We start from the raw sequence: 72,089 nt of genomic DNA on the forward strand, positions 1-72,089 counted from the left end.
GGGGTATTTCAGATCACTCCCCGCTCCTGTTGCACTTTGATGTTCTCCCGAGGGGGGAGGGCAGGGTAGCTCCAATCAATGCCTGGTACCTGCGCGACCCCACCATTCGTGCTGACTTGATTAAATCCTTGCAGCGGTATTTTGAGGAGAATGTGGGGTCTGTCCCTTCGGCTATCTCCCTGTGGGAGGCCTTCAAGACAGTTATTAGGGGGGAGGCCCTCTCCTTCATATCCCATGCCCGGAGGCGCGAGCAGGAGGAGGTGACCCGGGTGGAGGCCGAAATTACTGAATTAGAGGGTGATCTGGGGAGTGGGGTGACGGATGCTGCACTGCATGTTCTACACCTTAAGCAAGCGGCCTATAGGGCCCTCGTCACGGAGGCAGCCAGGGGCCTCAGTAGAGAGCAACAGGGGCGACTGTATGATGTGGGTGATAAGGCTGGTAAATTGATTGCGTGGTTGGATAAAAAGGAGAGAGCGAGTCGTGTGGTCCCGCTGATTGAGAGGATGGATGGTGTACGTGTCACCGAGCCAGAAGATATTGTCTCTTGCTTCGCGGATTATTTCCGCGAGGTGTATTCCCCGGTCTCTCCCTGCTCGGAGGCGGATTCCCATGCCCTGCTTCGAGATATCGCGCTGCCCTCCCTTTCGGTGGAGGACAGGGAGTCGTTGGATGCTGCTCCTACCTCGGACGAAATTGCCCTCGCCATACGCTCGGTCGCATCTGGCAAGGCCATGGGCCCGAACGGCATCCCTATCGAGTTGTATAAGCTGCGACCGGACGTACTGGCACCCCACCTCCGCGCGATGTTCCTGGCGGCCCACTCGCGGGGCTCCCTCCCGCCGGACCAACGTCTGGCTACAATCGTGGTGATCCACAAGGAGGGGAGACCCCGAGACCGGGTTACCTCCTATCGGCCTATCTCGCTCTTGAATGCGGAGCCCAAAATCCTTGCCAAGGTGCTCGCCAACCGGCTGGTCGGCGTGGTAGGCGATTTGGTCCACCAAGACCAGTCTGGCTTTATTCCCCATCGCAACACGGCCCTCAATCTGCGGCGCTTGCACGGGGTGCTCGCGCGTGTTCCGTTTGTGCGGGAGCCGGCCATCTTGGCGTCCTTAGACGCCACCATGGCGTTTGACACGCTCGAATGGCCATACATTTGGGCGATGCTGGCGAAATTTGGATTTGGACCGGGATTCATCAGCTGGGTCAAATTGTTGTACTCGGGCCCATTAGCGCAGGTGGTAGTGAATGGACGAGTCTCGGCCCCATTCGCGCTGGGACGGGGCACGCGACAGGGTTGCCCCTTGTCGCCGCTCCTGTTTGCATTGGCCTTGGAACCCCTGGCGGAGTGGCTGCGGTGGCACCCTTCCATCCGTGGTCTCCGTTGGACCCCCGAGTATGAGGACCGCGTGTCCCTCTACGCTGACGATATCCTTTTGTACCTAGCCTCCCCGCGCAAATCACTGATTGTCCTGGTTGATGTCCTGCGCTCCTTCGGCCGTAACTCAGGCCTCGTCATCAACTGGGCTAAATCATGTGTCTATGTGCTTTCCGGGGAGGCTCCCGTCCTCCCGCGGGGCTGTCCGATCCAGATTGCCTCGCAGGGGTTTCGGTACCTGGGGGTCTATATCACGCTGGACCCGGAGGCCCGCTACGAGCGAAATTTGCTTCCCCCCCTCCAGCGCTTGAAGGAGGACGTCGCGCGCTGGCGGCGCCTGCCGCTTTCGCCGCTCGGCCGGGCGGCATTGTTTAAGATGATGTCATTGCCGCGCTTCCTGTACGCTCTCCAGAACACTATGGACCTAGTCCCGGCGCGCTACTTCCGTGAGGTGGAGAGTCTACAGCGCCGCCTGTTCTGGGACGGGAGGCCGCGTATAGCCCTGGCGAAGTTGACGCTCCCGTGGTATGACGGGGGGATTGCCCTCCCGGACATTAAGCGGTATTACTGGGCCTCCCAGCTAGCTGCAATTAATCACGGCCTCTATGGGCCCGCCTTGAACCCGGCATTTGAAATGGACAAGATGCTCCTGCCCGGTGGCGACTACAATCGAGCGCTCTACTCTGGCGCGCCGGATCCCCGCTTGACGGGGCCCACGCGTGTCATGGTGCGGGTGTGGCACGCGGCCAATGCAGCTATGGGGTGGAAGGACCGTTTGACCCGGGCGTCGCCGTTGTATGCGCCTCAGCGGTTGGGCTCCCTGTGGACCTCGAAGGGCTTCGAGAAGTGGGACACGATTGGCATCAGTAAAGTGGGGGACCTCTGGACGAGAGGGGGATTTAAAACATTCGAGACGCTGCAGACGGAGTTTCAGCTGCAGGGCAGTGAATACTTTCGGTACTTGCAGGTCCGTCACGCGCTGGGCTCCGTCTTCCCAGACGTCGCCTCCATCCCGGAGTCTTCCCCCCTGGAGGATAGAGTGCTGGATGGCCACGTTCCGGACAGCACGATCTCCCTTATTTACAAAAAATTGATTAATGACCGCTCGGGCCTGCTGGCCGGCCTCCGTGAGGCTTGGGTTGCCGACGGGCTGGAGTTGGACGACGAAGACTGGATTTCCGCGGTGGCCTCTCCGAAGGAGGTGGCCATACCGGCTCGCCTTCGCTTCGTCCAGCTTAAGATACTCCACCGGGTTTACATGACGGGGCCAAGGCTTCTGCGTATGGGTTATGCTGAGGATGGGTTATGTAAGCGTGGGTGTGGTGCTTTGGCGACTTTTTTGCATATTTTGTGGGAATGCCCGCAGGTGGAGCGATTCTGGCGTGGTGTGCATGAGGTCCTGCGACTGGTTACGCATGTCGCGCTGTTGCCTGAAGCGAGGAGATGCTTGCTGAATGTGTGGGAACCAACTGATTACTCGGTTCCGCAGACGCGATGGGTGACTCTGGGATATATGATAGCTAAGCGTGACATCGCTCAACTGTGGGGATCCCAGCGGCCCCCGGCGGTGTCGGCCTGGAAAGAACACATGGATTGGTGCATGTTCCGAGAAAAGGTGGTGTATGTGGCGAGGGGTAAGCCTGGGGCGTGGGTGAAAGTATGGGGCCCCTGGAACGCCTACCGCGGGGGTATCTGCGAGCCACCACTGCTGCCTGCTGCCTCACCGGCTCCGTCCCCCTAGTTGACCCCCTCCCCCAGCCCCGGGCATAGAGTTCCCCCAGTCCTGGATTTGTTTCCCTTCCCCCTCTTTAGATTCCTGTGGATGGTCGGGGTCCCTCATTTGAGGAGCACGTGCGGTTACTTTCGATTGCGGGTTGCCTTGCGGGTGTGGTTTTTCTGTGTTGTTGTGTTTGTATAAAATGAAACCGTATTGTGGGCTTAGAGTCATGTGGCCCACGTCGTTGATACCTCCTGATTTACTTCTCTGCCACGCCAAGTGCCTTTTTGTACGTTTGTCAGGTGCTCCTGTCACTCTAGCGGCCGGCCGGAAGGTTGTAGGCCCATACTTGTATATACTTGAAATTGCAATAAACGGTTTCAAAAAAAAAAAAAAAAAAAACAACAACCCAATCAACGCCGAAGGCCTCTACGATACAAAAACTCAAACTTCGCATCGGGAGCCCGTTCTACCACTCATCCCTATCGAACCCTGTTTCCGCTTCAATCTGCTGCCTTCGACACAGATGAACCCATCAACGACCCCTTACCATCCAAGAACTACTTCTAAGAAAAAAAGGTTACTTTTCACTGGGACGACCTCAGTACCTGTATTCAACAACTACAGTTGGACTTAACTTGTGATTTTGCCCCGTTCTCACATGACCTGATGACCACAGTTGCAACTTACTGTTTTTCACCTCCATTTTTATTTAAATTGAAAATAATTCCTATCTCTGGTTCCCCATATTAGATTTTCGTCATTTTGTCCATTAAAATCTTTCTTAATAAATTGCAGCGGGATGTTTATTGCATTGTATTTTTGGCACTTCCAAATGCTTTGCACATTTTCTTAAGTTAAGACTGCTTGCTCTGTGTCATAGCTACTAGGAGTCGAGCTCAAGCTTAAATTACTGAAACCTTTACTGCACCTAACAAGAACAGTGCAATTATTACATGTTTTGGACTACCATCTACCCCAACTAATAATCCAGTTTCTCACAGTAAATATATTATAATATAATATTAGAAAAATGAGAAGGTTTTGGCTGTCAGAACTAAAAAATCCCCCATGCACATTAGTGTGCCCTTTAACAGCCCTACATGCAATCAACCTTTTTTGTTTCAAGTATGATTTGAATTTAATATTTCATCTTATTTAAAGCTGGTTGCACTCCCTACCCTACCAGCTCTACAGATAAAAGGTTAGAAGGTTAGTGCCATTTTAATCCTTTCTAACTGGCAGACTGCTAACAATGAGGCAAGACGTTATAACCCAAGAAATCGCAATATTACTGTAACATTTGACACAATGCCCAGACTGTTCACGAGCTGCCAGATCAGATTCAACTGGGTGAAAGAGAGGTTGAACTGAGCATGTGGACAAGGAAAGATATTGTATTTGAAATTGTTGGCAGTATTGCGTTTCCTGTCCTGCATTTGTGCTTTACACCTATCTCCAACAAAATAAAAAAATAAAGTACATTTTCTTTTTACTAATTGTGTAGAACCCTTAATCGCTGGGGTGTGTTATTTGGATGGGTGCTGCTCAGAGAATAAACAAGCATTTGCAATGCAATAGGTCTCGCATTATAAAAGTGTGAGCAGTTGGCATTGTTAATAATAATGCAACACTAGCTATTGGCATTGTAAATGATAATGCCATTTATTTATGTGTTTGTTTTATAAAATAGATTAAAAAGGCATTGTCATGAACAATGTCAATAGCTGAAACTTTTGCAAATGCGAGACCTATTGCATTGCAAATGCTTGTTTCAGTACAGCAGGCTTTTAAAAAAGTTTTAGTCACTACTCAAAATGAAATCCATTTTATCAGCATTGCCAGTGCTCCTTTATGTTTAATGCCCTAAATGAAACACAATGTTCTAAGCAGATTGCTAAACAGCATCTCCAGCCCCGATCACAATGTCTCACTTCATGTTGGACAGTGGGCATCCTGTTTTTATGCAGTGCCAAGACGGGGTGAACTAATGCACAGACTGAGGTCTGTCAGCCTCCGAGGCTCAAAGCATTCCTTGCAACAGTCCGCTGTGTCAAGGTATTGCCATGTGTACAGCACACACTCCGCTACAACAAGGGGTTTCAAAGTTGGGGGTGACTTCACAAACTTTCCCAAGGTGTTCATCGTGTTTGGTGACAGCGTATTTATGCTGACAGCCAGAAAACGGTTTGTGGTTGTGTGTGTGGCTGTGTGTGGGTGTTGTGATTGTGTGTGTAGTAGTGTGTGTGTTGTGGTTGCGTGTGTAGTTGTGGTTGTGTGTGTGGATGTGTGTTTCTGTTATTGTGTGTGCTTGTGTGTGGTTGTGTGTGTGGTTCTGTGTTATTGTGGTTGTGTGTTTGTGTTATTGTGTGTGGTTGTGTTTGTGTGTGTGGTTGTGTGTGGGTGTGGTTGGGTGTGTGTGGTTGTGGTTGTGTGTGGTTGTGGTTGTGTTTGTGGTTTTGTGTTTGTGGTTGTGTGTGTGGTTGTGTGTTTGTGTTATTGTGTGTGTGTGGTTGTGTGTTTGTGTTATTGTGGTTGTGTGTGTTTGTGGTTGTGTGTGGTTGTGTGTGTGTGTGTGTGTGGTTTTGTGTGGTTGTGTGTGTGTGGTTGAGTGTGGTTGTGGTTGGTTGTGTGTTGTGGTTGGTTGTGTGTTGTGGTTGGGTGTGTGTTGTGGTTGGGTGTGTGTTTGTGTGATTATGTGTGTGTTATTGTGTGTGTGGTTTTGTGTGTGTGGCTGTGGGGTTTGTGTGTGGTGGTGTGTGTGTGTGTGTGGTTGTGTGTGTTTGTAAGTGGTTGTGTTTGTGGTTTTGTGTGTGGTTCTGTGTGTGTGTGTGGTTGTGTGCTGTTGTGGTTGTGTGTGTAGTTGTGGTTGTGTGTGGTTGTGTGTTTGTGTTATTGTGTGTGTGTGTGCTTGTGGTTGTGTGTGTGGGTGTGGGGGGGGGGGGTGGGTTGTGGTTGTGTGTGTTGTGGTTGTGTGTGTGTTTGTGTTATTGTGTGGTGGGGTTTGTGTGTGTGTATGGTTTTGTGTGTGTGGTTGCGTGGTGGGGTTTGTGTGTGTGTATGGTTTTGTGTGTGTGTTTGTGGGTGTGTGGTTGTGGGGTTTGTGTGTGTGGTTGTGGGTGGTTGTGGGTGGTTGTGGGTGGTTGTGGGTGGTTGTGGGTGGTTGTGGTTGTGTGTGGTTGTGGGTGGTTGTGGGTGGTTGTGGTTGTGTGTGAGTGGTTGTGGTTGTGGGTGGTTGTGGTGTGTGTGTGAGTGGTGTGTGTGTGTGTGTGGTTGTGTGGTTGTGTGTGGTTGTGTGGTTGTGTGTGTGTGTGGTTGTGTGTGTGTGTGGTTGTGTGTGTGTGTGGTTGTGTGTGTGTGTGGTTGTGTGTTGTGGTTGGTTGTGTGTGGTTGTGTTTGTGTTATTGTGTGTGTGGTTATGTGTTTGTGTTATTGTGTGTGTGTGGTTGTGTGGTGGGGTGTGTGTGTGGTTGTGTGTGTGTGTGATTGTGTGTGTGTGTGGTTGTGTGTGTGGTTGTGGTTGTATGTGGTTGTGTTTGTGGTTTTGTGTGTGTTTGTGGTTTTGTGTGTGGTTCTCTGTGTGTGTGGTTGTGTGTTGTGGTTGTGTGTGTGTGTGTGTGTGGGGTGTGTGTGTGTGGTTGTGTGTGTGTGTGTGGTTGTGTGTGTGTGTGGTTGTGTGTGTGTGCGTGCAATCCTAATCAAAACACAATGGCACAGACTTTAGTTTCATTAGACCTGAGGAACCGTACATAAGAGATGAAGAATTGTTATCGGTAACGGACCCACTAGGCCTCCAGTCAAGTAATAGTGGTCATGAACGTTATAAATTAAAAACAACGAAACGGAAAAATTAACAATCTCATCACTCACCCACTTGAGGGTCTCAGAAGGAGCCTAGATCCCGCTTGGACTCAGAATCTCTCAGGTGCAACAAAGCCCCTTTGGTACAGAAAGATAGGGTGGATAACCCTGGCTCAGTGGTTAACAACGAAAAGTCCACCTTTGACACACCAGTCATGAACTTACAGATACAGAACTGGTGGTCGGTCATTGACACCACACTAACAACCATGGGCTAGGTGGCAATGGTGCATGCTGACTAAATGGACTCTCAGATTGTAATATTACAGTCCCTGGCAAAGAACGTGAAGAAGATAGAATCGCGACTGGATAATCTAAATTCTTTCATAATGAACGCCCAGTTACAGACTGACAAGGAGCGCTGTTATTGCTCACTTCTCCTCGAAAAAATCTCTGCATTCCCTGAAATAAATGTCTAATCTTCTCAGAGAATATAAAGTAACATACATCATAACAGCAATGAAAGGCCCCTTCCCCGTTCCTCATCAAAAAGTTGACCAAATACGGTTTTTGGTGTCAGTTCCCCCGGGGCACAAGCAGGCATCCACTTCTGTCAGGACAGCTGATCGGAGCAAAAAAGACAGAAGTGGATGCCTGCTTGTGCCCTGGGGGGACTGACCCAAAAAAAAACACACAAAGGGAAACAAGGGATATCCAAGGATAAATATGAAGGAATCGCCAAATGGGTGGTGACGCGGATGTCAAAAACCACGCACAATAATGGAGGTGGACAAAGAGGGTGAGAGCCGTTCTCCGTCTGAAGCAGACCGCTCTGATGCTGGAGAGGACGAAGCGCATGAGCCCCGCAGACACTGCGCAGACTCCGCGTACATTTTAAGAATGGAAGGCATAGACGAGAAAGCGGATGAAGGAAGGATGAAAAAAGTAAGGAAGGTTGTAAAGAAGGAAGGGAGGAGAGCAAAGGATATACGGTGAAGGCAGATTAAAAGGAGAGGAAGGTAGAGGAGAAAGGGTAGGAAAGTAAGAAGCAACAAGTGGCGTTGAAGGTGAATCACTGAAAACAGTGGGTGTGCCGGCAGAGGAGGCTGGGTCTGCGCAGCAAAGCCGCGAAAGTGAAAGTGATCGTGATCGCGATCAAAGCGGCCGAGAAAGTGAAAGTAAGCAGTGCAAGCGCGCGCCCGCGCACATGCACTGTAGCTCTAGGCTGGCCTGGTAGCACTTTTTGAAGCCCATATTCAAAATGTCTCTTCGAGCCTTTGGCTCGCGAGACCTAAAAATGGCATTGTAAGAAGGACCCTACTCCCCTTTTATAGGACTAAAATTCTTTGTAGTCATGTCCCTCACTTCTAGACCCTTCAGTTAAATGCTTTAATGCCAGAGATACGAAAACTATATATCTTACAGTCCCTAGTCATATTTCGATAGTATATGAAGGAATAAGAGAATGAGACGACTACCTAATGAGGGCCCCGGCACTTTATTTATTTTTACAAATTACAACTGCCTCAGAGCCTCTCACTTTGTATTTTTTACAGAGTTCTGTTTAGTGCGAACTTGACCCGCATCGGGTATCAGAGCACTTCACATAGCACCAGTTGCGTTACATGAGGACACAATCTATTTTTTTGTTAGGCACAGGGAAATTAAGTGATTTGCCCAGAATCACAGGATGTTCAGCATCATTGCCGAGACGCGAACCCAGTTCCCTGGATTCGAGGTTGACTGCCCTAGCCGTTAGGCCAACTCCTCTCCCCCTGTAAATGTATGTATAGTTTTACCTCTATTAGACTACCAATTTTATATCAGCCATTTTAAACTACATTTATTTATTTTTTATCAATAAAGTAAAATTGCAGCAGCAGGTTGCATAAATATATTATGAAGGGTAAATGTAATTAGTTATCTATAAATACATAAATACACATATTCAAGAGATCGAGTGGAGAAAAGAGATACACAAATTCATTATTTGAACAAAGATACCCAAGTCGCAAACGGCCCCCAGATCCTTTTCTCTTTAGCCCTTCCCCTGTTGCCTTTCCATTCATAAAGTGCTGTCTCTTGATTATAGATATGCAGAAAACGCCCCTTCCATTGTAGAAAGGACGGGGCAGGGGTCAAGCCATGCTGAAGCTACACATAACCTAAAAACCGGCATAGAAATAAAAATTGGGCCTTACCCAACCCTGGGGCATATTATCAAGCCAGGCAATAAAATTATCGCCGCTTTAGAGGCAGAAAATTTCCGCCGAAACGGCGATAATGGGCTTGATAATATGCTCTATGGAATTCCAATTGAAGCCCATGTTAGATGTGAAGGGCATCTAACCTGAGCTTCAATTGGAATTCCATAGAGCATATTATCAAGCCCATTATCGCCGTTTTAGCGGCAGTTTTCTGCTGCTAAAGCTGCGATAATTTTGTCGCCTGGCTTGATAATATGCCCCCCTGTTTTCTGATTCACCTGTCCCCAATAACATAAGCTGAGGTAACAGGGATATATTAACTTTAAGTACATCGCCCCAAAAACCTGCTATTTCTTGGCCCACTGATTAGGTTAGGGCAGGTGTAAAACATCTGGACTAGATCCGCACGAGATGCCTGGCATCTAAAACAGCAGGTTCCCACATCCCCACCCGGCAATTTTTACTGGTGTTATATATATAGGTCAAAAAGTGTTTTATAATGTTGTACTTGTAAATTTGCTGAACATAAAATGTACCCCCCCAACCCAAGCAATTTCAGAAAGCAAGAGTCCGACAACTCAAGCCTCCCCTGCCACTTCATGCTTGTCCAGGTCGTCTGGGCCCCCCTCTAGCAAACAGGCATATAATTGCGAGATGGATGGGCTTGTACTATTTGTTAATATTTTCATTAGGGGAATCTGCTTAAAACCTGCCGTGCCACCTGCCTTCCTCATAAGAAAATCCCTCAGCTGTAGATATTTTAAAAAATCCCGGGAGCCAATGTTGAATCTATCCCTGACCCCTTCAAAGGATGTGATATGATCCCCGGCCAAGAGATCCCCGATCCTACCAAAACCCCCTCTTTCCCACCTAGCTAAACAGTCATCCTGAAAGATCCTAGGGAACTGATCGTTCTTGAGCAAAGGAGTGTACCTGCAGTATCTACTCACCCCCAGTTTTTTACGAACACATGCCCAGTTCCAAAAGGCAGTGATCAGGGTCCTAAACCAAGTTTTTTTGAAGTAACTTGGCTAAAAAAATGTCAGCAAACAGCCGCTAGCGGTTGCCCCAATCAGCAGTTTGAAAATTGAAGGGACATACCCTGGCGTGTCTCCCTCCCCAGCCTTGTTGTTAAATAAAGGACCATAATATTGCAGCGCTGCCGCTAAGTAGTATAATTGGAAATTGGGGAGCCCCCAAACCCCCCTTTCACTTGGTAGGCACAAAAAAGCATTAGCCCTTCTTTTCAAAAAGTTTTTTTTTTAATTCTTTTTATTGAGTTTAACAAATATTTACAAGGTGATTACGATACAGTGCAGGGTATGACCCAAATGGGTAAGATTCAAGACGATTAGCACAGAGTTGTTACAGAGTAAGACATGAGATGCAAAATATCCATATTACAGAGAAAGGTAAGCGTACATGTTTAAAATTACAAAGCTGTAGAATCACAAATGTCACACGTATGCCCTCTACGCCCCGTCCCAGATAACCAATATGTCAGTTCGGAGTGGAGGTATTGCCATTATCCCATGTTTCATGCAGGTATGACTAAAATGGTTGCCATATATCTAGGGATCTTGCAGCAGGTGGCTGCAACTGAACGTATGTGTCACTGTTAGTGTTGCAATATGTCATACTGCGCAACCAGGAGTGCACTGTGGGACTGTAAGCGCAGCCCCAGTTTATAGCCACTTCACGTTTGGCAATAAGCAAGGCGATGGCAACAAATCGCAGTTTAGACTAGGGAAGGTCATGAACATACCCAAAGCAATGCCATAAATGGTGTGGGTGTAAGCTCCATTTCTATCATTCGGGATAGTTCCCTGAAAATTGCCGTCCAGTATCCCTTAATTTTGGTGCATGTCCATGTAATATGTGCTAAATCCGCGTCTGGTGAATGGCACCGTAGACAGGTGTGTGACCCGGATGGATCTATCTTATGTAGTGCTCTGGGTGTCTTATATACCCGCCACTTGAATATAAAGTGTAGTAACTTATGATGATGATTAGGGGAAACCCTATGAATTTATGTACAGCACCTACCCCATTGCACATCCGTAATAGGATGCCCAATGTTTTGTTCCCAGACAGTTTGCACCCGAGCATCGCACGATGGCAGCAGGGACACCGCCGCCCTATACAGTCTGGCCACAAGGTGCGTACCATCTCCCGTTTTAATAATACCTGTCAACAGCGGAAACTCAGGGGGTTGTAAGGGATAACTGAATACTTGAGAGCGCAAAGCTCTCTGCAATCTAAGCAGGACAAAGTTGTCCATCACAGTTGTCCCACGAAAGTGGGGGTCCTCCGTGCGGGAGAAGACATGCTCCCCAGGAAATAGGTCACCGTACGTCACCAGATGGAAGCTAGCTATAGAAGTTTAACCAGAGCCTCCAGCAGTATGGGAACCCAGCCATTGCCCACAAGCGGAAGGGCAGGCGAGTCTAATATGCGTGCTCCAGTGATTTTTAACAGCTTGTGCCATGCCCAGCTAGTTGTTGAGAGTGTTTGGATATCCTGCAGGTTACGCGGGAACCCAAATGGGAGCAGGGTATTGAGGGGCGCCGGGAGCGCCAAGTCAGCTTCCGGCCTGAAGTAGGGGATGCTGCTGTCAGCGTGATACCAGTGCCTGGCGAAACGTGCCTGTGCGACCAAATATTAAACTTGAAAATTCGATACCCCAAGCCCCCCCTTTCATAAGGCAACATCAACGTATCCCAATTCAACCGAGGTTGTTTACCACCCCACACCAGTTGTATCAACAATGTTGTAAGGTCTGTGAAAAAGCTGTTATAGAGCGGAATAGGAATATCATGAAACAAATATAAAAATTGGGGCAGAGCAACCCTTTTGACGATGGCTATTCTTCCCGCCATGGACAGGGGCAGCAAACAGCCATTGCTCTATATTAAGACCTAGTCTTTCCATTACCGGACCATAGTTTAGCTGAAGTATACAATCCTTCTCCCTATGTATGTGAATCCCTAGATACTTGACGGATTCCTCACACCACTTCAAGGGAAACTCAATGAGTTCAGCACAAGGCGCCTCTGTCAGTCGGAACACCTCTGACTTCCCCCAGTTGATACACAAGCCGGAAAGAGTGCCATATCTCAACACCACACGCAGGAGCGGCGCCATGTTATCATCCAGGTGTCTTACATACAATATGATATCATCCGCATAGAGCGTGAGGAGCAGTGGCCCTGTGTTAAACTGAAGGCCCCAGTGGCTTTGCCTCTCCTGCAAACGATGCACCAGTTGATCCAAAGCTAACACAAACAACAAAGAGGAGAGCGGACACCCCTGCCGCGTGCCCCACGACAATTGGAAATCAGTCGTCAATGTACCATTTAGCCGTACGCGGGCTGTAGGTTGTGTATACAATAATTTAATAACCGTCAAAAACCGGTCTGGCATCCCAATGCGACTCAGTATGGCAAAGAGGAAAGGCCACTCGAGCAAATCAAAAGCTTTTTCAGCATCGAGTAGAACAGCGGCAGCTGGAACCACCGGTGATATTCTATGTATGGTGGCAAACAGAGTACGGAGATTAAGCGCTGTGGACTTCTGGGGGATGAGCCCTGACTGGGCAGGCAAGATCAACTTTTCTACAATGAAGGCTAGCCTAGTTGCCAGTATTTTAGCTAAAATCTTGTTATCGAAGTTCAAAAGTGACAATGGTCTGTAGGAACCGTGTTTCGGCAGTAAGATTATGACCGCCTCTCTTAGGTAGGGCAGGAGCACACCGGCCTCAACTACTTCCTGATACACATCAATAAGATACAGAGCAAGAATATCTTTGTACTTCTTGTAAAAGCATCCCGAAAACCCATCCAATCCAGGTGCCTTGTTGCCATCCAGTGCGTTGATGGCTTCAATAACTTCGTCGACTGAGAATGGCTTTGCCAGGAATTCCTGGTGCTCTTTTTCCATCCAGACCACGGAGACCTCGTCTAAATATTCACTATATGCAGATGGGTGCCCCGAGGCTCTGGTAGTGTATAATTCCATGTAGAACTTCTTGAAGGATTCCCACATTGCCAGTTATACGCGACTCGTCGTGTCCCATCAACTCAGAAATGTATGCCAGCCTATGAGACTGCTGCATCAGCCTAGCAAGTGTCCTTCCCGGCCGTTCCCCCTCCCCGTATCGCCTGGCGGTCGCATATTTTCCCAGATAATGGGCCTCGCAGTCGGCTTCCTCCAGAAACTCGTTCAGGAGGGCAACACTGCGTTGCAAATTGAAGGTGCTCAAGGGTCGCGCCTCCAGCCGATCGAGATCCACCAGCTGTGCCTCTACACGCGCAATAGTACGCCTCAGATCCCGAAGCACTCCTGCACTTTTTAATATACATACTCCCCTGGCAAAAGCCTTAAATGCCTCCCAAAGAGTGGCCTTTGATGTCACCGTACCCACATTTAATGTAAAATATTCACTGATCGCTTCACTAAGCTCGGACGTGAATACTGTGTCCCTCAGAGCCATGTCGGAGAACCTCATCGGATGCTCCATCCCCCCAGCGTGCGGGATTTGCAATTGTGTCACCACAGGCAAATGGTCCGGCAATGTGAGCGGAAATCATGCCACTTTACTCATCCAGAGTGCAACCCCTGCCGAAACATACCAGTAATCTAACTGGGTCCATGTGTTGTGTGGTGCAGAATAGTGCGTGTATCCACCCAGATCAGTTTTTTATGCCTCCACGCATCAACCAGTCCCTGGCATTCAATCATTTCCAATAACACCCTCGTAGCCCTTGGCTTAGTGTCGGCAGTGTTCGCTGTGCAGTCACGGGTAGTATCAAGTTAAAATCACCACCAAAACAAATTTGATCTGCCCCCATACATTCAATATGTGTATGAATAGGTTGGAAAAAATCAGGATCGTCAATGTTCGGTGCATAGATGTTCACCAACAGTACAGAATGTCCCAACAGGCATCCCTTTAGTGACAAGTAGCCCCCCCCTGGATTACGATACACCTCTAATTCCCTGAATGGGACACGTTTGTGTATTAAGATCGCCGCCCCCCTCGTATACGTACTGTATCCAGTAAAATTCCTGTGTGCCCCCCAGCCACCCGCCAGAGGCGCCTTCGCAGAGGGCGCCAGGTGAGTTTCCTGTATGAAGGAAATATCCACCTGATGACACTTCAGATAATTGGCTACTAATTTACACTTGCAGGCGTTATTGAGGCCCTTGACATTCCATGTCATAAGGACTTAATTTGCCTCAGATTGTACCCTGTAACCCGTGCGTTACTTCTAAAAAAATTAATTGGTCTGCGTCTGAGCTACCCATTCTGCACTGCAGTGGCATGTACAGTTGAGACATATCACCACTTGTTTGAAAATTCAGCATCCCCCCTCCCACCTCCTATCCCCATTACCCAACTGAGGGGGAAAACCCAATCCACATTTCAAAATTTGAAATAGAACTTGACCAAAACCATTGATCTATATTGGAACAACACAAGAATGTGCATCTGCACTTAGGGGGTGGCAATGCCACGCCGCTAAAACCACATTTGGCGCATAAGCGTCACGTGCACCCCATATTAATTGAACAATGAACCGGGCCAAATAGCACAACTCGCACAGTACCCAGATTTATTTGACCAGGAAAGAGTAACCCGCAACTCTAACCAGCCGTAAACAGATTCGTACTGGCACCAGAGCCCGGAATGTTCTGTGATGAAGGGGATGGTGTACGGTGCTGGAGTAGGATTGGAAAAATTCCTAGGCCTCATAGGGGGAGTCAAATATTCAATCTCGAAGGATAGAGCATACCATATCGCAGCCCCACTTTGAGGAGGCTTGCCTTCACCCCTCCGTATTTTTGTCTTGCCTCCTGAACCATGGCAGTGAAATCGGGGTATAGAGAGTTGGCCGATCCTTGCCAGTCCAACTTGCCCTTCTCACGAGCCATTCTAAGGGCGGTGACCTATCCCTGAAATAGAGCAAGCGGGGTATGAAAGGTCTCGGAGGACACCCAGGGTTAGGCCATGGACCAAGAATGCGGTGCGCACGCTCCACCACAAAGGTGGTGGTGAAGGATTCAACCCCAAACAGGTCGGTGAGTAGTGTTTACACGAACTGGTCCAGCCTCCCTGTGTTCATGGACTCAGGCACACCCATTATACATATAATATTACGCCGCCCGCGTGCCTCCAAGTCCTCGTTCTTAATTGCAACCGATTTGAGGATTGTTTTCATGAGCTCCATCTTTTTGACTATCTGGGCGGTGCCATCCTCCAGGTCCAAAATTCTGCCCTCAGCTGTATTCAGGCGGCTCTCATGTTTATCTAGCCTAGTCCCCATGGCTTCCAATCTCCTGTCTTAGACGTCAAAGTAAGTATCCAGCCCCCTTGAAGCCTGCCCTGAGTTCTGTCAGCACCGTGTCCGAGCCAACTGTACCAGGTGCCTGTGAACCAGCCGCCTCTGCCATGTTTCCTTGCTGGGCAGTCGAACTAGTTGCTGGTGGCTTGAAAGAGAGGGTGCTCTGCTTGGGGTCATTCTGGCCCATACCACTGGCCACGGGCACTGTCCGGCTAGCAATGTAAAAGGTCCCCCACCACACAGATGTAAGAAAATAAGGCCCCGGCTTCATTCCTGGCAGTAGGCCACGACCCATGCCAATGTCGCATCTCAGTGCCGATCCACACCGCGACTGTCCAAAGCCCTGCATTCCGCTCCTGTCACCTCAGTGCCCCCTCACAGGACAGTTCCGAGACTGATGTTCACAAACATAGCCCCCGAGTGGCACAGTCAGCCGTGATTCGCGGCGGTACTTCAAGCCAGCGCTGCCATGTCGTTTGGTGGCATGGCCACGTCCCCCATGCATTAGCCCTACTAGTACTCCCATAAGACCAGATACATCTAGCCACCAATCTATCCATTAGTTTAAACCAGTCATTATGTAACTCTAAGGGTTATAACTTTGGCAACACCATCAGCTTAACAAGGTTGCACCTGCCCATTATTGAGCGCTAAAGGTTATCCCAGTGATTAAAACCCCTCTTGACTTTTTCCAAAATAGAGGATAAGTTTAAATTGACTATAGTATCTACCCTTGCTGTGATTTTTACTCCCAAATATATTGCTTTGTCGACAATCCTGCTATCAGTGGCTGAAGTTAATCGGTTTATTAGGACCTGAATTTTAGCCCTGTTGAACGAGAACCCTGATTGGTTCCCAAATTCTTCAGCTATCATTTCCACAGATCGCAGAGCCCTGTCAGGATCAGCTGTAATTATTGTCATGTCGTCAGCATAGGCCAGCATCTTAGTGTCCCGGCCATGGAGGCTGACAGGGAGGATGTCCGGGGAGGCTTCCAACCGCCTAAGAAAGGGATCTATGTACAGTGCAAATGATAAAGGGAAGGAGGGACAGCCCTTTCTCGTTCCCCTTGAAATTGAGAAAGGCTCCGACTCACCCCCCATGATTTGTAGACGAGCAGTGGGGTTAAGATACATTACCCATGTTGCCTTTATGAAGGATGTCCCCAAACCATTAGCCTCCATAATCGTCTAGAGATAGCCCCACGAAACCCTGTCGAAAGCCTTCTCAGCATCGAGCAAGGCGGCCCCCCATCGGCTTCGCAAGGACCTCAGTGGCATCAAATATTGAGATTACTCAACGCACATGATCTCCAGTTCCCCTTCCCTGGATGAATCCATGCTGCTGAGGTGTGACAAGACGCTGTATTACATTGCTTAGCCGACTCGCAAAGATCTTTGAATATAGCTTTAAAAGAGTAATTGGCCTATAAGAGCACAGGGCTGTAGGATCCTTGCCTTTCTTTAAAAAAATACCAATATTAGCCGTGCCCCAGGAGCCTGACGGGGGTACCCCCTCTCTTATTTCATTAAACAATCCCAGCATTTCCTTATGGGTTTCTTTATAAAACACCTTATAGAACTCTAGAGGAATACTATCTGTTCCTGTGGCTTTACCTGATGGGAGAGCTTGGAGACCCACCTGAAACTCCTCTAATGAGACAATCGCAGCAAATAGGAGCCTCTCCTCTTGTTTTACTTTAACGCTAGGCACAAAATCCTCTGAGACCCGAGAGAAGCCCATAAGGTAAGCTTTATAGAGATCAGAGTAAAATTCCCTAAACGCCTCCCTGTTCTCACTGGGATCCGTTACTACTTCACCTTGCATGTCCCTTATCCGGCTAATGTGCCCCGCGGCTTGCTGTTGCCTAACCTAACTGCGAGGAGCTGCCCCACACGTTCACTGATCTTGACTAGGTACCTCCCAGCAGTTTTCTCTGCAGTGAAATCATTCAAACATGCCTTGGTTATGGCTATTGAATTCGGCACTGGGATCAGATACGCCGCCACTTGCCACAGCACTAATCAATTCTGATTCTAGGAGACTTCGTTTTTGGTATAATTCTTTGATTGGACCCTGTCCTCTCTTTTGTTTGGCCAAGCTGAACCCCAAGGTTTCACCCTTGCCGCTGCCTTGAAGGCATCCCAGACCCTTACAGGAGAGGCACTACCCTTATTGATAGTTAAATATTCCATAATCCAACCCTTCATATGGTTCAGAAAATCAGGAGCAGACAAAAGTGCCCTCTCGAATAACCACTTTCTAGCCACCCTTCTTACTCCGTCAAGTGGGAAATCCAAAACATTAGGGTTGTGATCGGACATTACTCTGGGAAAGAGTTCCACCTGAGCCCTCTTAAGTAAGACTGGTGATAGCAAAAAATAGTCCAGCCTAGCAAACCAACCATGGGGGAGCTGAGTAATAAGTAGGTCCTGGCTCAGAGGCTTTCAGCGAAGGCCAAACAACAATTAAACCTACATCTCTCAAGAGATTTTTCAATAATCTCAAAGTTTGCTGCTTACGCCTAACACTAGAGACTATGCTAACCCATGGCTCCACTCTAGATCCATTTAAATTTAGGTCCCCACAGACTACATATGGTGCAGGCCAGGAAGGCAATTCCATAGCTAAAAAGTTCAATAAGCCCAGATCATCTCAAACTGGGGCATAAACTGAGCACAGTGTAAAAGCACCAGTGCCAGCTTTGAACTCCATTATTGCCCATCTGCCAAGCTTGTCCGCTGCCTTACGACCCGGTATAACAGCATTCCCTCTAACTAAAATAGCTACCCCCTTAGTCCTAACATCCTGGGTTGTATAACATACTGCCGTCAGACCTAGAGAGTTCAACACAGAACTGTCAACCTGTGCTTTATGGGTCTCCTGAAGGCAATATTTATCTGCTCTTAAAAATGTAAGATCTTCTTGCAGCCTTCTCCTTTTAGATCTATCATTAAGCCCATAGATATTAATAATGGCGATACAGAGCTTAGCCATCCCTCAGGAAGATTGCTTTAGCCACCAGCAATGTCCTCCCAGGATTGATAGAATTCCTATAATGCCAAGACACAGTCCTCCACCCGATCTTATATTCACACCCCAGCCTATCCTTCAATGCAACCAAAAAGACCAACCTATTAAAAGTACCTTGCTGCAATTTAGATACCACTTCATCTGACCCCTTCCAACACCTTCCCAATACCCACCACACCCCGCCCCCAACCCGACATCCATCCCTCCCCCCACCAGTGAAAGCAGCCAGACCACCCAGGTCTGTGTGATGGAGATAGCAAAAAACACTGCGGCTCCCACCCCTAACCCCTCCACCACACCCCCACATACCAATGTGAAAACCGTAAGAGACACTACCAGTGAGACCCTAAGACCCTAATATATAAAAAAACAACAAACAATACCAGTATTACTGACGAAAGACCCAGCTATGTTTAGCCTGTATCGCAATTTTCCTAAGCTAACAGCCAATGAGCTACATATTACTATATATTTTACTTGTCTCTGCCAAAACCTGCGCAAGATAGTCTCTAGCTTGTATTTCAGAGGTAAAAAAGTTTATAGCCCCTCTAACTCTTGTCTTCAGTCTAGCTGGGGCCAACAAAAAAACCTCAAAGCCTGCATCTTGAAAAGGCTTAATGACCTGCCGCAGACACCACCTGTGTTCTACTGTTATGTGACAGACGTCAGGGCGCACAAAAAAGGAGGACTCTCAGTATTTTCTTCTTGCCTCTGGCCGAGCCTTTTCAAAAATAGCTTGGCATAACAGGAAATTACCAAAAAAGACTAAGATGGCCCTTGGCTGCTTCTGACCTGTGCTTGCCTCTGTAGGTATGTGGCGTGGTAATGGGAACCGGTGGACCCTCTGAACTTCCCATTCCCAATCCCACCCCACAAGTTCAGGAAAGGGATCCTTGAGAAGGTCCAGCATAAAGACTCGAATATCATCCCCTTCCAAGTCTACTTCGATCCCCAGAAAACGAAGATTATTCCTTCTCTGGTAGTTTTCCAGATCCTCCATTTTCCAAATGGCATCAGTCATTTGGGCATTATTGGACATGGTCTGTACTTTGACAGCAGCCAGCTCAGTTTTCAAAACGGTTGTTCTCTCCTCTATACTGTTAAGCCGCTCGCCAATCTCAGAGCACGCCTTCCCGACTTTCCGAACTGTGCCTTTCAGTTTTTTTGTGGCCTGCCTGGCTTTTTTCCGTTCTGAACGGGTTTCAGCATGGTGCTCCTTGATAGACTCTAAGATCAGGGCCAGAGCGGGATCCATAGTCACTGCCCCTATCGCCTGCACAATATGGAAGTGGTCCCAGTACAAGAATTATTTGGACAAAGAGCACAACATTCAACAAAATCCAACACAATATCAAACCAAAGCAATAAATGAAGTTCACTGTTTTTAATCACAATGAACACATAATTGAATCAGAACATTACATTACGATGAATACGTGCCCCAAAAAGGGGGGGGGGGGAAGGGATGTGAGGGAGGATTCAAGTGATTGCAGTGCAAATGGATAGGTGTAGGACAAAGGTAAAGTGCAGATCCCGTGATCCTCATAAAAAAAAAACAATACACAGCTTCACTCAGAGCCACAATGCAAACAAAAATGTCATGAATTTACATAGCCATGCTTGAAACATTTGTACTTTATAAATTGCTGGTGTGCAAGCTGGCAAGTTGAAAAGATGTCGACGTTTTGACCCCACAATAATATAGGGGGTCTTCCACAGGACAGGGAGGAGATGAGGAGGTGGGGGGCACCTAGGAAATTAAAGAAAGGTGAAGGCTTAATAATATAAACACAGGAAAAACGAATTTAAAAACTCAAGCAGGGAACTGAGTTTACCATGAAGGAGACTCACGGCGGGGTAATCATAGGGACTTGGGCGCGTTGGCTCCAAAGTGCTGAGAACGGAAGTGGCATGAGTGACCTGAAGCAGGCAAATAAGGAAAAAATGTCAATAGGGTCATGCTGAAAACCGCGTTCAACTAGCGGGTATGTCTGGGGAACACAAAACCTACTTACTAAAGAGGGCAAATTATTTTCATGTCCATTCAAAACATCAATAAAGAGGCCACCGTGGTTGGCCTGCCCAACCGTATGAATCTAGAGACAAAAGACAAATGACAGGACCCAACAGATTAAAACAAACAATCTCCCTCATGTGCGTCAAAAAAAAAAATAAGGTGCGGCCGACAACAAAGTGGTTTGTCCTGACCGGTATTACCTGAGGGCAAAACCAAAGGTCGTCTAGTTGGGATTGGGGCGGTTCTATGGATTAAAAATCAAAGTTACAAAAGGCCCCGTTCGGCGGTCACCAAATACAGTAGAACAAAGTAGAGCCTAGCATGTCCGCAGGGCGGGCTGGGATGTTGTAGCAACTTACCGAAATTCGCTGTGCCGCACTCCGTCTAGGAAGAAAGGAAACGGAGGCAGGGCGAGAGCTCTCTTATGCGCACGGTGGCTCTGGATGTGAACGTAGTTGCACGTCGGTAAAGGGTGGAACGTAACCAGTGGAACGTATGGTAAACGAAAAAAGATTCGCACCAGAACTGGGATAATTGCCAGTTATTCCGGGCAATCGATAGTTGCAAATAAAAGGCCAATATTGAAAAACATGGCCAGGGATGCCAATTACGAATATCCGCAAATAAATTGCTTTCAAACGGTGTGATGGAGGAAGACCTCAGTTAAGTGGGGGCTCGAAAGGGCGACTCTGTACAAAAAAGTGATTATCCATAATCAACGGGGCGTAAACTACCCAAATGAGAGTGTGACCTCGTAATCCGAAAATGCCAGACGGCGGCAAGGGCGTAGTGTGTGCTGTCCGTCTAACCCCTGTGAGTTGGATTGGATCAAAAATTGACAACAAAGGTTGCGCCACAAATAACTCTCATATATAATGGTAAAGATGTGTAGGGGCCGAAATAATAATGTCAACATGTGTTGGCTGACAAATACCTCTCGCACAGGAGGGTAAAGATGTCAATCTATAGGTTGTGACAAGTACCTCAAGCACAGGTGGGTAAAGATGTCTCGTGAATTCAGGCCGGGGCGGCGCAGCCACTGTTACCCCAAAATGTGCAATGGCCAAACCTGACACATACCTCTCACACAGGAGGGTAAGGAGTCAGTGAGAGGTACGGCATAGACAACTAGACATGTGTTAGTGTATACTGGTCATAGACAGATCATTCAGATGGACAACCAGATCATTCAGATGAAAGGGTTGCTAATTGTGCATGACTGCTGTCGACTTCATTCATACCATTATCTATGGAGTCCAGAAGGGACATCCACTTGCATTCCCTGGTGTTCAGAATCAGACCTATGTTGCCTCCTCTCGGTCCCAGGCCCGTCATCTCCAGCACCAACCACTGGAAATCCTCGGGCCATGGTTCGCTCTTTTAAAAATGCTCCACTAGGGGCACTCCTGGCACTTCACAGCATATGAGACTGCAGTGTTGTAGTATCCTGACTTTGATTTTCTGCTGGGTCTGACCAATGTAAATTAGGCCACAAGGGCACAAGATCCCATAGATGACATTGCTGGTTTTGCAGTAGGTGTACGATTTCTGTTGGATCTTGTGCTGTCTGTATTAGAATTGTTTAGTTTGGAGTGTGATTGCACATGCCTTGCACCGACCATATCTTAAGTGTCCCAGAATGTGTGGTAGGTTCCACAGAGATTGTAGAGTCGGAGTGTCTGGAGAGTCTAAAAATGAACGGACAAAGTGATCTTTGATACTCTTTGCCTTTTTGTACGAGTGCATTGGTAGTGACTCCTCTTGTATGTCATCGGATATCAGGCCCCAATGTTTATTGATTATCCTTTTGATGGCGTTACTTTTGGTAGAAAAGGTTGTGACGCATATCATCCTTTGTTCAGCCCTATCAATCTTCTCTTTAGGTTGCAGTAGAGTTTCACGGGGACTGAACCATGCCCGTTTTCTGGCTTTCTTGATTAGTCTGGCCGGGTAGCCCCTTTCCATGAGGCGGTTGCTAAGATCTTTAGATTCAGACATGTAGTCTGATTTCTTAGACCAGTTCCTGCGAATGCGTAGGAACTGCCCAAATGGCAGATTGTCTCTAAGACCTCTTGGGTGGTAGCTGTTATACTGGAGGAGTGAGATGCGCTCTGCAGGTTTGCGGTAGAGTGTCGTGTACAGCTTATTGTCTTCCATGCTTATGGTAAGGTCAAGAAAGTCTATCTGTTTGGCGTCTGATTGTATGGTGAACTGTATATCAGGTGTGCTCAGGTTCAGCCAGGTGTGGAATGAATCCAGTTCCAATGTACTCCCTTTTTATATCATGAGAATATCATCGATGTATCACATCCACGTATCCACATTGTTGCTATAAGGATTAGAGTCATTGAGGATGAAAGTCCTTTCAAAGTTGTCCATAAAAATGATAGCTAGATCCGGGGCAAAAGTGGCCCCCATTGCCACTCCCTTGGTCTGCAAGTAATAGTTGTCCTGAAAGATGTAAAAATTCTTCATCATGGCGATCCGCAAAAGTCCAATACTGAATTCCGTTGGTACTGCCATGGGCGCTGTTCTTAGATTAAGGGCTGCTTCAGCGACCTCCAGGGCGGATTGCTGGGGATACTGGTATACAGTGACACTATATCACAGGTCACTAGCAGTTGTTTAGCGGGGTCAAAAGGTCGTTGGTCCCCAATGTTGATTGTCTGCATGGTATTGCGTAGATACGCTTGTGTGTTCTCAGCAATTGGCTTGAGGAAGAAGTCTATATACATGCATAGTGGCTCCAGCATGGAACCACATCCTGACACAATGGGGCATCCAGGTGGGTTAGACATGTCCTTGTGTATTTTGGGTAGTGTATATATCGTAGGCAGTCTGGGGTGTTTCTGGCTCAGGTATTGAAATTCAAGGACAGTGAGAAAACCCTGTTCCAGGCCGTGTTGGGTGAGGGTGAGTATTTCCAGTGCAAGTTCTTTGGATGGGTCTGTCCTTAGTTTTCTGTAACTGACACCATCTTGCAGTTGGTTAAGTATTTCCATCCTGTATTTCGTCACATCTTGCACCACGATGACACCACCCTTGTCCGCGGGTTTCATGATTATCTCCTTGTTCTGTTTCAAAGCCAAGAGTACAGCGTTTTCCACCTTGCTGGTATTGAATTTAGTGTGTTTCTTCTCCTGCAGTATTTTGCTCACATCCCTCAGGACCACACTCTCATATGCCAAAGTCTTGCTAGTCATGGCGTACGTTGGTGGAACAAAGGATGAGGGGGTCCTCAGTCCAGTGCAAGATAGTCTAGTGTGGGAGGTTGGCTGTCTGAAGTAATAACGGAGACGTATTTTCCCCAAAAATCTGTGTAGTTCGGTTGTAATGGCAAAATCATTGGGATGAGCCGTGGGCACAAAAGATAAACCCTTACTTAGGACCTTGACCTCCTCTTCTTTGAGATTATAGGTAGAGATGTTTACCACTGGGTTGGGTGGAGTTCTTACCACCTGTACACTCTCCATCTGGTCGATATCTCTCCATGTTCCTCCGGTTGGAACCGTACTTGCTTCTGGGTTCTGCCTCTTCCATGTTGTTCGGAAGCTGTCCACGTTGGAGACCTCTGGGCAAAGCACACAAAGCAGTCTCTACCTGGGCAGACGCTATCGCTGGTGTTCCCAGTATTTTTGTATGGGAATAGTCCCATTTCAACCCGTTGCCGATGGTAGACTTCTCCCTGTTCTTTCGTGAGTCTGTGTTGCCCTTAGTGCTCCTCTGGTGCCTTTGGCGCTTGAGGGCTGTCTCAGGTGCTTCAAGAGTGCTAAAGCCTGATGCTGAAGAACTGTACCCAACATCACTTTGACTGGAGCAAGAGTCCTCCGAGCGAGAACCATCTGTGAGCGAAAATAATTTTCAGCCCCATCGGATGTGAGATTGGCTGGAGCCAGACAGTTAGTTTCCATATTACAGCTCAGATTGCTCATAATACCACCGAGAGCCAAAGATTGATAGTTATACATAACTTGATGCTCTTTCTCTGGGGCTTCCTGATTCACCTCTCTGGGGATGCTAACCGCCTCTCCCTGTTCACCAATGTCCTGTAATGTATGTAGTCCCAACTCTGATGCAGAAGAGCCCCCATCAGATGATGCCTCACCTGCCACCTCGATCTCCTCCTGCTGTGCCGATGATATCCTAGACTGGTCATCTGATACAGGGGCCACACTCTCGCCCAACTTGTCAAGCTCCTGGAGTGCTCCCTGAGCTGACTGGACGACACTTCCGTCCTTAACCCTAAAAAAGGCAGTGAAAGCTGCTGTGGTGGGGCCAGAAATGGAACAAGACTGTCTTTGCTGGGCCCCAAACCCCCCTCCTCTGAGGCTTGTGTCACACCCTGTTTTTTTTACCACAGCTTGAGTGCAGTCCGGCAAATTCCTTCTCCTCCTCTTCCCTGCCCCCATTCTCTCCAGCCACTTTTTTACAGCCCGAGATTCACTCGGCTTACCTGTGCTCTCATCATTATGGATAGGGGAAGATTCTTGTCTTGGACAATGCACTTGTAGAGCAGCCCGCAAGGATGCCTTCTTATGTTGTTTGGCGCCCTTAGGAGCCATAGTGCAGAGTGTCAAGAAAGCTAACCCCCAAGTAGAGCTCGACGCTGTCTTCTGGGCTGCTCCGGAACAACCTGTAACAAGCCTCGTCCACCAGCTCAAGACGCGGTTCAGGTATCGGTTCAGCCTCCCTGCCAGAACTGTCAGTGCTCTGGCGTACCCTCTCCACATTTCCACCACGCTTGGCTCAGCAAACATGCCATGCTAGAGGCTGCTGTAGAATCTGTCCACTCTGCAGGGGCTTCGAGGAGTCAACGCCACACCAGTTGCCGAAAACACTGCCGGCGAGGTGACACACTTCCCACAAGCACCGAGATGAAAATCTGTCACCGTCCCTGCACAGGAATATATGATGTTACTTAGCATATCGTTACTCCACAGGTATTTACTTTGAAGTTTTTACTTTGCAAATACCATTACTGCGCATGATTTTAGTGCGCATACTTTTACTTCGCAAATATATACAAATACATTAAAAATGCTTTTACTTCGCAGTTAATTATTACGCATACCGTTACAACGCGTTATTGGTACTTTAAAACAAAAAATGTATCATAATAGTAACCTATCCCCTGGCACGCACCCAGAACCCCAAAAATACCCCAGCACCCCAAAACCTTAAATGCACCCTGAACCCTAAAAATATTCCCTACACCCCAAAACCCTATCCCACCCTGACTCCTAAAAATATAACAGCACCCCAAAACCTAAATGCACCCTGAACCCCAAAAATACCCCAGCACCCCAAAACCTTAAACGCACCCTGAATCCTCAAAATACCTCATGCACCCCAAAACCCTAACCCACCCTGACCCCTAAAAATACCCCAGTACCCAAAACCTAAATGCACCCTGAACCCTAAAATTACCCCCTACACCCCAAAACCCTAACCAACCCTGACCCCTAAAATTACCCCAGCACCCCAAAACCTAAATGCACCCTGAACCCCAAAAATACCCCAGCACCCCAAAACCTTAAATGCACCCTGAACCCTAAAAATACCCCTACACCCCAAAACCCTAACCCACACTGACCCCTAAAAATACCCCTGTACCCCAAAACCTAAACGCACCCTGAACCCCAAAAATACGCCAGAACTCCAAAACCTTAAACACAACCTAAACCCTCAAAATACCCCATGCAGCCCAAAACCCTAACCCACCTTGAGCCCTAAAAGGAGCACCGCCGCAGTTCTCCTATACGGCCGCCATCTTGCTTTCCACTTAAACTACATTTATTATATACTACTGTGTTATACCAAGGTGTGTAGGCCTTCTCATCTGTTAGGACCGAGGCCACATTTTCTCCTTGACACTTGTAAGCGAGAAAGTTAGAATCCTGTTAGTTCTGCAGAGAAGCCTCTGCTGTTTATCTTCTAAGGGGGCACCTGTCCTAGTTACTATTATCTGCGGGTTCACTGTTAACCATGTGACGTCTTCTTTGCCTATGTGAAGAAAATGTATAAAAGTAATGAGATTTCTGAGCATGTTAGTATGATATGCGCAATAACTTTATGATGAGAGAGCGATTTTTATTTAATACCTCAACCCTTGTAAAGAAATTATGTGGAGAATTATTGTGACAGGGTGTAGTTGAAGCACAGGTGCATGGCTTGGTTATTAAGATTGGGGAGTGTGAGGTTCATATTTCTAAACAATCACTGGCATATAATGTTTAAATACGTGATTTGAGAAGCAGGGCACATAGGAGGAGCTTAAGGGGCAGTGGAAAGGGAGAGAAATGCAGATTGGTATGAGTACTAAGGGACATATTATCAAGCACGGCGTTACAATAATTTGCGCTTTAGTGGCAGAAAACTGCACTAAAGCGGCGATAATGGGCTTGATAATATTCCGCAGAGCATTCCAATAGAAGCCCATTTTCACACCAGAACATGGGCTTCTATGGGAATTCTCAAGGGCATATTACCAAGCCCATTATCGCCACTTTAGCGGCAGTTTTCTGCCGCTAAAGCGGCGATAATTTTAACACCGTTTCTTGATAATATGCCCCAAAGTGAGAGAAACATAATATACTGTAAAATAATTTTAAAACATTAGGACTTTCAAAACAGAGATCAGAGAGAGTGTATGCGTTTTTGTCAGTACGTGCATGCAAACATCCGAGGTGAAATACGACAGACACGTCACCATACCCGACTGTAAGCACCTATACCCCGCTATTCATCAGAAAATACATTAATTAGGGGGTGTAACACAGCCCCCCTCCCCGAAGCTAAGCCCCTGTTGACACACTACTGCTTCGATTAAAATGTTTCTTTTATACTCAGGAACAACAGCTTCCTATGTGCCAGTAACTGAGACAAACACAATCATGAGCTCAGGTCTTTCAAATTTACATATGAAGATATGGAAAACAATCAAGAACATAATGCAATGGCCTTCTTTGATACTGAGGAGATGTTTGGCTCCATTGGCTGGGAAAACTTGCCATGGGTGATGGCTATCATGAAGATCCACACAACCTGTAGCAAAAATACAAATCCTAGAAAGGAATTCTGAATATTTTAAAGTGTCTGTGGCACTACAATGGGGTGCCTTTTGTTGCATATTCTGTATTTAGGCTATCAGATTAAGCAGTGGAAGACAAGAGGATGAAGAGGCACAGCTGACTTGGAAACATCTTGAAAGACCCAGACAAAATCGCAACTGACACACAGGGAGTAAAATGGCAAGATACAAAAGTCAAGAGGTAGAAGAAAAAAATTCTTAGTCTTAATGAACTAATGGACAATAAAGGAGGAAGGGGCATATATTATCACGTGGCAGCGATAATTATCGCTGCCCGCTCTTAGCGTGGGATTTATTATCGCCGCCTATCGCTGGAAATTATCGCCATGCTAGCGCTGTATTAACAACGCATAGCGCAATGGTGATAATTTACCAGCGATAGCGATATTTTCCATGGAACATCACTGGTTTTCCAGCGATGTTCCATGGAAAACGGCGATAACCTTGCTGATACGACCTTGTGGTCGTATCAGAATAATCCACCCCCCAATGGTAAGTATAGCTAAGTCAGGATTTTAGCAGACGTTAGTTTTTGGCAAGAACCGCGCTCTTCACCGAAAACTAACGTCTGCTAAAATCCTGAGAGCCACCTTGTAAATATCGCAAAGGCCCGTTAGCGTTCTACAATGCAGTTTTACGTGGCACGCCTACCTTGCATCTCATTAGCGATGCAAGGCTAGGTGGAAAGAAGCCAAAGAAGCCGGGCGCTAAGGCAAGGAAACATGCGCTAGCGTGTCCTTGCTAATAGAGCAATAACATTTTCGCCGCTTTTCGCCCAAAAACAAACGCTAAAGCGGCGATAATTTTATCACGCCCCTTGATGATATGCCCCGAAGTGTGCTAATGCAGCAAATATGGCTGGGCACATCGAAGGTGGGAAGTGAATCACCACTATTGCCATCTTGAGTGATTTTGTTTTCAATAAAGACATTTGAATCAAAGAAATGTTCCTATCTCCATTTTAGACTCCTCTTTTGCCAACATTTACAACTAACGAAAATGTCTCCTAAGTAAAGCATTGTTAAGACAGAAACAGCTTTCTGTTTTGGAAAAGCCATCAGGTGTAGCTACCACTCAAAACCTGTTGAATGATTTTGAGACTACCACAAAAGTCTAAGGATAGATGCAAATGATCTGAAACTAGAAATGGCTGATCTTACCATAAGGAAACAAAATATTTGAATAATAAAGAGTGAGGTCTACAATCAATTTTGACTATAATCGGCACGAAAAGATAAATTATGCAGCGTAATGCGGCACATTGTGTATTGGTATTTTTTACACGTTACACTTTCTAGGCAAAGGTTTCACCTCATTAGTACCACTTTGATTCCCAAAGGCAGAAATAAGCAACAGAAAAGTGTCCAGTCATCCTTTGCAGAGGACCTTCCACTGTGCAGCAACTCATGTTGCTAAAGTTTTATTAACTTTGGGTCTATTTCAGCTACAAACATCTATTTGCTGAAATCTGAAGATTATGCAGCAGATTATGGGTGATGTGGCAAATCCATAATTATGCGATACTGTTGTGGCAGCAAAATAGCATAATTCCAGTGGCCCTGACTATAATACACCAATTAATCAGGACTACGGTATTGTAAAAGCCTAATTTGAACTCATCATAGATTTTTCTTGGAGAAAATGTTCTTCATTGCAAGAATCTTTGCCAATTACCTTGAGTGATGCTGCTAGGTGGCTAGTGCACTTGTGTGAGGTGCTAGTTCTTGTATGCCTAGTGTTTGTCTCCTTTCAAAGCCAGAAGATATACAGTCTCCAACGCCATCCTTCCCTCTGGTGAAATATTAGCTTTAGAAGTTATGTTTGGTGTGGGTGCAGACGAATGTCTGACATTAAAATGCATACATTTACATCGCATGCCACTACAGCAAATTTTGTAAAACTACATTTACAACGCATTCCATTACATCGCATTATACCTTTACAACAGTATCCAATACAACGCATACCATTACATTGCATTTAAGGTAAGTGTTGGATAATGTAGGGGTAAAAGTTACTATTATAACTCCAGAGGGTGCAACAGTAGGGTAAGTGTTGGATAGTGTAGAGGTAAAAATTACTGTTCTGACTCCAGGGGGGGCAACAATAGGGTAAGTGTTGGATAGTGTAGGGGTAAAAATTACTATTCTGACTCCAGGGGGTGCAACAGTAGGGTACATGTTGGATAGTGTAGGGGTACTATGCGTTGTAATGGGATGCGTTGTAATGACATGCGATGTAATGCCTGCGTTGTAGTGACATGCGTTGTAGTGTCATGCGTTGTAGTGACATGCAATGTAATGACTGCATTGTAGTGACATGCGTTGTAAAGGATGTTGCAATGTAATGACTGCGCTGTAAATGTAGTGCGATGTAATGACTGCGTTGTAAAGGTTGTTTCCCGTGCAGACTCATGTGTTCTTGTGCTTTGTAAGGTGTCCCAATATCTTTCTGTTGATCAGCGATATTAAGGCATTATTGCATCTTATGTAACACCACTAGACCGGCTCCTAACTATTTGAACCTTCAGTGTCTCAGGTAAGGTCCTACATGCTGAATCCTGGAATTTTCTAATGGAAGTAATAATAATTGAAAAACAGTCCACCACCAATAGTCACCTGCGTTTCTGAAACTCTACAGGATCCCACTTAGAGTCCACTGCACCGCTCCGTCATGTTAGTACTAGTACTTTTAGAGTGCCCAAACTCCGAGGATTTTTGGGTGCCATAGGTAGAAATGTTATCCATATATCCATCCACCAGATAAAATGGAGAATAGCCATTTTTGAGATTTTATGGACCTCTATAATATGATATTTAACTTTTAGCAACCTTGGAACAGAGTTTCAAAGGTCTGCTGCATGCACATGTGAGTATTATATTTGTAAATAACCAGCCTAATGGAAGGGAGCTTCCCAGAGGCAGCACCATAAACTAAATGGAGCAAATTAAAATAAATGATCCCTTAGACTGGTAGCCAGAAGAGATGTGACCTGTTTTCCGAAGCTTCATTAGATATCAGTCTGCAGAATTTTTTTTGTATATGGTGGAATCATTTAGCTTTATTTGAAAGGCCAAATAAATACTAAAACTAAATTCAATGTGTGAAGTTACAAATACATTGCTACTTCGAATAACTAAAAAAGACTGCTATAATTGATCTTTCAAATTGATGAAAATATCTAAGTTTCCAATTCAAAATGTAAGCAATGTGTGAGTGCCAATACACTCAAACCAAAGACACGTATCAACAAGAGGAGATCAAATGTTGGTGAGTAAAGTTTAGGATGTGCTGGTATTTAATTTTAGACATTTTCACCAATATTCCCTACCATATCTTGGATAGGTAAGAGGCTTTTGATGTTAATGACTGCTCTACAAGGTAATTGAAACATATCAAGATTTTGAGTATTGTCGGCAAACATGACAGCAGGGACCACAGTTGAAGAGAAAAGCTGATCTGTCGATAAAACTGCCTAGGCTTAAGGAACACCTATGACACGCCTTCAGATCAGGACTTAAATGTAGAAAGGAGACAGTCAGTTTGTATTCAGTGAAATCCCACCACCACCATGAAAGCAAAGTCCCAAAAGCAATATGGAAATTATGTTGAAAGTAGAGTGAAAACAGCAGAAGGCTCTTACAAAATAAATTCCCAGGCAAGAGCCACCTCCACACCTGTTCCTAACTAATTAAGAAATGCGCCAACCAGATATTCTGAATTCACAAGAAGATCAAATTCAACATGATAGGGATAATACATACCACAATGGATTGGGATAGATCTCTTTCTGTATGCTCTAGATGTTTTACAGGAAAAGGTAATTGTGAGAATGAGCTGAAATTTACTTGACCAGTGGGATTCAGTAAATATTGTTTTCCACGGGACGTTCACAGCTGATTTTGAAAGTAGAAGGACAATGCTAACATCCAGAAAACTATTGGTCGCATTCTAAAGGAAATATGTTGGCCTAATCCCTTTTAAAGCTGTATCAGGCATTGTTCACGAGGGAAGTGAAGTCTGTCACTAGATATCAAAAGCCTAATAAAGCACGCTTTCAACAGAATCTGGATATGAAAGTGGCACTGTTAGTATTCTCCAAAATACAGAGGAGGAGTCCAAGTATCCTGGTTAATATCTGCTTAAACTTTAGCTGCTTTTGATGAGACACAAATTATAAAAGATCTTGCAGATGGAGAGAGATGTAGTGAGTGCAGTTATAACACCTCTCTCCATCTGCAAGATCATATCTGATTTTTTTCCCCTTAAAGGTGGGAGTCTGTCTCCCTTCCAATAAGTGCCCTGCACCCACTAATAGACAGAACGTATTGTTTTGTAGAGAAGTCAACTTATTTTAATGCTAGGCTGGGAGCCAATAGCCCCCTATGACTGAGTGGCTATACTTAATCGGGATAAAAGTAGCTTTTTTTTTTTTTATAAAGAGCAGTTTTAGGAAATCTCACCCTTCTCATGCGTTCCCTTTCCAAAGATGCTATGATAGCTGTGTGTGGTACCAAAACATCACTGTCAGAAAATTGTCTGACATAAATATTGTGTCCTAATTATTGTCTACAAAAATATAATCTCAATGGATTTTGCTCGGGTTTAGTTTTTCTAATAATGAAAATTGGATGGTATTTTTGTAAATAATATTTACGACAGAGGGGACATTTTTGTATACATTTTTCTGACATACAGCAAGATACATTGATTTTGAATAGTTAGGATGACGGAGATATCTGTTAATTATACTTTTACCCGTAGAAAATGCAGCAACCATGTGTGTGTTAGATAGGGCTTTTTTAGGGACTGGAGGACAACGCATGTGTTTTCTCACTACTCTGAAGAGGACATGTGGTACTGAGTTTTTTAAAGAGAGGAAGAGAAAGAGATAGTAAAACAGATTGTGGTGTTCGGAGAAGATTGAAAAGGACACCCATTCTCCTAACACTCTCCTGCGGGGGAGCGGGCTCGCAGAAAAGGGGACGTGAGTGGTGTTCTGGTGAGGGAGAGGACATTTAGGGTAGCCTAGAGATAACGTGTGAGTTTGTGAGGTTGTACATTGAAACGGATGTTCCCGGGTAGTAATGGGTGAAGAAAGGCTGGGGATAACAAGATAGGCTGAAAGCGGATGGGTGGAGGGGAAGGCATGGCATGCAAATGATAGTTTGAGGAGGGTCATGGTGCAGGGGATGAGCATGGTGTGGATGAATGGTGTGGCAGGAGAAAGGATAGGAATGTGCTAGAGGGTAAAGGGAAGGTGGTGTCCATTGTGGTGGGAAAGTGAAGATAGAGTTGGGGGTAAAAGGTATAGAGGAGGCTCATGGTCGAAGAAAGAGTAGGAAGGGCAAGGTATTTGAGGTGCAGGAGGAAGGTTGCGTGCTGGTGAGTCAGAGCAGGGATGGGGTGGTTTGGTTAAAAAGGTCATATTACTTAGCGAATAGGGAATGAAGAGAGTGAGCTGAGTATTGCTATTAGTAGTTACTTAGACAGACGGAGGAACGTATCGGGAGAGGTTGAGTTGGAGGTCAGTGTGTATGATTTTATATGGGTTTCAGCAGGTTTGAGTACAATCTTTGTCTTTCAATAGCAATAAGGCAATGGTGTTCCTGGGCTTAGCTCTGGGAACGTCCTTTCCTCAAACTACAATCACCTTCTTCCTAATCAATATTTTAGGGCCTCTCAGGAATACTGTTGGTGCACCCCAGGTGACTCAGCTCCCAAATAACACAAATTACTAGGTCCCATTAAGTCTGTGAATCTACACAATAGAGGCTTGCAGCAGTATTTGCTCTGCCCAGAGATCTGTAATCTATGAATTCCACCTAGGAAAGGAATTTTTGCTTCCTGGGGGAATCTCAGTTCTCAAGAAAATGCACATAAAATTATTCCAATGAGTCTATGGGGCCCACTTTAGAGAGACATACGTGCAACCCAGGAAGGCGACAACACAAGACAACACAAATGTTAATTTCCTTGTCAATCTACTGGATCCATGCAGGGGCAGCATGTGTGCTGCCTATGAAAATGCAAATACTTGTATATTGTCAGTCCGCCTAAGGGCAGGTTGAGCATCAATGTCTGCTAAGATTCAAAGCTTGGGAGAAGAGGTTTTTGAGGAGAAGTTGAGGTAGCATATTTCACAGAATGGGTAGCATCTCTGATGAGTAGCCTTCAGCATGAGCAAACATGTCCGTCCAGAGGTGAGGAGGATCTTTGTTAAGGATCTGGTATGTATGCTAGCCTTAGGGGAATGAGTTTGTTTGGCAGGTATGGCAGATTACTAGCTTGAAGTGCTTTGTGTGTGATGCAGAGGTTATAATATGTTAACGTATGAATGATATATGTTCAGATTGTCTGAGGCCTTCTGCTGGTTGGGTCTTGTGTTTTCTAAAATGTGGATGTTTAACTGCATGTGGATCAGAAATGGGGAGTCACAATGGTGAAATTTACCTCAAGGTGCTTTTACGTCATTACATATGTGGAATGTTTTGTATGAACTTTCCTGGCATTAAATATTCCACAGATTTATTTGGGTCTTCAAGTGTCCATATTGGGTCTCCTGGAGGAGGTGGAAGGACAATGGTCGTAAAGGGATTTCATAGGATTGACCTCCTTGGTGGTCAAACGGGACATTGCCTGTGCCTGGAAGTGTCCGGGACCCCCTTTTGCTGGCACTCTGGAGGAAGGTAGTAGACTGGTGTACACGCTAGGAAAAGCCTATCTATGCGGACAGCAAGGGGCTGACCGCCTAAACACAAGAAGATATGGGGCAGGAGGTGGGCGTATCATGGAATGCCAATGTATGTTGATGTTATTGCTTATCAATGTGATTGTCCCATGATATGGGCTGATGCGAAAAGAGAGGTTGTTTCTTGAATGTTGGTGTATGCTGCCACACACTGTTAAACTTAATAAAATGTGGTTATTACAAAAAGATTCCATGGATATCTATATTATCAGATGATCTTGTTTGTAGCTAGTAAACGTGCTTCTGATAGAGTTGCAATTAATACAGTATTTTTTTCCCGGTGGGAGTAAAAGTCACACTGCTTGTTTTTGGTGGTAGTTCTCCACTTTTCCGTTTCCTGACCCCAGAGGTTTCAGGGCCAGAATTCCAGCATCAGAGAAAGGAGAAGATGAGACAGAGTCACTACCATTTTGTTTTTCTGCTGTGGTAGCAGAGAAGCAAAATGGCAGCCGCTCTTTCCCTGATGCCTGAAGTCCTGCCATGGTCTTGCTCTAAAAAAATAATAAAGAGGGCTGAGCAGCCAAAGTAAATTATTACAACCTGATGTCCCATCCATGTCGGTCGAGACATCCAACTGTAGGGTGAATGATAATCACACCGAAGTATGAATTTAACTATGCTAAATTCATACTTCATTGCGAAGTCTAACATTCCATGTAGTATTGGATAGGAGAAATTATAAGTTGTGTCACACTTTTGTTTAAAACAGTGTTTCTTTAAATATCTGTATGCAAGGGATTCAGTGGACCCTGGGAGAGACTATATTAGAGAACATAACCCCCTTCTAACAAAGATATATGTTTAAGAAATCCCTCCTTGCCTGATTACATTTCCAAACTTTGCAGTTTTTGGACATTTTGTTAGTTCACTAAAAATGATTTAGAGATATAGATTATTAGTGGGCAATACTCTGTAATTTCACTGCACAAGTAATGGGCCACCCCTGTCAGGTCATGTGTAGATTGGCAGAATAACATTGTTTTCTTCCTAGCCAACTATATGTTGCATGAATTTTGCACCACCTAAACAGCTGAATGACTCCCAAAAATAAATGCAATACATTTTATATTTCTGGGCTGGTGGTAGCCACTTTTAAGAAGTGAATAGAGTTTGAGCTGAAGTTCCAAAATCTAAAGTCAGAATTTGATTACAGTTTTCAAATCAAATCAAAAACCCTGCGAAGTTAAAATGTCATTCTTTTATTCAGCCAGTGAGTGGTGAGTGGTGAGGGGCTTAACTAAATATCTTTGATTTAAAAAAAACAATTGATCAATGCAGATGAACTCATCAAGGAATCAGCTGTTTTTCCTGGCTTGAAAAAGGATGTCAGAAGACTAATAAATGGAGTAGTTGTAAGATATGCTTGGGCTATGCCAGGATCCTGTCAGTGTTACTCACACTTTGCTTGTGCCCTCTGGGGGAGTTTGCTGGCCAGCTGACTCCATGAGCCGCCTAGTTGCCTTCCCAAGAGTGGAATCTTTTTCAAGCCTATGTATTGGTTTACTGTCTATAGCAATATGTTCTGGAGGAATAGAGACCGGGTTCTGAGATAATACAGCCACTGTGATATACCACAAGGTAAACCAAATCTCACAGACACTCGCTAACATCTCTTAAATAGGGGCATGTCTGAGGCTTGCTGTGATTCTTTTCAAAGGGAGTCATTTTTATAAGAGAAGGATGGGTTCAATAATGTAGCATAGACACCCCTCATATGAGAGAGGATATGATATAGCGATTTGTCCCTTTTTCGGTTGGACCAAAATTAGAAATGGTTGACCCTGTCAGTAATCACATCAGGCACAAAAAAATATGTATAGACACAGTGCCCAGGATCATTAGTGTAGGATACCTTTTTGACTTCCTGTTTTTCTGACCATTATGCTCATATCCCTCTCCTTATATATCTCTATTCTGCACCACACTACAAGGCTGGCGGAAAGAGCTAAATGAAGAAACTTGACCTATCAGCAAAAGAAATACAAGAAAAGGTGACCTAACCTTTGTCAAAATCCCTGCGTGGCTGAGGACTTAGTACCAAACAGTAAAGAAGGTAGCCTCCTATTTGACTCCCAGGGCCAGAACTCATCTACTGTGGTGTCTGCTGATCTGAGTGTCCAGCTACTAAGCGTGAAGGGGCTTTGAAACTGAAATGTATTGGGTACTAAAGTAGTCAGCAGTACAATGCAAGGTGTTCTTGTTGCATGCCTTGGTGGAGGGATGGAGAGACTTGGGGATGAGTTGTCCAGCTTTTTAGTATTGCAGAGGACCTGTGGTCATATGAGCGCATCTATCAGAGCTAATTTTGATGGATTATCATATACACTTCAAAATAATCATGGTCGCTACACTGTTGTTATCAAAGATGTAGTTTCAGAATGCCATTAGGGATGTCATCAATGCAGTCATTGAACATGTCTTGAGTGATGTTATATGTGAGGGTACAAGCAGTGCATGGCGAGGGCACACGTTATAGTTAGTTTAGGTCACGAGCTGTTGTTAATTGTGATAACTATAACTGGTGAATTTCAGTGGTTTTGGTAGTTTAAAACGTTATGTTTTTAACTGACATTTTCACCTAACTATAACAGCCCTGTAATCTTTGGTTTTTCATGTAAATTTCTAAGATTTTTCTTAATGTAAAGTAAGATATATTGACAATAAGACCAACTTCCTGAGTCCTAACATGGTGGCCACAATGTCTGGTTGCTGCTAGCTAATCACAATGCATGGTTGACTTTGTGGATTCACCGCTGTTAATCAGGGTCAGCCAATCACAAAGCAGAAGGATCTGCAGATCCACTGCTGTGGATCCACTGCATGAAGTACAAATACATTTTTAACCTTAATTTCTCAAAAACTCGTGAACTGATTTATTCAAAAAACACACTTTCTTTATCAAGATCTAGCTTTCTTCCAAATTTGGTGTAATTCTGTTTAGCCTTTTCTGTGGTATGCTTGCTCAATTTTCTTATGAAATATTGCATACCCCACCTTTTTTCTCGGCCCCCAATTGACAGATCACCCTGAAACTTTTCGGGGAGAAGCTGAAAAGGATGAGACTTTTTTTTAAAGTTTTGTGTAGAGTTGTCAAAGGCGTAAAAGTTATGAGTAGATCAAAAATCCATTTCCAATGGAAACGTGATCCTAACTATAACTACCCACTGGCGACAACATAGAAAGCAGCCCCTAGTTACAGTGGGATGGAGGAGAAGGTGTGAGAGGCAAGCAAAGGAAGAAGGAAAGGGGAAAAAGAAAGATGGTGAAAAAGGTAAGGATCTACCTGGATGGCCTGCTTTATAGGTAATCCCATTTCCAGGCAGGGATCTAAAACATATAGGCTTCAACACATCACCCACCTAGCCAGAAGGGACAGGGGATGATTAGAGTATGTGCCCCAAAAAAGGGGATAATCAGAGGAGGACTAGGAATCACTATCATAACGTGGAGGGTAGAGATGCTGTCAAATGGGTATATTGATGCCAAATAATGAAGATTAGTGGTTGGTTGCATGAGCAGTACTCATACACCTTTTCAAAAGCAGATATACTGCTGTACACCTCATGAGCGAGGTAAGAACTGGAAATCAATCAATGTTGACAACCTGAGCGCAAACTAAAAATATTTAAAGGCCCAGATTTCACCCATTTTTGCTAGAACCAAGATGTCTTAAATCCTAACCAGTCTGTCACCCTGAACATGACAGAGAGAGAAAGAGTTGGCGTTCTTATTATTTTGTTGCCCTGACAGCACAAGAACAAATCAGTCTACCCCATGTTACCCTTCTATCTTCACCAGACCAAGTGAGCCCAAAACATTTTCTTTCGATGACAGAGCCCCATGCTCTTTCTAATTTACCTGTGGAGGCATCCTCTACCCATTTAGAATTTCCTCCTACAAAGTTCTTAGTTCAATATTACTAGGCAATGCCATTTCAGGGGAAAAAGAGGCTTGTTGAGGAGAGGAAACTTACCCTGCTTCCATTGTTTCAGTGAGGACAGCAGCATGGCATAGATTTGGAAGCCCACCTTTTGTTCAATCAGAGCCCAGCTGTTCCCTAATTTGTGAGACCTGTAAAGTACAACCTTTATATATGTCTCAACAAGTTAACTTTCACTCCGATCTCTTCGTCCTGGTCCATTCCCACTCTCACCTTTCCTCCCAAATTAGCTCTTCTTTCACCTCTAGCAGGACACCTTTGGTCCAAACAAAACTTTAGCTAAAATGTTGTAATTTCCTGCTCTACCCAAATCCAAACTCAGCCTCTCTCAGATTACACACTCAAGTGATATGACAGCAGGGCTATCACTCAGGTCACACCGATCTTGCCAACAGACTGCAAAGATAGCACATATATCGTGAAGGTCACGGGCTTAGGTGCCTGACAGCAGAGCAATCGCTCAGTCCACAGAGATCTTGAGGGAAGACTCTAAAGGCAGCTGAGGTCACACACTCAGGTGACAGGGCTGTAGAGCTATCACTCTGAGCTCACCTGTCTTGGGGATAGTATGTAAGGACAGCAGAGGTATTACTGAGGGTGTAAAAGCAACAGAGTTATCAGGTTACTCCGATCTAGATGGTAGAGTGTAAAGACAGCAGAGCTATGGCTCGGAAGACATGACAGACATTGACAGCAGAGCTACCAAACAGGTCACAGAGATATTAACGGTGGAGTGTAAAGACAGCAGAACTGTAACTCAGGTCACAGAGGTCTTGTAGATATTGTATTCTATTGTAGCGTTTATATAGGGCTTCATACCCCTTATGGGAGATGTACATCTGGAAGACAATTTATGTCAATTCACCAAAATGTCCGGGACATTGTAAGTGATCTTACACCCTTTGATCCTCAGTGACATTACGGGCATGCCCCATCCCCGTACCAAACCAAGCCCCTCCACCAGCCTTCTTTACCCTGCCGAGAGGAGTTTAAGAAAGAAGGGAAGCAGAAATGACAGAGAGTAAAGAGTCCTGCTTATTTTTTCTTCTTGCTGTGTTCCACTGGTAGCAACCCAGGGGTACCCAAGACAAGTTAGGGTTAGCAGCTGCTATTATTACACATGATCACGCATGGCACCTCCTGGTTGCCCTCACCAGTTTCTGTAAATGTGTCCTACACCTGATCAAGGTCTGAGTTATGAATGCCTGGGAGTAATTCACTTAAACATAAAAGCTTTATGAAAGAGGATCACAATACTGAAACACCACACTGTGTCTACATCGACAGTATTGATTTCCAAGAATAAAAGCCAGGGACCTCTTACTACAGTTGTGGTGTTGTACACGCAAATCAACCATAATGTTCATGTCCCTCGGTTACTTCTAGAGAATGTACTTCAAGTCCTTCAATATTTAAGGATTGCACCATATGGCCCTGGGTTGCACAATGATTATCCTGTGAAACTGTGTCTCTTTATCCGAGGAGTCACCAGCAGTGGCCTCACTTCTTGATCTAGACTTGCAGGTGTCACTGTAGCCCTTGTCAACATTCATCTGTCTGCCCCATAACTATGCAGTACCACAAGGGATGCTGAAAAGGAATGTTAAGTATGTACCAACACTCTGTGAGCTCATCTCTAACTTTCACATTCCAGGGGTTGGTACGTGTCCAGGGCAGGGGCACAGAGGGTGCTCGCTGAGGCCGAGTTGCCTTTTGAAAATGCCTTGTGGCTCATTCAGCCATTGCATCCGTTCCAGTAATATGTGCTTGAAATCATGGTCACAGGCATGAATACTGAGAGGTTCACTCAGCCTTTCATCATTTTGAGGTCAATAGAAAGAGTACGAGAGTATGAGGGCTAGCCCCCCGGGGTGGCTGGTAACCTTTGAAAGTGGAGGAGCGAGTGAAGTGTCCCCGCTTCCCAAAAGCCAAAAATTAAAAGCATCATGCAACATAAACACAAACTAAATCACTACAATGACTTACACTAACATTTGACAGAAGATTAAATGTTACTTACCCATGGGCTGCACATCCTCCTTGGTGTTCTTCTGCAGTCTGTGGCTCCAAGCATAAGTCAAAGAGCTAAGTCCCCTAACCAGTTCATATGCTGCTCTCAGGCTATTAACCAGTATTAGAGAAGCACCAGGATTGGATGAAGCGGGCTGGCTGGATGCTCCTTTAGGCCCTGGAGTCCTGTGTCTGCTCTCCACCCAGCTGTCTAACACAGCTCAGGTTGGAAAGCTTCAAAGTGCGCATGACTGCTGGCCAAACTGACATGTGCACTTTAGAGTGTCTGGCTACCACTCCAGTCCTCCCTGCTGCCAATCACCAGCAGAGGACACTCCCGTTGTTTCACTTGGCTTCATGCAGGCTGCAGATGCTCATCAGTAAAAAATAAATTGCCAATGAAACCATTTAATTGCCATTCTATTTTTCACATTTGCAACACACAGTTCGCAGTGGGTAGGGGAGGCCGGCAGCGCTCTTCCGCCCTAATGAAGAAACCGCTGCTTCTGGCCTCCATTGCTCAGATCCCTGTTCCTTCTGGACATAGAGCCTGGATTGGCCACACATACACAGACGTAAAAACCCTATAGTTTCAAGTTGCTTTTGGGGCTGGATAGGGTGAGCAGCCCAACCAGCCCTGAAAGCTTAAGTTGCCTATGCGTCAGCATCCTATATGTTGAAATAGTTACTGCTCTTAAGCTGCACATAGTCTCTATAGGAAAGTTTTATCTGGAATGTACCTTGACTTATCTTTTTAGGTCTCGCCTGACCCAGCGCATGCGCTGGTCTGGCGAGACTTTTTGAGAGGGCTCCAAAAAGTGCTACCAGGCCAGCCTAGAACTACAGTGCATGTGCGTGGGCACGCGCGCCACGCTTGACCATGATTACTTTCACTTTTGCGGCCGCTTTGATGTTTGATCGTGACCGCTTGGCATAGCCAATAGGTCTCGCTTTTGGGACCTTATAAGTATTTAGTTATGCAACTGTTGCATGGCTAAACACTTATAAGGTCCCAAAGGCGAGACCTATTGGCTATGCCACTGCTTGTTTTGATTGTCTATGAGTTTCCAATCATTGCACTGGGGATGGGACCAAGACTGCATTACAGTTTTGTTGCTTAAAAGGACTTGCCCATTTCAGTGGCTTTTATTTGTATTACTTTATGCACACACCAGACAAGCACACCATGCACGACTGTACATTTTGTTATTTAATAGTGAAGCAGATAGCATGAACAGAAGAATCCACAGAAGAGCTTATTACAAAACCCTGTCAAGCAGTCCAAGAACTCTAGTACTTCTATGACAGAGTTTCGATCACAAAAATATTGCAATACAAAAATGTTGCAGGAACAAATTGGGATACAAAATGTCCTCCTCCTCCATCACACTGCTAAGCGCTGTACCCCAAGATAAGATAAGAGCACATATCTGGCTTTTTGTGCATGACACCAAGATGCTTCCCACCATAGAATCACAGCAAAAACAACACTCTGCCAACCACGTGCTCCTCCAGAGTGTAGTGTGCTTACCCTGATAATGCTCTTCGGCGATAGCGGCACACTTTGTCGTATTAAGCGCTATATAAATACTACAATATAGTACAATTCAATAAAAGACAAAAAGGCATGTGCACAGCAAATTAGTACATTGGAAAGAACAGGTGTGCCTTGCAGTTCATATCAAGAGCTTCACATTTGCAAAACGCATACCTATACAAGGGACAGCATTGCTCGGTAAAGACAGTCAGTCAGGCACACGAATGGTGTTGTTACCATTGAGCGTGATGAGGCCGCGTCCAGTGGACATCAGTAGGTGGTCGCCTCAAGGACGAGACTCCCACATACTTTGGAGCCTGGGTACTCGCAAACATTCTCCCTGTACCGAAAACTTTGGTCTTTGATCTGACCGAGGGTGCACTGATGCCAGCAGGGTGTTAGTGGTGGGCATAAAGTCGGTTTAGGGGAGCGAAGTATGTACATCTAGTGGCTGAACTAAATTGCACAATGTGGAACCAGAAAACCTGGGATGAATCCTAGCTTCCCCACTTGACAAAATTGTGTGCTCCTGGGCAATTATTTGATTTCCCTCCTTTTTCTTCATCATCATATCCAAGAGGACCTCGAAACACATGACTTCAGGATGCGTGCTGTACAAAACCTACTCCTGTGTTTGGATTTAATCACTATTGGCATTGTTGTCAGGGTGGGGTGGGGGGCGGAGCATGAACGTTTCTTAAATTCATATTTGAAAACTATCACTTTTAAAACAATACTTCAGTATGCCCTACTATATTCAGATTTACTGAGGTGAAATGGTTCTGCATTTATAATGAAATACACTTTATGAAAGAGACACATTTGTTGCCTTTAAAAATGAAGGTGTTCCTAAATTTAAGGGGTGCAGTACACCCTGGTTAATTCCTTTCTTTAACTGCAATTAACCATTTAAATAAACGCTTGCTGTTTATTTAACATGTTTTTTTAAGTTAGTGCTGAGTCGAGTAAACAGCAGCCCAGTGCTGGTGTTGCCCAGGCGGCCTCATGTAAAGGTCAGAAGTACTGCATGCGACACGCGGACCGTAACTTGAGTATCACTGCTTAGAGGGATGGCACAACAGGACATGCGGGCTTTGGTACCCAGGACTTCTGTGCTTTCTGGTACTGCAAGGGTTATTCCTCATGAGCTCAAAAGGCAGACTGACGTAGAATACAAATCGCCTCCTTGCTGAAGTTCTCCGTCGCCAGGCTAGTTTGTTTTTAGCCAGCGCGAGGACTGGCGGTTGCCATGGCAGCCAGAAACCTTCTCAGATGGAAGCAGAGCATCTGAGACCCAATCGTTTAAGGAAAGCTGCCTCTGTCTAAAACCAGTAGTTTTCATGTCACCTAAACGATGGGCAGCTCCAAAGCACTGGATTTTAACTTTTGTTTCTTAGCAGACAGCTTTAGCGCTGCCTTTTTTTATCGGATAACTTGTTTTTAGGTCTGGCTTTACAGTGCAGCTGTCTGCAAGGCATATGGTTACCAGTTTGTTAAAATATACATAGAGTGGTCTTTGACTCCACTTGGACGAGTCTTACTCGCTCACCTTATGCTACTGGCTGCTTGAGTATGATTCTGCCTCCCATAGAATGCCTGGATGCACAGGAGACTATTTTACATCTAAAAAACATGCTCAATCATCACACATTCAATTTCTTATCAGTGTTTAATTTCTGCCGGTGTTTCCTGGTACTTAGCACCGACACTTGTTTCTAAACACCAGCACTTATTTATGACAGTCCACCACATGGTGACGATTTCTAATTTGGGGGCAGATCTCATAAATAAGAAAAGGTGTTCAATATACTTGAGAAAATACTAAAGCTGCAGGGGGGAAGCTATTCCTACAGAGTGAGGGGACTTGTGAATACCTCGGGCCCTGGCACTTATAATTTTGCACATTAAGCACTGTTTCTTATCTTATACATTTGTTATATTCTGAAAGGAATTCTTTTTTTAACTGCAGCATGCTTTAATGAGATATTATTCTACTGGAGAAGTTGACTTCTGTTCACCCTTGGTATGCACAGGTAGTGCATAGATTACTTACCAGTAATCTTCATTACTCTGATTCTTCCTTCCTCGTCCCAGTACTTACTAGAGTGAGGTTTAATCCTCATTCCCCTAAACAGATCACCACTTTCATAAGACGTGAAAAGACGTGCCCCCCTATAAGCTCCACTGCCTCTTGGACCACTTCCAGGACTACCAAGCCCATTATCACACTGCTGATGAAGGCTCACAGGAAGGGGGAATCAGAGGTACTGGGATGAGGAAGAATGAATTAGAGTAATGCGGATTACTGGTAAGTAATCTAGGTATTATATCCTCTTGCCCTTCCTTGTCCCATTCCTTCCTAGACTGAGAATATACCAGGTCAATGCCTTCAATACCGTATGATAACCACAAATCCAACAGGAAGATATCAATAAATTGAAGAAACAGCACTCAGTGCAGAGAATAAATAGGAATGGATTATTATAACCTAGTGATAAAATCAGAAATGGTTGTCATCAAAACCGAAAACTGGAAATTCATTGCAAGGTAGTTGCCTTCGTCAAAATCTCCTTACCAAAACATAACTCAGATATCTGTGTTACAATCAACCTGCAATGAGATACAAATGTAGAGGAGGTCGCCTGTGAGACAGCCTTGGAAATGGCCACAATAGAACCCCCTGCACATTTTGTCTAAGAGGCAGCCATACTCTAGGTAGACTGATCCTGAACTGACCCTGGGTGTCCATGCCAGAGTCTGAATAAGCCTAAGTTATACAGTTTTTATCCACCTACCAGGAGTAGTTTTTGAAGAATTACAACCTCTTTTAACGGTTCCGAAGACAGCAAACAAACTATCAGTTTGTCTAAATTCAGCGATCCTCTGCAGATAAATCCTCAAAGCCCTTACAACATCGAACCAATTAATCAGCGAGCCCCAATCTGAGGAGAAACTGGAACACAAGGAATGTAGAACAATCTCTTGTACTGTATAAAACGTTGCATTCATTTTTGGAAGGAAATGAGAACCCAAAGTTAGAAAAATCCTGTCATCAAAAATATTTAGGTATGGATGACTGCAGAGCAAAGTGCCAAACTTTCAAGTTCTTCTTGCTGTGTTAATTGCCTGTGAGAAGAAACCTTTTACGGTTAGAAAGCTTCCTGAAGCCTCCTCTAAAGGCCCTAAAATGATAGAACCAAGAGTAAATCTGTAGAAGGGAAAACAAATCTCAGCTTCGATCTCAACAAATCAATCAACTGAAAAAGTTGAGTGATCAAGTTCTCTATAGAAGTGAAATCACCCTAAGATGGCTGATGGCTTTAATTGAGGACACTGAAGTCTTAAGGTGACCACTGGAATGTTTCTGCGAATGACATCCTGTAGGAACTGCAGAAAATGTCAGGAGGACGGCATGCTGGGGAAAGATTCCTTTCTGCACAGCATTTGTCAAAATGGCACCAGTAATAATTGTAAGCACTTTTTGTAGAGTCCCGCCCACCGGCTTGAATAGATAGGGAAACTGAAAGACAAAGACCATCCTTCAGGATACCTGACAGCTTAATCTCCAGACCTACAGATGTACACACCAGTACATGACTAAAGGATATGCACAATGAATTAAAAGAGGATGAGTGAAGGAAATCATGCACTCTCTCCATGTCGCAAGACCCTGGTGTATAGGAAACTATGGGCCATATTATCAAGGAACGGCGATAACAGCTAAAGCGGCGATAATGGGCTTGATAATATGCCCTTGCGAATTCCCATAGAAGCCCAGGTTCTGGTGTGAATCTGGGCTTCTATGGGAATTCACAAGGGCATATTATCTAGTCCATTATCGCCACTTTAGCGGCAGTTTCCTGTCGCTAAAGCGCAATAATGTTATCGCCGTTCCTTGATAATATGGCCCTATGACCTTTTTGGCCAGTGAGGAAGAACCATGATTACCTTCAGTTCTTCCCTTTGCACCTTTGCCAGAGCCCTGGGGATGAGAGGAATCAGTGAGAAGTTCTACAAGAGGACTGTTGGTGAGGGTTGCAAAAGAGCATCCACCCTCACCACCTGGGGATCTTGAAATCTCTACAAAAACATGGGCAGTGGAGTGTTAGATCTGTCTGCAAAAAGATCCAGTTCTGCAACATCCCAACCAAGACAAATCTCCTGTAAAACTAGGGGATTGAGGACAAAATCCTGTGATCAAGAGAGAACCTAACTAAGACCTTGTGAGCGCCTTGAACGTGTACTCCTCTGAGAGGAACTAGATTCCTCTCTGCCCATGAGCAAATCTCATGAGTTAACTAATTCAGAATCCTAGAACCTGTGCTTAACTATCAGCTTACAGAGGCCTTCGTTACTGTGTTATCTGTGTGGATCAGAACCCTTACCTTGACCTGAACGGAGAACACCTGAAATGCTCTCCATCAGCCATTAGTTCTTTCCAGTTGGAATTCTGATGTTGTTGCTGATGAGACCCGAAACCCTGGGCTGAGCGATCCCCTCATACTGCCCTCAGCCCTTGCTTCTGCCATTATCATTTGTTGTCAGAATCATTAAATCAGGGAGAAAAAAACAAATTCCTCTGCTCCTGAGTCAATGGAATTAACTGTCATGCCGAGTGCTCTAGAATACCCAGAATAAATGCGATGGGGGTCTCGTACTCCTCGGAACTCAAAGACCACTGTCAAGGATGTGTATGAACCACTTTGCCCAAGTGAATCTTCAACAGGAATGATGAGCTGCATTGCTGTATAAAACAAACCAAAAAGAGAAGGAAAGAAGATGTGAAAATCACTAACATCTTCAGCCCTAAGGACAAGGAAAATAAAGTGAAACTCCGACATCTCTCTAATTGTATCTTCACGGACACAAACTCATTCTCTTATTAGTGATCAATCCTTCGTTACTTCTATATTAACTTGTCTCTTCGGGCTGTTGGAAGAAAGACATTCATCAGATCGGTTCTGAACTGAACCCTAATGTACAACAGGCTCTATATGGAAAACAAATGGGTCTTCTCCCAATTTATCAGCAAGCCAAGTTCTTGAATGGCCTGAATCACCAACTTTGTATCCTTTGCCATCTGTGTATAAATAGAGTAATGAATGAGAAGTTTGCCTATGTATCAATGTACTATGATGCTCTGACTGTGAAGAAAGAGCATTACTGGGCTAAAATCCTTGTAAATTCTCTTCAAGTTGTTTTTTAGTCCACACAGAAGAATTTGAAGTTTCCAGAGTTGTTCCCCTGCTGACAACCTGAGGAACTATTTAGGGACATTGCAATTCGTATATGCAGATTAGCGTCCTAAAGGTTGATCTTCGTCGATACATTCTCCTCCAGCACTAGCAGAACTACCTGTAGGAGAAAGTTAACTTTGAAATGGTCAGTAGGAATATAACTGTGAGTGACCTAAGAGCTGTTATCATCCTGCATTGCTGTGTCTCTTCTGGACCAGAAAATGAGGGAATACCATCCAGACCCTTCCTCTTGTGCGGGAATAGGCTGAATAGGTCTCTTCTTGAAAGATTTCCTTCTGGCCAGGATTTTTGCACCAGGGAGTCTGAACAAAATGAGAGCCTAGGGGGGTTGATTAGAAACCCATCATGTTCCCCTGAGAGATAACTTCTAGCACCCGTCTGTCAGATATTGAGGATGTGCCCCCCTACTGGACTTCAATCTAACTTCAGCCTGGCATGGTCAGCGGCTGTCTCTGGTCCCTTTGCCGGGAAACATCCATTACAATGCAGTCATTACAACGCACTACCTTTACAACGCAACTGTTACAACACAACAGCCTTTACATCACATGCCATTACAACACATGCCATTACAACGCATGTCACTACAACACATGCCATCACAACGCATACCATTACAACACATGCCATTACAACGCATTATAAGGTAAGTAATGTAGATTGTTTTAGTTTTAGGGTGGGTATGGGTTTTGGGGTACATGGGAATAGTAATTTTTACCCCTACACTATCCAACATTTTCCCTACTGTTGCACTCACTGGAGTCAGAATAGTACTTTTTAACCCTATACTATCCAATACTTACCCTACTGTTGCCCTAAAAGTATTATGCGTTGTAATGGTATGCATTGTAATGATATGCGTTGTAATGGAATACGTTGTAATGGTACTTTTAAAAAATGCGCTGTAATGGCATGCGCTGTAAAATCATGCTTTGTAATGGTAGTTGTGATGTAAAAACTGCATTGTAAAAGCATGCGTTGTAATTGTTTGTGTTGTAACGTCATATATTCCCCTTTGCCAACCTTTACCAGACTGGTATTCTGGGGATGAAGCGCAAAGTTCTTTAGAGGGGGAACAGAGAATAAAATATTGCTGCGGGCCTCTACTGCTTTGAGAATAACCAAGTCTTTAAGGCTTTTCTGAATCTCAACAGATCTGTGTGTGCTCTTAAATTGGGCGGAAGCTTGTTCCACGACTGAGCAACTTTTATTTGAAATGGGTTGTCCACCTTTTTGGACCGTTCGGTACCTGTGTACCTGAATGAGATTTGCGGTGGCAGAATGTAAGGATCTCCCAGGGACATATCTTTTCCGGCTACGTTGCTACAGCACAGGGCCATTGTTCTGAAGTGCCCTGAACACTTCGTACATAGACTTGAAGAAGATCCTCTGTTCCACGGGAAGCCGCTGGAGTTCTCTAAGGGCCGTCAATGCAGAGGATCTTTGGGGTCTATATAATGTTAATTTAGCAGCAGCTGTCTGAAATCTTTTCAAACTCCTAATCAAATACTCAGGGGATCCAAGCAGAAGAGCATTACAATAGTCAAGACGACTCAGTATAATGCTCCGTGCAATTAGAGATTTAGCCGGCACAGGTAACGCCGGGCACAACTTTCTAGGGCTGTGGAGCAGTGCAAAGCAGACCCAGCCACTTTATTAACATGCGCCTGAAGAGAGAGATGCTAATCAAAGGTGACTCCCAAATTATGAACAGCCTCAGAGTGGCACAACTCTGTCTCTGTGGGTAAAGGCCAAAAGTTAGGGGGTAGTGGCATCCGCACCTTATTTGCTGAACAGCAAAGGAATTCTGCTTTATCTCAATTTAATTTAAGGGATTTAACTTTCAGCCAGTTTTTAATGTCAGGTAGACAGGTCTGAAATGAATTTCCCACATCCTGTTGACTATTATTAAGAGACAAAATCGACTGTGTATCATCAGCATAGTTAATCAAGGTAATATTATGCATTTTTATTAAGGAAATTAGAGGCTTCATATCAATGTTAAACAATACCGGACTGAGTGTCGATCCTTGTGGCACTCCCTGTTGAACACCTCTAAAGTCCGATTTGTAAGGTGGTAATGCAACTGTTTGCCAGCAGTAGTGCAAGTAGGATTTTATCCACTCTAACACGGTACCACTAACGCCCAACAATGTTAACCTTGCTAGCAGGGTGTGGTGGTTAACTGTGTCAAAGGCTGCTGACAAATCAAGCAGAGAGCCTGGTGAGTGGAATCATTAACTTGGGCACTCTTTGGCTGAATACAAGGCTTATTAACAGAAAAGTCCTTTCTGCTCCCCATGTTCTTTCCAAATTCCTCTTATTCTTTGCAAAATATGTGTTTTGGCAGAAAGTCTGAAAATGTTTCTGAATCTTGAGAGACTTATGAAGAGCCTCCTCCAGCTTTCCTCCAAAAGGTTTACTACACCAAACTGTATCCATAATAGACAACGCCTATGAGCTATCTCTGCTTACCAACTCCTCAGATGAAGATGACAACGAGCCCATAACATTCCTCCTAAAGCCATCACAGACTCTTTAAGGTGACCAAACACCACATCTGAAAGAAACAAAGGTGCCAATTACAATCCTGTAAAAAAATTCCCCATACGACTCGTATCCGGTCTTTTACCGTACGAATCGTACAAGTGCCGTACAAACTGCCAACTACGATTCGCATGGGAAAAAGACCATACGAATCGCATTGGTAATTATTCCCCACACGTCCTCGGGTCGGAAAATGTGTCCAACACATTCTCGGACGATTTACCGTACAAATGTGAAAAGTGAAGTCCGACCGCGCTAGTACGATTCATCCCGTGCGTCCGATGTTACAACCGGATGGAAAAAACACCGTCCGCACCGAACTCCCATAGCAACCATGGAGACATGTGCCCGCATACGCGCCCAACACTCCCCCAGCCCTCCTATGTACGAGTCGAATCCCCACCCGTGTATGTACACCCGTGTATGTACAAGACATATCCCCACCCGCGTATGTATGGAGCGTACCCCCACCCCAACTGTGTATGTACGACCCGTACCCCCACCCCAACCGTGTATGTACGAGCCGTACCCTCACCCGCGTATGTATGGAGCGTACCCCCACCCCAACCGTGTATGTACGACCCGTACCCTCACCCGCGTATGTATGGAGCGTACCCCCACCCCAACTGTGTATGTACGGACCGTACCCCCACCCCAACCGTGTATGTACGACCCGTACCCTCACCCGCATATGTATGGAGCGTACCCCCACCCCAACCGTGTATGTACGACCCGTACCCTCACCCGCGTATGTATGGAGCGTACCCCCACCCCAACCGTGTATGTACGACCCATACCCCGACCCCAACCGTGTATGTACGACCCGTACCCTCACCCGCGTATGTATGGAGCATACCCCCACCCCAACTGTGTATGTACGGACTGTACCCCCACCCCAACCGTGTATGTACGACCCGTACCCTCACCCGCGTATGTATGGAGCGTACCCCCACCCCAACCGTGTATGTACGACCCATACCCCCACCCCAAACGTGTATGTACGACCCGTACCCTCACCCGCGTATGTATGGAGCATACCCCCACCCCAACCGTGTATGTACGGACCGTACCCCCACCCCAACCGTGTATGTACGACCCGTACCCTCACCCGCGTATGTATGGAGCGTACCCCCACCCCAACCGTGTATGTACGACCCGTACCCCCACCCCAACCGTGTATGTACGACCCGTACCCTCACCCGCGTATGTATGGAGCGTACCCCCACCCCAACATTCTAAGTACGGAGCCCACCCCAGGCCCCAACACCAGCACCTTCACCCAACATCGTGCATGTACGAGTCGTACCAAGCCAGACACATGAACAGCACTGTACAACAAAATTGCCGAAGTACACACCGTACACACGATAAAAACGCACGTACACAACCAGGACAAAGCACAACAACACAAGAATACACTATTCGAATGGCACAAAGCCACAAAACATGTCCAACAAGCACAAATACAACACATTCACTGACCTGCAACTGCCAAAATCCCAAACAGAGGCCCAAAACACAACCACTCCTTATAACACACCCACCCAAAGTTCAAACACAGCCACACCCACCAATGGACCAATAAAAAGGGCCCACACACACAAACCATGAGCCTTTGCAACAGACTCACTGCTGCCAGACCCCACAGACAACCTACAGCACCATACTTGAACCTTTACTACACCTTACACTTGCACACCTTCACACACACACCTTCACAAACACCCCCTCATCATTTTCCAACACCTGCACAACCACACCCACACACCCACAACCATCCAGACCCACACACCCCACAACCATCCACACCCACACCCCTCACCATGCCCACTAACAAGAATCCAAAGTTCACTAGCCAAGAGTTGGAGGTCCTTGTCGACGAAATCCTCAGAGTCGAGCCACACCTCTTTGGAACATTGGTCAGACAGACCAGCATTTCCGAAATACCAGCCATGTGGCAGAGGATTGTCGATGCTGTGAATGCTGTTGCGTCCACCAGAAGGACCAGGCATGAATGCCAAGCCAGGTGGTACGATCTGCGGAGGAGGGTGCGAGCCAAAATGACCGACGACCACAACCAGGCCAACATCACAGGAGGAGGGCCGCCCCGCAGACCCGTACAATACCATCCCTGGGAGGAGAGGGTGATGGCCATACTGCCCGTGGTGGCAGTGGACGGATTAGAAGGACTTCAAGACCTGGGTGAGTACACAAACAACTCACCTCACATGGAGGGAATGTCATCCACAACCAAACTCACAATCAGTCACGCAACCACCCCAAGCTATCGCATGACTCAACCACACTCCATGAACACGCACATGCTACTAGCGCCACCATGCCCCATGCACCCAGCTGGACAATGCCAAGTCACAGGCCACAGAAAACACCAACACAAGACACGGTAAGCCGGATGGCGGGAGTGTGGGCCCCAAAAATCACATAGTGCAACTCAGAAGCAGACAACAATGCCCTCTGCCCATATGGCCTAGGTCACAGCCAGACAAACAGTGTGTCCCCACACAGGAAAGACTTGCCAGCAAATGGCGGACGCCTTGCATTAAGACATGGGGGTGAAGGCACTTTTTGCACATGACAGCAGCTAATGAACAGCCAACACTGAAAGAGTGGCAGCACACACCACCACAGCAGCAGCGCAGACACACACACTACACCCAATGGGTGCCTGGAGATCAGAAACAAACTCACATCAACAAGCCAAGGGCCATTCAAAGATCTGCGAAAAGTGTGTGCCTAGGAAGCTGGGCTGAGGTGACAGAGGGTGACACACAGAGGGAGGGAGAGGGGGAGAGAGAGGGAGGGAGACACAGGGAGACGGACAGAGGGAGGAGGCTGACACAGGTAGGGAGGGAGAGGGGGACAGAGAGGGAGTGAGAAAGGGACACACAGGGAGACCAATTCTGCCTTGTGGGGTGTGGGAATGTCTGCTCGTCAGCAGGTGGACTGCGTGCATGTAGACAAGGGTGGCCAGTGCCTCAATCCCCCTCTCTTCTCCATGGCAAAACACAGGGCCATGTCTCAACCTGTGCACGAGCACAACAACAGCTACCTGCATTATATAAGTGTGTGGAACAACTCCATGTGCCCACGTACAGTGCAACACGGAAGGCGCCAATGCATGGCTCGCCACACCTGCTCACTCCACTGCTGACTGCAGTCACAATTGACAAAGCAAGTAAGACTGTGCCACACATAGGTAAAGTCTCAAAAGCTGTGGCCAAGGGACATACCCATGCACAAGTGCACTGTGAGTGGAATGCAAGACATATCCAAATTCCCAGAGGAAATGTGCCAACTTTGAAACGAATGAAACATGGATGTTGCATGGAACATAAATAACATTGTCTCTCTCACACACAGGTAAACGTCGTGGATCACCCCCCAACACTGGGGGGGAAGACTCACAGGACACGGCTCTGTGGGATGCCGATCCCACCGGCAGCGACGACTCTCACCACTCTGTGGACGACCCCGACCAACCTGGCCCCTCTGGTGTCCAACCACCTGCAGCACCTGCGTCAGGTACAACTGGGCCAACCACTACCCCCACTCCTGCCACATCCCAGGAGACACCCAGGATCCCTGCCCCACCACCACAATGCAGCCAGGCTCACCAGGAGGGACACGGTGTACCGGGCACCCAGGAGGAGGCAGGCGACAACGCTAATGCCACCCCTCAGGGGTCCCGGAGACCCGATGTGCCCACAAGGGCAGGCCAGGTGCAAGTGGGCAGGGGTGGTGGGAGTGGAGGATGGCGGAGGCGCGAGCCTGACCAGTTGGCTGCGGAACCGGTATATGCCCATGTCAGAAACATCCTGGACACATACCGGCAGGACACCACGGGCATGGCCCAGGTTGTGTCCATCCTCGAGGAGATCAAGCCCCAGCAGGCCCAGCAACATGCGGAGCAACATGCCTGTCTACTGCGACACCAAGGGCGGATGGAGGACAGACAGGCTGAGCTCGTGACGGTGTTCAGGGGAATTCACAGTACACTCCGTCGGATAGCCGACAACATGGGCAACCCTCCCTGTGCCGCCAGGTGTAGAACATCACCACCCACAGGGAGGGATCAGGAGGAGGAGGAGACATCCGACGGAGCATCCCAAACATCATCACAGCCTGCTTCTGAGGGTTCCCGCAGGAGGGCGGGTCGTCCACGGAAAAGACCGTGAAGGTCAGCGCAACAGCACCATCTCCCAGGACACCTGGACTGGCACCTGGCCCACTGGACCAACAGCAGCTCATCAGCAAAAGACATTCTCTGCCACATGGACTTGCTGCTCACTGTCTGACCAATGTTGACAAAGACTGTGGCATGGACTCTGAGGATTTCCAATGGCAAGGACACCAACTCCCCTAGTGAACTTTGGATTCCACACACCCGGAAAGCCCCTCATGTCATACCCCCCCCCACGTACCCCAACAAAAATAAAAGTTACACGATAAAGAGATGATGCCTACATTTTGCATTATTACCTTACATGTGTCTTGTTAAGTCTAACCATGCCAGAGTTCTCATATGACTCCAACCGTCCACACCCTGGGGCCTGAGTCTGGCACAGGACACACATGGGTCACAATGTATTAGGCAAGACACACATGGAGCACCATACACACCCGTGATGGGCCCAACCAGCTGAGGGGGTGGCCGCACAACCGTGCCGACAGACATATTGAGTACAGCGACAGCCATGCGCAGAGGTCAGGGATCATGTGGAGTGTCCTGGGGGGCACCCAGGTACGTGTGGACAGGTGGCAGAACCATGTCCTGCAAGCTTGAGTCAGGTGGATGCAGAGAATGGTGGCCTGGCCAACGTTGGATGCATGGGGATGGCACATGTCACAATACCCACACAGTCATGGACATCATGCACAATACACAGTCTAATCCCACACAAACAGCTTGCATCTTGCTACTCGACACATAGACACATAGCCACTATCACGGAAAACCATGCCAGACATGCTGTATGCACCGTGGCAACACTCCAGCATTGACTGAGAATAGGCACCTTGGAGGCATAGGGACACCTTTATTATTCATGTATTCGGGAATGCAGAGGCAACTCGGAGTACACATAAACAGGTCATGTGGAGTAACATGTGGGTCCAACACTGGAACCCCCCTTCTGCTGCACAAATGCGTGATAGCCATGGAACTGGCAAACAAGTGTCGGCCAACAGCTAAACACCCCCTGCTGCTCACGGAGAGGCTGCAATACACCATTGATCCTCTGATGTGGAAGTCCCACACCATGTCAAGCCAATGCAAACCGTATGTGTCCGAGGGCAGTGTTACACACATTGATGCCATCATCACAATCCACTATCCCATCACAGATGACTGTCAAGAAGTCTGACCATCTATTCAGGTGTACCCAGCTACATGTCATGTGTACCATGGTGATGCGACATGTCTGCAGAGGAACCAAACATCGACAGGGGCAGTGTGCACACATCAGAAACAACAGCCACACCCAATACACCCCTGATGCATCCTTTACCCTAAGGAGACTTCCAAACTTGTCCGTGCGTGTAACGCTGAGTCAGCACACGATGACGTGTCCATGAGGAATAGCAGTGCCACAACAATGCAACCAGCAGACGGCATGCGCAAGTACCTGGGTATGAGAGACACACAAGAAGTCAGCCACAAAAAGCACAGCCACTTGCATGTGCATGTACTCGACACATGTAAGGATGACAACATGCTAGGTCACAATTATGACTGGGGAAATACACTCATCACTGGCACCATCACTCCAGTGACACATCCACACACACCTCTGACTCACGTGGCATACATGCAGATGGACACACACATCGCAACACATGCCACACGGGGACCAATGCGTGCACACACAGACACTGGTACTCACCACTAAGCAAAGAAGTCGCGTATGAGCCGACTCCGGATGTCCTCTTGCGGAACCACATCCTCCACATCACTAGCCCCATTGCCAAGCCCTCCGTCCTCCACGGGTGGATGGTCCTGATCATCTTGATCCAGGATGAGTGGCACAGCTTTCTCAACTGCCATGTTGTGCAGCATGCAGCAGACCATGAAGATTTTGCAGACCTTCGCCGGGGCATATGGGAGGGCGCCGCCGGTCTTGTGGAGGCATCTGAATCGGCTCTTCAGGAGGCCAAATGTCCTCTCTATCACTCGCCTTGTCCGGCCATGGGCGGTGTTGTAGCGGAGCTGGGCCGGCGTGATGGGGTTGCGGAGAGGTGTGATCAGCCATGGCATGTTGGGATAGCCAGCGTCCCCTACATGGAAACCACATGGACATGAGTAGGACAGAAGACGCGGTCGTGCTGTAAGTCTACGTAAAATACAGGACAGACAGAGTGTACCCACCAACAACACATGCTCGTTCGTTGCGCAGCTGCGTCATCATTTCAGGCACCCTGCTACGCCTCATGATGTAGGCATCGTGTGCTGATCCTGGAAAACGAGCACAGACATGTGAAATCACCATGTTGGACAGACACACCACAAGGGCATTGATGGAGTGGTAGTGTTTGCGATTCCTGTACGCTACCTCCTGTGCCTGTGATGGTACCAAAGCCACATGTGTCCCATCTATGGACCCAATGACATGGGGCATCCCTCCCAGGGCATAGAATCCACGCTTGACCCCAGTCAACAGTTCAGGAGTTGGGAAATGGATGAACTCATCCAGGTGAAGCAACATGGCCTCTAAGAAATCATGCAGCAGACGGCTGAACATGCTCTGGAACATGCCATCAACGTGAGCTATGGTATATTGAAAGGTACCCGTGGCAAGAAAATGTAGGGCTGCCATTACCTTCAGCTTGGGTGTCAGTGCCGTAGGATACCTGTGCAGCGGTTGCAGGTGTGGTGCCAGCCTTGCCGCCAACTCCTCAATCAACGGTTGGGGGAAGCGGTAGCACCAGATACAGTCATTCTCCCGCATGTCAGCCAAGTCCGGAATTGGTCGGGGAAGAGGTGGCGCTCTGCAGTAATTTGGAAGTGACAAGGAAGAGTGAGTGCACTACAACAACAATTTATTTGTACTGAGCACATGTTAATCTGTCAATACACATATGCTACATACGGAGTCAGGTATGTGCCACATGCCCTGGACACGTATGGCTGCCAGGTGACACTCCTACCAAGACCCAGCTACACACGGAGATTGTGAACCTCCACATGCCATGGCATGGGATTAGCTGTGTCGCAGTGTAAGTGAACAGCCAGACGCAACACAGGAGTGACATACATCAACACATCAGCAGAAGTAGGATGTCGATTTCAGAGACAGGTAGCGGAACACTAGAGCCACAGGTCACATGACATTACACTAGGACAGCCCACACACCTTGCCAATAAGGTGTACATGTAATGACTCACCACACATACATTGAGAGGATGCAGACATGTCCTTGTTACGCTACTCCGTGTCCCATGCATACATACGCACCTCACATCCGATACCACATGTGGCCTGGTGTGCGTAACAGTGTGCCAGGTCCATCTACACACAGACACATGTTGGTTGCTGCAACAGCTGATGCTTTTGAGGGAGCACCAACATCAAGCTAATGGGAACACACCACACATACATGACATAGACACATCGTGCACTGTGGGTAGTGACATGTCTGGTGTGGTAACCCCTGTAGCGGGCATCAGGGGACACTTGCGTGTGTTGTTGACTGTGCCATGCCACTGACGCTCATCCCAAGTGTGCAGTACGACATGCACACATGTCAAAGGAGTTAAGGGCAGGCCTGGCACACATTGCACCGTCACACATAACATCTGTACACATCTCATCATACATCTGTTGCCTCCTCGACTCAGGAGTAATGTGCCACATCACAGACTTTCACACCTGTGCCCCACACATGTAGTAATGCCCAGACAATGCCTTGATGTCCATCCATGGACAAGTATGTCAGCTCTATTCCTTCCTGTGTGCTGCCTGTCACCACTGTGATGTGTGAAAGGCACCGTACATTCGCTCAGAGGGCCTGTGTACGTTCCCTATCACTATGGGTGTGCTCGCGTATGCGTACCCATAGTGATAGTGAGCGTACAGGCGTGTGTACGGTCCGTATCACTATGGGTGTGCTCGCGTATGCGTACCCATAGTGATACTGAGCGTACAGGCGTGTGTACGGTCCTTATCACTATGGGTGTGCTCGCGTATGCGTACCCATAGTGATAGTGAGCGTACAGGCGTGTGTACGGTTCGTATCACTATGGGTGTGCTCGCGTATGCGTACCCATAGTGATAGTGAGCGTACAGGCGTGTGTACGGTCCGTATCACTATGGGTCGACCCATAGTGATACGGACCGTACACACGCCGGTATTTCCAGACTTGGACAGGCGCTTACAGGAGAAGCAGCAGCAGGAAGGGGGTAGGTACATGTGTGTTTGTTGTGTGTCACCAGCATTTGTAAGTGCACAGTTGCATGGATACACTGCCAGGGTTTAAAGGTGCTGTGCAGATCCTGTTACCCACAGTATAGCGGTGCTCTCCTGCCTCCCTTCCCCTCCTTGCAATGTGTTCCCTGGTCTGTGTGTAGTCACTCCTTCACAAGGTTATGTAGGCTGGCACTTTCTCCACGTGAACTATGCCTGTAGCATCATGTGTGGGGGTGGTGTGTAACAGGTTTTGGGACCTTGCCTGTGCCCTGTCCATTTCAGTACTTGTGGGTTCCATGTCAGTTGGCACTGATGCTGAGTCCAGACATGGGAGTTAGTCTCTCAAGTGTCATGCCTTACAGCACGCATGTCCTATGTTGTGGCCTGTGACATGATGTGCATGAGTGTGCGATACGCATAGTGCAGGGATGGTGGCGTGTGTTGCAGTCATTCCCATTCAGGACCTTGGAGTTGTGTGGCCACTACTGTCCCCTGGGGCATATTTTCATAGTTGTCATGTGTGTCATCACAAAATGTGGACACTCTCTTATTTTTTTTAATATTTATTTGAACTCAGGCTGAAGGGTAAGACATACATTAATACATGTATTTGCAAGCAACAGAGAAATGGAAAAGAAGAAAAAGGGTTATTCTTATAAATGAAAACATTAAACAGTACCAAACAAAGGAAAAGAGCCACGCTATTCCATAAAAGTACCCCAATTCTTTTCATGTTTAATCAAAGAGCGTGTCCCCCTAAGGTTTGCTAATGCTAGCTCCATCGAGTGGATCTCGGTTACCAGCGCCCACCAATCCCACACCGTTGGTGGATCAGAGCGGATCCAGGCTCTGGCCAGAGTTAGTTTAGCGCAAGACATAAGAATTGAGGCCAGGGCGGCCTGTGGAAAAGAGGTGGGATAAATATCTAATAAAACAGAGGCAGCAGAAAATAAAGGGAGTTGAATAAGCTTAGTTTCGAGAACCTTCTGAATGTCCGCCCAAAAGTCCTTAAAGGTGGGGCAAGAAAACAACATATGTACCAAGTCTGCGGCCTGGGCGGAGCATTTGGGGCATTTTGTGCGGTCGCTAAAAGAGTTGTTGGGAGACCATCTAGAAATAATTTTTGGCGTATAATATAGCATACAACTCGTTCTGAATTGTTGTAGCCTTAGACTTGAAGATCGTACACACTTATTGATATTTGACAGGGAGCTTTCTATCTCTCTCGGTGTAATGTTAGAGCCAAGTAACCTACCCCACTTGTCCGCTAATTTAGAACAATCATTTGGTTTGATACTTATTAAAAGACTGTAGATATCGCTTATTACTGATTTAGTTTCTGTGGAATATAAATAGGTCCAAATGTCACAATCAGAAATCTCCAAGAGTTGCTTTTTGTTAATCAGATAGTCATGTATCTGTCGGTGTTTATACCGCATAGTTTCAGGAAGATCATAAAGCGATTTTAGAGTATTAAAATCTAGAAACCCTTGTGCGCCATATAAATCCCCTAGTACCCTAATGCCCCACCTAGACCAACTGTGATCATTGTGTTCATAGAAAATTGCTGGAAGACCTGGGTTGCCCCACAGTGATAATTTTGGGTGAAAAAAAGTGGTTTTACAAATAATTAAAATATTGTCCCAAATCTTTTTTAGGTCTCTTGCGGTCTTAAATTTTACTCTTTTGAAGTAATTGGGGTCATTAGCTCGTAATAAGAACATATTTGAGTCATGTTTTAACATAAAAGAATGGAAAAAGAGTGCTCCTCCTCTATTTAACAAAGAACGAATGCGCAAAACAAATGCAGACCAAAAGTATAGCTTAAAGTCGGGAAATTTGAGCCCTCCCATATTCGTATTGTTTTTTAAGAGATTCAGCGACCTTCTCGCTTTTTTGTAACCCCAGATAAAACTACTGATTGCACCATCTAATTGTTTAAAAAAAGTGTTGTTTAAAGCCAGTGGAATGGAACGAAATAAGTACACAAATTTAGGCAAAACCTTCATCTTAATTAGGTTAATTCTTCCAATTAAATTCAAAGGTAATCTATGCCATTTTTTAAGTAATAATATAGTAGATTTAATTAATTCGTTATAGTTTATATTGTTAATTTCCTGAATTCTAGCCGTTAATTTGACTCCTAAGTAAGTGACGATTTTGCATATCTCGGGGACCACGACCTCTGGGGTGTAATTGGCTATGACTTGGGTCTTTTGTATGTTAAGTTTATACCCGGAAACCTTCCCAAATTTCCCGGCCTCGAAAACAATACCTTGTAGTGCCTCCACGACGTCTTGTGAATAGACCGCGATATCATCGGCATATGCAGTTATTTTTAACACTTGTGTGCCTGACCTGAAAGGAGCAATTTGAGCTTGGAACTGGAGGGCAAACAAGAAAGGTTCCAGTGTAAGGGCAAATAAGAGGGGTGAGAGAGGGCATCCCTGGCGGGTGCCACGTAAGATTGAGAAGTCTGGAGAGGTCAAACCCCCGTAACAAGTGCAGGCCGTTGGATTGTCATACAAAGCCTGTATACCCCGCAAAAATTGCCCCCCGAACCCCATTTTAGACAGGACACACCAGACATAATCCCATCCCACTCGGTCAAAAGCCTTCTCGGCATCCAATAGGATCATGCCGAGTGGGGTGGACTCTGTTTCTGCAACATCAAATGCCGTGATAGCCGTATTTACATGTATTGTTGTATCCCTCCCGGTTATAAATCCGTGTTGTTGAGGATTAATAATTTGGGGCAGGATAGGAGATAATCTTAGAGCTAGAATTTTAGCATATATTTTGGCGTCAGTGTTGATCAAAGATATGGGTCGATATGACCCTCTCTCCTCTCTTGGTTTATCTTTTTTCAAAAAGAAGATTCTTTTCGCCCTGTTCCACGATTTTGGAGCTTTTCCATTGAGCCCAACGAAATGTATTACCTTCAATAGCAAAGGTTCCAGCTCGGCTAAACACGCTTTATATAGCTCCAAAGGTATTGTATCCTCGCCCGCCGCTTTCCCTAATGGTAAAAGGTCTATTGCCTGATGCAATTCTGCCCTGGTGATATTATCCGATAGCGAGTCCATTCCTAAAATGGTCTGCAAATTTATTAAATGCTTGTCCACGTAGTCCCGTATTGTTTCTGGATTAGGTATGCTTTCTGGGGTATATAGTGTTCTGTAATAATCAGCAAATTGTTCTACTATGTCTGTCGGTTGGTTATATATTTTATTACCGTTCCCCCGAATACTTGTGATCAGTGTGCGAGCTCTATCCTCAGCAACTTTGTAAGCCAGGATTTTACCAATTTTATCCCCGCCCTCATATTGTGCTATTTTGAATTTGTATTTTGAATTTGTGAATGTTTGCACTACCCTTCTGAATAAACTTGGTTTTAACCTCATTTTTGAATAGAACGAGTTTGAGGCCTATTTCTGTAATTGTTGTTGATTTTTGGAGATTATCTGGGCATTATAATTTCTGCGTTCCATATTTTGTCCAATCAAATATGCCTGAGTAAAGCCCCTGATGCTCGCCTTACAAGCGTCCCAAACCGTAATACATATTGCTGAGTCAGTATTAATTTCCAGAAATTCGGTCAGGTGTGATTTGAGCTGAGTCAGATATTGTATGTCTGAGACTAAGTGCCTAGGGAAGGTGAATGGTCTAGGCAAGGTCCTGATATGTGGTATAGCAATAGCAAGAATTATTGCATTATGGTCCGATGAGATTCGGGGGCATATATCCATAGTGCTAAATTTTAATAAGTGGTCACTTACTAGTGCCAAATCCAGTCTTGAGCACGATTTATGAGGTGCTGAGTAGTATGTATATCCTGGTGAATTTGGATATAGATGTCGCCAAGCGTCTTTAATGTTATGAATAAGAAATATATCAGAAATTGACGACCTAGTTTTGCGCATCCTTTGGAAGCTACCGGGGCTAGTTGTGTCTATTTTGTAATCCATAATACAATTGAAGTCCCCCATAATAATAAGTTCTCCCTCCTAATCCAAAAGTTTAATATTCAGCCGGTCAAAAATCATCGGTTCATCTATGTTAGAACCATACACTACGCATAGGACATATTTATGATTCTCAAAGCTGAGTTGAGCGGCCGCCCATCTGCCGTCTTTGCTATAAAAGGTCTGTAATATTTCGGTCCTAAATCGGCTATCCTTTAAGATCGCCACCCCTCTTATGGAGTGCCCGAGAGTAGAGCAAACCACAGTGTCGTAACCTAGTTGATTGAGTAATTTCTTATCCTTCCTGGCAATATGTGTCTCTGAGAGAAGAGCGACATGGGGGTTATGTAATTTAAGTTCTGCTGAAATCAATAGCCTCTTATTTTTGCTATTGAGCCCGGCTACATTCCAGGCCATAAACTTTATTTCATACATTTATAGATGATTAGGAGCTTAGACCTAACACCAAGTATCTTAATGCATTCTCTGTTGCTTATAGATATGAGCCGAAAAATTAAAACTAAAGTTTCCACAAAACAATCCCCTCCAACAGCCTGTAAACAATTTTTACTGATTTTTACCCCCCTGAGAACCCCGAAAGCCCCCTCCCCCTCCACCCAGGTTCTTTCCCCGACCGGGGAAGAACCGCCCTTGTGTAGCAGCTGCCGCTGAAAAGGGCAGCGCACATAACGGATCATCTTAAGGAGCCCCCCGACCCCAACCTCCCTTCAAAAAAAATCTGTGCCTGATCTATACCTTGTCTATACATAATAATAGGGCCCGCCGACCAGCTACCAACATATTTTATATTCCAGAACTATGTTTTCCCCTTATTGAAACTAGAAATATACGCTTCTGCTTCCTTAACATCATTGAAAAAATGAGTGCGTCCGTTTTTAATAACCTTAAGGCGGGCAGGCTCCTGTAAGAACGCCTGACCACCACTGGATTTAATGGGATCAATCAATTTGCGGAGCAGCCAGCGTCTATCCATTGTTTCTTTACTGAGATCCGAACGGGCAAAGATTGAGAGCTCCCCTATAACTATGGGGGTATTAGGACGTGCTCTCTGCCAAACAGCTTGGCGCAATAGAAAGTTACCAAAAAAAATTATAAAGGGACGTGGATACTGATTTTCCCTGTTTCTCATAACCAAAGGAAGGCGATGAGCACGTTGAATTTGTGAGTCCCAATCCCAGTCTGCGAGATCTGGGAGAGCTTTCTGCAGAAGCCCCACAAGATATGCCCTCGGGTCGGAACCCTCGGATCCCTCTGGAATCCCAAAGAGTCTCAAATTAGAACGTCTTTTTCGGTTTTCCAAATCTTCTATCTTTAATTGCAGTGCCGATAGCTGGGTATCATGTTTCTCAACTACAACAGTCATATTTGTGCTTGTTTCTTCAATCTCAACCACTCGTTGTTAGAGTCCAGCAATATCTTGGGAGATCCCCCCCAATTTAGAGGCCAATACTTGCTGCGAGGTTCGCATTTTGTTGTTATCTTCCCTCAGCTGAATGTAATGCTCTTTAGCTTCAGCCCGTTGGTCATTCAGTATCTGAAGTATTGCATCTACTGAGGAGGAATCAGACAATTCTTGCCCTTGCCCTTTTTTAGAAATACATGGATGTTCCATTTGAGGTGGAGAGAGAATGTTAGTAGTCATGGTAGGACTCTTGATAGGAGGGGGCAAGGTGTGGCATATTGTTATGGGAATCGTGGTTGCGTTGAATTGCGGAGATATGTCTGTGCACACTGAGGGATCACCTCCGCGTGTTTGGAACAAAAGCGGTTCTTGAGTGGTTAACCCATCTAATGGTAGATTAAGCAGAGCATTGTTTTCTACTACTGCTGTGACAGGGTTACCTGGAGAATAGAGCGTTTCTGTTGCAAGAGTAGGTTCTATTGTGCTGGCCCCGGATAGTCTCTGCGTCATGTTTTTAACTAGACTTTTTGCTTCCATCCATTTTCTTAGGGGACTTTTATCCACATGAATTTTCTTTAGGTTCTGAGTATTGTTTATGATAGGCCGATTTATGACAGTTTTGCATCCTCTTTTAGCCCGAGACTTACTTTTAAGTTTTCGGCCTCTTCCTACTCGGGGTTTTGTCTTGGAGTCCGTGTAGTGGCCATTCGTTCACCTCTCCCCCTCCTCATCTTCAGACCTAGCCTCGTCCTCTGTTCTGGCCTCAGCGTCCAACCCCTCAAAAGAGTCTTGCTCAGTTGATTCAGTGTGTTCGATACCCTTCATTAGCTCCGTAATCTCCGTATGGTTGTAGGGTTTAATGGGTTCGATAACGTGTGTCTCTACCGCGGATGTCCCAGTGTCCTGCAGCAGGCATTGTGAGCTTCCGACCGGCTCTACAATGGGCAGTAAATCCGACAAGCCGAGGCGTGTCCCCAAGGTAGGGAGTAACGGAGCTAAGTCTGGGTCGGGGTCGGGCGTGAGATCACTTCGGCTTCCGCTGTAGCACCCCCGACCTCTACATATTCCTTTGAAGAGCCAATAGGTATTGCTTGGTCCCCTATAGGGATAGTACAGGTAAAAGTCTTTAATTGCTTTAAATGTTTGGCCCCCTGTGGGTTGTATATTTTTTCCCCGCTGCCCGTGGAGGTTATGGAGGCTTTCTGGGTAGAGGGTTCTAAGATCTGAAAAGAACTACTTGTTTTACCCCCAGCTAACGCTCCCCTTCTTACCGGAGATTTGGTCGTTTTTGTAGTTGAGCCTCTGTCAGACCCCTTAAGAAAAGAATCAGCAAGTAGAGTCGGTGGTCTCAATACCTGCTTGCTTGTATTTCCCCTCTCCTGCTGGAATGACTTCGTTTCGACCCTCGCACCCTCCGTGGCAGAGCAACCGTTGCTCGTCAGCACAGGGAGTCCGTCAGCATCGGCATTGGGCGAGGCATTCTGGGAAAACTTAGCTGTGGTAACTCCAGTCGTGCGTACAGTTCCAGGTGGGAGGACCACGGCTCCTGTTGGTTGTTTGTTCTGCCGTGTTGTTCGTTGCGGGTTCTTCGGAGACATACTCCTCAGCGACCAGGTAAGAAGGATAGAGTGGGAGACTGCCCAGATGCTAAGGCTTAACCAGTTAAGCCCCGAGCTCCTTGTCAGTCCTTGTGAATTATGCCGAAAAAGCCGTACAGCCCCCAGGAGCTCTAACATCGATGAAGGCTGTCGCCTACCGCCTCCGCTTCCGCCGTCGTATTGCTGTGCCGAAGTGACCCTATGCGAGGTTTGATCAGTTTCTTCTCATTTCATTGAGGGCCCGGTAAAAGCACTGTCAGTTACGATCATTTTCGCCGAGGAAAGTGGGATAGGGGGAAACCTCCGGATGAACCGCTCGGCACAGATCCTCACTCCGCCATCTTGGATCCAGCAAAATGTGGACACTCTCAGTGTCTACAGCATAGGTTGTGCTCTGTGCCATTGTCCCCTGGCACCATGTATATTGACGTAATATGTAGTACAAGTGTCCACTGTACAGCCTGACATGATTTTCCTTGTTCATACTCACGGTGGCCAGTGCCTGTGTGTCTTGTTACAATCATCTGATGATGACCATTTGTACATGATTATTTGGACAGGCGCACCTTGGGTATTTGGTGTCCAATCTTGCATTTATGCAGCCCATGTGTATTTCACCCAGACTACGAGATGTAAGTGCTTCCTGTGTCTCAACAAATTGTCTCATGTAGGGGGTGGTTGGTGCGGGCAAAGCCTACATGTCAAAACCTGATGTCTCCTTGCTAGGTCTGGCCAGTGTGTGATGTTTGTCTGGACATACACTCAAGGTGCAGTGAGCCAGTCATGGTGGGCATGTTTTCAGTATTACCTATGCAGCATGTGCCTCAAGTTCATGGATATGGTCCCTGCTCATCCCTATTTTCGGCAACGCTGTGTGGTGCAGATGCAGTGCTGGATTGTCCCCAGGGCCTGGCTCCTCTGTCAAACTCCATTTCATGTCATTTGCTATTGTCTCATGCTCTCCATGGTTTTTCAGTGGCACGGTGGGTCAACCAACTGTGTGTTGCATGCCCTACATCTGTACCTTGTTTTGTAGATGTTACTGATCTTTCTTTTCAGGCTATGCACTGTAACCTATGTAGATTGGACTCATGTGACATATGTATACAGGTGTATGATTAATTGCTGTCTCTTCACCTTGCCCACAGCATCGTCGGGGGACACGGAGGGAGACATGAGCACAGACGGAGCGGAGGGACCGAGCACCAGTGCCAGCGTTGACATCGTGGCTGGCACATCGAGTGGAACTGAGGCGGAGGAGAGTGAGGCCGAGGACCTGTCCACTGGCACGACAGAATATGAAGCTGACGGGTCCGAGGATGATCTCTCCGAGTGGGCGGAGGCTGCACCAGCAGCTGACAGCGGCACAACATCTCTCCCCGCCCCCTCCATTGCCATCAGCCGCCTCCCACTTGCTCGTGTTCCTTCCCAGCGTGCCCGGTCACCACATGTCTCCTTCCTGCCAGGCACCGCACCCCCTGCCCCTGTCTCAACTGCTGCCGCCAATGCCGAGTCTGTGGACATCCAGCGGCAGTTGCAGGTTGGTCAGGCTGCGATGCTTAATGTCCTCCATGGCCACAGCCAAGTGCTGAACAACATGGAGGCATACTTGGAGGGCATTTTCTCATCGCAGGCTGACCAACGCAACTTGCTGAGGTCCATTGACTCGACACTGACTGCAGCAGTGGGTCTCCTGCAGCGCTACGTCCAACCCCCTACCCCTGACCCATCCACACTTCCCACTCCCATGCCTGTCCCACGTCCACCGAGACGTCAGCATGCACCCACCACAACAGACACAGGCACCACACCAGCAGGGAAGGTCATACGCACACCTCCTGGCACGCACACACAGGGTGAAGTAGGCACACCCACTGGGTCGGGGGGCAAACGTAAGACACGCAGCCAGAGTGGGAGTCCGCATTCCACCAAATCCACTCCCTCCAAATCCCCTCTCCTCAGCTCTCCTGGCCACATATCCGGCAAAGACTCCTTCATGGCCGCTCTGTCCCTGAGCCCCACTGTGACACCACCCCGCAAGCAGTCAAGGGAGTCCCCGGTCTGGGTGGTTGAGTCCCCCCCCCCCTGTCCACACCCTCCCCCAGTGGCGCTGCGACCCATCCCTCCGCCCCCCCCCTCCTTGGGGCCTGTGGTTCCTTCGGGTGCAGGGGAGTCGCTGGAGGACCTTGCTAAGGTGTGCAGCGCCATCCTGGTCTCCGCCTTTGGCCCTGCCCCACCCCCTGTGGTGGAGTCCTCCATCCCTGCACCCACGATGCCTACCCTTCACCCTCATGTCCCTGCGGTGCCTGGTCCTTCCCCCCCACATGATGCCCTCCCCGCTCTGGAAGACGAAGGAGTCTGACTGTGCAGGCAAGCTAGGGGACACGCGTCCCACTGTGTCCCCCAACTGTATTTGAACTTTGCATTGCCCTATGGGCATTGTACATTTTGAACTTTCAAGGGACAAACAGATTTTTGGATGCTGAATAAAGCAATTTATTTTTCCTTAGTACACTACTGTCTGTCTGGTGTTGCTGTTGGTGGACCTGCCCCATTATTTTGGGTGGTGATTATGTGTTGGGTGTGTGGGAATTGTAGTCTTGTGCTGGTCATAGGGTGGATCCTGGTATCTGTGTGCCATCACAAGCTGTTGGCTACATAACTTTGTTCATGTAAGCAGTTACTGCATGGTGACATCGTCCCAAGGTGTGTTCCTTCCTCTGTGTAACCTGACATCTTCCCTGCAGGGTCTTTCCAATATGTGGTGCTGAGCGATGTCTCCATCTGCATCATTCGTGGCGTCCTTGGTGGTCACTGTACTTGTGTATGTAGACTGTTGTCATGACTTCATGTGTACATGTTTTCTTTTTGGCGCTATGCATGTGTATACTCCCAGCCTCGCACACATGTGGTACATGTACTGCAGGATCTTTGTGCACCTGACTGACATTTGTCTGACTGACATTTGTGGGCATTGGATCTGTGGGTACTCCACCCTTTTCTTTGCAGGGGCACTGCTGTGAGTGTTAGGCACCCACCCCTCCTGTATCTGGGCACTGCTGGGAGGACTCTGCACACACCCCTCCTGTGACTGGGCACTGCTGGGAGGACTCTGCACACACCCCTCCTGTGTCTGGGCACTGCTGGGAGGACTCTGCACACACCCCTCTTATGACTGAGCACTGCTGGGAGTGTTAGGCACCCACCCCTCCTGTGTCTGGGCACTGCTGGGAGGACTCTGCACACACCCCTCTTATGACTGGGCACTGCTGGGAGTGTTAGGCACCCACCCCTCCTGTGTCTGGGCACTGCTGGGAGGACTCTGCACACACCCCTCCTTTGTCTGGGCACTGCTGTGAGGACTCTGCACACACCCCTCTTATGACTGGGCACTGCTGGGAGGACTCTGCACCCACCCCTCCTGTGTCTGGGCACTGCTGGGAGGTCTCTGCACACACCCCTCCTGTGTCTGGGCACTGCTGGGAGGACTCTGCACCCACCCCTCCTGTGTCTGGGCACTGCTGGGAGGACTCTGCACACACCCCTCTTATGTCTGGGCACTGCTGGGAGGACTCTGCACACACCCCTCCTGTGTCTGGGCACTGCTGGGAGGACTCTGCACCCACCCCGCCTGTGTCTGGGCACTGCTGGGAGGACTCTGCATACACCCCTCTTATGACTGGGCACTGCTGGGAGGACTCTGCACACACCCCTCCTGTGACTGGGCACTGCTGGGAGGACTCTGCACCCAACCCTCCTATTTCAGGATATGTACGCTTAGAACATACACGGGTGTGGGTTCGCTCCATGCATACGTGGTGGGGGTACGGTCCGTATGTACACTGTTGGCATGGGGGGTACGCTCCATGCATACGCGGGTGAGGGTACGGGTCGTACATACACGGTTGGGGTGGGGGTACGCTCCATGCATACGCGGGTGAGGGTACGGGTCGTACATACACGGTTGGGGTGGGGGTACGGTCCGTACATACACGGTTGGGGTGGGGGTACGCTCCATACATACGCGGGTGAGGGTACGGGTCGTACTTACACTGTTGGGGTGGGGGGTACGCTCCATACGTACGCGGGTGAGGGTACGGGTCGTACTTACACTGTTGGAGTGGGGGGTACGCTCCATACGTACGTGGGTGAGGGTACGGGTCGTACTTACACTGTTGGGGTGGGGGTACACTCCATACGTACGTGGGTGAGGGTACGGATCGTACTTACACTGTTGGGGTGGGGGGTACGCTCCATACGTAAGCGGGTGAGGGTACGGGTCGTACTTACACTGTTGGGGTGGGGGGTATGCTCCATACGTACGCGGGTGAGGGTACGGGTCGTACTTACACTGTTGGGGTGGGGGTACGCTCCATGCATACGGGGTGGGGGTACAGTCCGTACATATCCGTACCCATGCTATGGAATGCTTGTGCGGGCCATACCCAGGCCTTTGCCACGTGGGTACAGCCGTCCCGCCATTGTTGGGGTGACGTAGGTGTGGGCGTGGTACGACTCGTACCCACGCTCTTAAGGCGTGGGTACGGGACGTACCTGTATTGTTGTGTTGCCGGTTCGCGTCGTCAAGCACTTCCGTTGTGGCGGACGCTGGCTTTGCTGGACATGCGCCCACCCCCTCGTAGTGACCAGGGCCTGGGGGTCAGGTATGTCCAGGGCATGTGTGCTGTGTGACTTGGGTGGGGGTTTTGTGGCCTGCCCCTGCTCCTGCCCCCCCCCCTGTCCCCCCTCCCTTTGTTGTTCTGACCTTCTGCGGCGTCTGCGTCGTAACCTGTAGAGGAGGTCGACTGCTATGAGGGCCGGTATGACACGTAGGTTCGGGTCCATGTCTGTCCGTTGCGTGCAGGTACTCCTTGTTCGCGTCGTCCTGATTTCCCGGCAGTTTTTGGCTGCCGGAAAATATTGTCCGTGCGGGATGACGTCGGTGCGAATCGTACTTCCTGGTTCGTGAATGGCAGGCTGTGTGCGTCCCGACGTCACGTCGGCGCTTTCCCGGATAACATTTGTATGTTTATTTTCGTCGGTCGGGGTTTTGTACGAAGCGTACGGAAATAGTATTTCCGTGCGATTCGTACTTCCATGCTTGTATATTGTTGCGACCGGGTACGCGTCGGACGGAGAATATGCTCCGTCCGACGGCTCGTACCCGGTTTTTACAGGATCGTGATCGGCACCCTAGTCTGAACCTCCATACAATGTGTTTTATTTGAGACCAAAAATTACTTTTGTTTGTAGCTAATATTTTTTTGTTTTTTTTGATTGATGATGGCCCAGTATCTGCCCCAACAATAAAGTGTTGCAAAATCGTGAATAAATTAAAACAAGCATTAACAGAGACAAAAGGTTGCCAATGCCAGACATATTGGATTTTCTGTTTTAGACTTGTTGTGTCTCTCTCTTTCTATCTGTCTGCAGCTTTCTTGATTTCTGTCTATGTTGCTTTTGCATCACTGTCTCCCTCACCTTTTCCCTCTCTGTTTTCTGTCTCTTTCTGTGTCTCTTCCTCACCTTCTCTTCTTTTCCTTGTTTTCATACCACCTGGTTTCACTGTAGTTCACCCTGACACCCTCTCCTTAGTTATTTATGTTGCGTTCAATGTCTTTATTTGTGGACTTGTATTGCTACCTCTTCCCTCTTTTCTTAATACCCTCTTTCTTTCCATGTTCTCTCTTCTCTCCTTTCCCTCATTTCCATTTCCCATATCCCCTCTTCCTTTCTTTGCCGCTTCCTCTTCCATCATAGCCCTCTTCCATTCTTCCTTCTCTCTCCCCTCCTTTACCCTTTCCTTTTTTCCATCTTCCTTCTATTCCCTCCTTCCCTTCCTTTCAGTTTCCCTTCTCTTCCCCTACTCACATCCTTCCCTCTTCTGTTCTTTATCTTCTTCTGTCTTCCTTCCTATCATTCTTCCCATTATTTTTCTCTTCCCCTTGTTTCATCCTTACACTCTTTCTTACTTTTCCTCTATTCATACTTCCCTTTTCCCCTTTCTTCCTTCCTTTGTCTCTCCTTCCCTCTTTCATTTCTTTCTTCCTTCCTTCCTTCTTTCTTTTATTCCTCTCTCTCACAGATGCATGAACACCCAAACTGTTTAATTTTCCCTACTCTGTCCTCCCCTGTCTCCTATCACCTCCAGCAGTGACTGTCTTATCAAAGCGGGAGCAGCGGCCAAGAAATAAGCATATTATATGATGGAGGTGAACCCCAGGTAGCTCCTTCATTTCACCTGTCGCCATAATTTCATTGAAACAATATGGACAAATTAATGGGAATAAAAAGAACTTTTTGAATTGTGCACAACATAAGCTCTAGTAGGTAGTGGCAGATAGTCTGTGCAGGACTTGGCCTTTTCTGCAGGGTCATCTTGCTATTGTTGCTGAATTCGTTTTTGTTGGCCTTAGGACTCTGTGCACTTTACCACTGCTAAAGTGCTTGTGCTCTCTCCTTAAAACATGGTAGAATTGGCTCATACTCAATTGGCATATTTAATTTACTTGTAAGTCCCTAGTAAAGTGGCACTACCTGTGCCTAGGGCCTATAAATGAAATGCTACTAGTGGACCTGCAGCACTGATTGTTCCACCAAGTTAAGTAGCCCTTTAAAATGTCTCAGGCCTGCCATTGCAGCCAGTGTGTGCAGTTTTAACCTGCCATCTCGACCTGGGCCAAACCTTCCATTTTAATACATATAAGGTAGGCCCTGGACAGGCCAGAGGGCAGGGTGCAGTATATTTAAAAAGTTAGGCATGTACTTTTAATGTTTACATGTTCTGGTAGTGAAAAACTCTAAAATCCATTTTTCACTGGCCTACCATTCCCATTGGATAACACGGAGGTAACTTTATTACATTTAATAAGCGGTAACTTCCAATTAGGACAAGTTAAACAGGTCAGGTTTGGTATCTAAACATTGTAATTAAAAGCCCTCTTTAATTGTAAAGACATTTTATTAATCACAGTTCTAAATATGGCACTATTAGAAAGTTCATGCATGAGGTTCCCCAACAAACATAAATCAATCAACATTAATTT

The sequence above is a fragment of the Triturus cristatus genome, chromosome 8, assembly GCF_964204655.1.
Source record: "Triturus cristatus chromosome 8, aTriCri1.1, whole genome shotgun sequence".
NCBI classification, from domain to species: Eukaryota; Metazoa; Chordata; class Amphibia; order Caudata; family Salamandridae; genus Triturus; species Triturus cristatus.